The sequence below is a fragment of the Pecten maximus genome, chromosome 15 (assembly GCF_902652985.1).
Source record: "Pecten maximus chromosome 15, xPecMax1.1, whole genome shotgun sequence".
Lineage (NCBI taxonomy): Eukaryota > Metazoa > Mollusca > Bivalvia > Pectinida > Pectinidae > Pecten > Pecten maximus.
In genome coordinates, this window is record NC_047029.1 from 23451017 (window position 1) to 23523105 (window position 72089).

Genomic DNA, 72089 nt, shown 5'->3' on the forward strand with positions numbered 1-72089 from the left:
GCACTTCAATCATTAAGATATTATGGTAAATGAATGTCAAATTAGTATTGTGGCACTTCAATCATTAAGATTTTATGGTATATGTTTGTCAAATTGGTATTGTTGTATAAGAAAATCAATGCGATTAAAGCATTGCTATATGTTTAGGTTATCCTTAATCATCGAACCTTTGTGAATATGATAAAGTAACATTTTCAAAATTTGACTATTCTAGATCAAGAGGCTAGCTTTGTAAATCTCTTTTTATCCGTCCAAATCCCGTCAATCAGTTAGCCATTTAATAGTCATCATTATTGATATTTTTCAACTATTGATCAAATATTGTCTTAAAAATCCTGGCATATGTTCAGATTAAGTCCTTATTGTGTATCCCATATTCTATAGCTAAGGCATGTATTCTAGAGATCTGCTGAAAACAATGCCATCGTTATATTCCAAAAAAGAATGGGATGGTTTTTTTTTTTTTTTTTTTATTTTTTTTATGAATTTAGTTTTTAACCTCGAAGTTCATGCTAGGCCATTTCTTTTGAATTGGAAGTTTTATATCGTTATTTTAGTAATTCACACCATTTCGGCTTGAACGGTCCTTTAGAGTCAGCTATGGGCGTCATTTAAAGTATATGACATCCAGTTCTAAGTAACACCGTTATGAAATACGGTTATAACAAAATTCATTCGTGTAACTTAACCTTTTAACTTTCAAATATATGTTTTAAGCATGCAGCCCTTCACGGGTTTTGCCTTTTGCAATGTATTGCTATAATATCTGATAATCTACTGAAGGTTTCCTGTTAGCCAAGGAACATGCTTACAGGCAGGTCATGCGTATGCTTTTTGCTGATTGGCTTGCGGAAGTAGTTTGAATTTGGAAGATATGCAAGCCCTGTTTACAGGACAAATATCTATCTATTTCAAGGATTTTATCGAACGTGTCAATGTATGAGGATCTTGTAAGGAATATTCCGAATTTGAAAGGATTGTATATCTTGCTTAAAAAATTACGTCTCAATTTACCATTTAAACATACATATATTAAATGTGTAGTAATTCTAGCTAGATATATAAAGAAACTCTCGGGCATCCCTGATTGCGTTACAATTGATTTCACTTTCTCAGCCGAACAGTGTGAAATCAAGCAAAACAATCCCAGCAGAAATTATATGTTAACAGCATACTAACTTGTGCATTCAACCATCATTTTGCACAAAATGTATGATCTAGAAAGCCTTAAGTTCAGGATTCAATGCGCTAGACGGTCAAATTCTATATTGACCTGAGGAATTCTAAGGCAGATAGTTTCAAACTCTATTGAATATCCCTTTAATGCTTATATTCCCGAATTATTTGTCACAATTGCTGGACATGACTCCACTTGGTACACGATAACAGCTGGTGCCATGTTGGTAATAGTTTACATACTGATCATATAAATCTTTTGCTGATAATGATGCTTATTGTCTTTCCATGTATTGCTTATTTGGGTGAATAAAATTAATCGCATTGAAAACGTGTATTTGTTTTTTATCAGGAACAAACAGAAGTCAAAGAGTTACAACAATCATCAGAGATCAGCTTTATCGCTTGAGTAAAAGTTAGCTTTATTTCGAATCAGTATCAACATATATATGTAAGATCATTGAATATACAATTTGAGGACGAAAATGCTGAAGCCTGTATTGAAGAATATTGCTTTGGTTTGAATTATATACTATCTTTTATATTTATGAATCTATATATAGCACTATAACCTGTGGGTATTTCTGGCTAGGCGATTGGGTGCCGTAGATCGTGTGTTCGAGGCCCGGTCAGAGCACGCGTTATAAAGTTGTCTTTCTTCGTCAGTTGTGTTACTATGTAATATATATATATTGATGGACATTTAAACAGGTAAAATCACTCATTGTGATGTAAAACAAATGCTTTGTACAATGTACAATACTTCGGTATTCATTCTCTCAATTTGTAATATCATAAAAGGAAACGGCAATAAGTATCCAAAAGGCAATATATTATTTCATATGGGTTTAAGTTCATTTTTTCCATTGATATACATCATTTTTTTATTATTTCTGCATCTGTTTCATTTCATATCACAAAAGATGTAATTTGAATATTAAAGCCCTCTGTGGGACCTTTACTCTAGTGTCTAGGTTGTTTCGTTACGTTTACTTATCTTGGCCTCATCTTAACAACCTACTACCGTAGTACACTGATTAAAGTCTTTACTCCAATGAGAAGTCTTTGGGTGTTTGAACTTTAACTTATCGGTAACTTTTGGGGCTGTGTCAAAGGAACTTAACAACCAATATATATATATATATATGTATCCCGACTGTTAAGAAAAAGTCGTGTGAATTAAAAACTGACGTCTGACTTACGAACCGACGATTTCAGGTCTCAAAAGCCTCTAAAGAAAGATAAGTCGTATTAACAGCAAGTAATGCAGATAAAACTTTTTGTTCCATAAAATTACACTCTATGAATTATTCCTTCATAAATTATGTCATTCTATAAAACTATACTCTGGATTTAACAAAACAAAATTTCAAAAATGTTGCATTTTGCGAGGTAGATCACCAACAACGGTATCAAGACTATAAAATCGTTTTATGATTAGAAGGGGGGTGGCTGCGGTATATTCGTGATCAGTCTTTTTGTATATATAAACAACATATGATAATGACAGGCCCAATGTTCACATAGAAACATTAAAAGTGGTTTGAATTCAATCAATGTCTAAAAGAGTAATTATGTTCATCGATTGAAAACAACAACAGGCTGCTACACATTTTGACACAATACCAAAAGTTAATACTTTACAATAGGATAACCAAGTAATCGCTACGACCATCAAATATGTATGTAAAACTAGCACGAAACTATCAAATTATTACGAAGCTTAAACATTTGCATTTCGCCTCTTGATTTTTTAAACGTAAACATTTTTTTTCTTATTTTTTTCATTAAGTCGTTATTTTTTAATCTGTATTACTATATGTGATGCCCTACTGGCTGCTCCTGGACTTAATTTCATTATAAGGCAACAGGAGGATGTCAAATCGTACACTGCATTCTCTAAAAAAACATTACACTACATGCTATTACAAGTACATAGTGATCCTTCATTTAATGACCATAGGTTATGATAACAGGTTATAAGTAATACAAAATTAACTGAATTAAACCGATGAGACTTATCAATGAAATATGATATACCTTAAAGTGTTGACAAAGAAATTTGTCCAAAACTGCGTCAAAAGAGCAAAGATCTATCACTTCACTAGGTCTGTCCTATTCGAAATGTAATATCAATTTGATTAAATAATTTAGGGGAATCTTTATTCTACATTTCTACATTTTATCATAACAAAAAACTCGCTCTGTCCACATATAGAAGCGTTTAACTACAGTAATTTACAATATTCCCACAGAAAAGTAGGAGATTTTCCTCTAAAATACTTTAATTCAATTAGAATAACAAAATAATAGCAAATCTACATAGAATCAATGCCTTTTGGAGTTAACACGTACAAATATCACCGTAATAGCTTCCATTTTCCTGGCGAGCAAAGACGCGTTCGAATTGTCTCCCCTTATAGGATTCGGGTATACGCCTGATACCATGGGATTTCGAAAATGACTGTGATCACTCACGGCTATCTCTGTCATTGTTGTTGCTCGGTGAATAGAACAGAAGTGTTCCATTCCTGGAGTACGATCGGCTACCAGAAGTTGACGGACAGTAACGTCCAGCTTATCATGCTGGCCATTAGATTGTTCCTCTGTGCGAGTTTGATCTTCTATTAAATGACTCACTCCTGTATCACATTCACGACCATCTGCAGGAAAGTTCTGCTCTGTGATAACCAGTATAGCAGGGTTGTTTGATGTATCTTCAATGGGCAATTCAGCGTCCATATATTGTTGGTTGTAGTCTTTGCCTCTAGCGTGTTTGATTCGCGACGTCCAGATATCAACATCGATGGTGCTGATCCATTCCATGCCATCCGACTCACATTACCTAGATGGTATTCCAGGAATAATTGATGTGTTGTCAATGAGTAATGTATTGTTGTCCATCTGTATCTGGGATTCGCGACGTCCAGATATTAACATTCGATGATGTTGACCCTTGTGGCTATCTATTGGTTGTCGGTGGTATCCTTCCTCAGTAATACGATGTCTCAAAAGGACATTAGGCCATGTGATATTCATTCACTGTCATGCGGCTCACTTCGTCCGGATAGTGATGGATCACAAAGTAATAGGCGATCATGAAGGTGAGAAGGCTGCCCTGCAGGTAGGGCGTAAGTATTGTACCTGCTGCCCCCATTGCATGATCGTAAGAGGCGACTAAATTTGGGATCTTATCTTTTCTCTTCTTTCTTAACAACTTTCTTCTTCCTAATGTCTCCCTTGACAATGCCTCACTTTTGGCCTTTCGTTGAGCGTTCGCCGCTGTGAGGAAGGCTTTGGGTTCTGTCCCCTAGCCGAGACATACCAGAATCTTTAAAAATGGTAGTTGCTGCTCCTGCTTAGCGCTCAGCATATTGGGAGTGGGACGACTGGTTCGCCCGTTGTCAGTATAATCTGACCGGGTGGGGTGTCCTGCTTGGTGTCTTCGGCAGTATGCTTCAGTGAGGTAGCACTATAAATCGGCAAATGTTCCGGCCTATCACAAGGAGACTTAACACGAACATACCACAGCCTCCCAAAACACACATACGCACTCACCGCACGCATGCATGTCGCACGCATGGGAGGCCGTCCTTAAATGACCTTAGCTGTTAATAGGACGTTAAACAAAATAAACCAAACCAGGTGAAAAGGATCAGTGTCAACCCTAAGCTGTCCGTTCATTACTAACACACTGTGAACATTTGCGTATATATATATATTTCTGCCACTCTTCGGATAATTCCTTAACATTATGATTTAATGAAGGACCGTTAAGTAGCCGTGGGTTCTGAAAGGTAAATGGATGTTTGAAAATAAGCAGCTGATAATTAGATACCAAACTGCCTTCCGTTTTGTTCCCTCTCTGTTCGTCCTGCAGATAACTATCAGGTCCAAATTCATTAATGTTGTAAACTTCATTTACCTCCGATGCAACATTTGCTCTCCGGTTAATAACATATCGAATGTATATCTACCCACTAACGACAGGACTATTCGGAGCGGGAACTGTTGTATGAATTTTCATGCTATATGTCTGTGCCACTTTGGTGGCCTCTGACACATCTGATATTCCATTTTCGTTAGATTCATTGTTTCTGCCATCACCATTGGGGCTGTTCGCTGCTATTTGATTATTACGTAGGGTCACATTAGATACGAGAGAACGTCCATGTTCCATGGGACGTAGTGTACAAACGCATAAAAAAGGCGAAAAGTGACGGAAAGAAATTACACATTGAAGGGTATGTTAAAGTAGCGACACGTTCAACTGTTTCCATTTTTCTAATGGGGGCTTACAAACAATCAGAGTTGGAGATAATTATAAGTCCTCCATACACTCGCCAGTGTTGTTTTCTTCCACAAGCTCCACATTTGCATAACGTGTTTTAGCAGCATTCAAGGAAATCCTCGTTATACTCAACTTAAGTCCTCTAGTTAAAAACACTTTCCCTTTTGGTATTGGCATTTTTTCTGTAATAAGGATGATATTTGGTTCTCATAATAATGCATTCATGTTAAGTACACAAATATCAGAAAGGGTTGTTTTTATTTAAGAGTTATCTATCTTTGAACTAGTCTAATATGAACACGCTCATTAAATATCAACGTTTAAGCTTTATAATTTTTTAAAGCAATGAAATAATATAAGCTTCAAACAAATGAATGATAAGATAAGTTTTACAGCAAATCCGCAAAAAGTGATCATGCATAATCTGAATTGTAATGGGATTTGCTTTCACATTTGTCATTTCGTTCTTAACTTGTTTACCTTAGTTGTTGAATCCTACTCTCGCGATATTTGGTAATTATCTGCGGGATTACGGAGTGTTACGGTATCAAACAATGACATTTTAAAGAAAATTTGGTGTAGAGTTATTGTTAGAAGTTTTTTGGGGGGGGGGAATGGGTTTTAAAAAGGTTTTAAGTTTTTCCCGTTTAAATTGGGCCCTCATTTGGAAAAAGGGCCCCGGGGGCGGGGCTTGGGTTCCCCATTGCAAAATAATGTATTAATAAAAAGAAAAGAAATTTTGAATTTTGAAAACGTGCAAGTTGTAGGGCCCGACCGTATTTTTTTTTGGGTTGATTACCCTAACAACTTTGGGGGCCCCGTCATGTCCCCAAAACACCCAAACACGAAACAAAGAAAGGCTGTTTCCTGAGATCCCAGGGCAAAAACCCAAAGGTCGAAAAAAGGGTTTTATAATTTAAAACCATGGTCAAAAAATTTTCCTTTTTTTTTAAAATTTTTTAGAATTGCCCGGTTTTAAAGGGGCTTTTGTCGGCCAAGAAACACTTTACCGAATTTTGGTGACAAAACTTTTTCCCAATTTGGCAAGGGTTTGGACCCCAAAAAAGAAAACCCCCCTTTTTAATTTAAGGGGCCTTAAATATAAAACTAAAGGGGAAAATGAAAAACGGGTTACAAGACCCAAAAATTTTTTATAAAATTTTCAACCCCTTCCTTTATTGGGTTTGGGCGGTTTCACTTTTTTGTTTTACAGTTTTTTTTCTTGGGGAAAAAAATTGGTCTTTTTTTCGTTTGCACTTGGCAAACTTTTTTAAAAATTTCCCATTTTTTCTGTTTTTGATAAAAAAAAATAGCATATTTTTCAAGGGTTTTTCTGAAAAAAAACCCATGAAAAAACAAAAAACCCCGTTTGATAAAAATTTCAGCTCCCACCCTTATTAAGGGGTTTTTTCCCTCGACCTCAGGGGGTACCCGGGCTAAGGGGAAGATAATTTAAAAAATGGAGAGAGTAACTAAATTTTTAATTTAAAATTTTTTTTTTTGAAAAAAAAACAAAAAGAAAAAGCAACCTTCAAGTTGGTTAAGGGGGGCCCCCTGAATTTTCGTTTTTGCATAAAAAGGGAAAAAATTTTTTTTTTTTTAATAAATTTCTGTTTGGGATAAATTTTTTTAAAAGGTTTTTAAAAATTTGGTTTTAAAAGTTCAAACTTAATCAAATTTTTGGGAAAAAAAAATTTTGTTTATTTTTTCAGGGTTCAAAATTTTGGTTCTTGTTTAAAAAATAAAATAGGGGATTCATTTTTCCCCAAAAAGGTAGTATAAAAAATTTAAAAATATTTGAAAATTTTAATTCAAGTTGGGGTTTTTTTTTTAAAAAAACCAAGTTTGGGGTGAAAACCTTTTTTGACATAAACACCAGGGGGGCCACCGGGAAAAAACCCGGGACAACATAAAAATGGGGTAAATTTCTTAAGGGTTTGGACAAAGGGGGAAAGGGAGCCCCGGGTCCTACGGGGGACCAAAAAAAAAAAAAAAAAATTAGGAGAAATTTAATATTTAAAAAACTTTTTTTCATTTTTTGTTTAAAAAGGCAAAAAAGAAAAAAAAACGCGGGGAAAGACCCAAAAAAAGGGGGCAAGGGGGGAAGGGGCCCCAAAAAGGCCGGGGAAAGAAAAAACCCAAAACCCCCAAAGGGGTTCCCAAAAAACCGGGGGGAAAAAGGAAAGGGCGACAAAGGGGAAGAAAGGGGAAAAAAAAAAAAAAGAGAACCGGGGAACGAAAACCCAACTGCCCGGGGGAACGGGGCAAAATCCTAATAAAAGCCAAATAAAGGGGGGGGAACATATTCAAGGCAAAAAAAAACCCAAAAAACTTTAAAATTTGGGAATTGGGAAAAAAAAACCAAAAAAACGCCAAACCAAAAATTTTTATTCCCCGGTAGGGTTTTTTTTTTAAAAATATTTGCCCTTAAATTGCAAACCCCGGGGGAAAGTTTTTTAAACCCTTTTTTTAAAAAAATTTTTGCCAAAAATTTTTTTGGGGCAAAATTAAATGCCCGGGGGGGCAAACCAAAACCAAAAGGGGGTTTTAAAAAAGGCACGGGGGCGCCAGTTTTTTTTTATCGAAAAAAAAACCGGGGGGACAACAACAAAGGTTTCACCAAAACAAATTTTTTCGGAACAAAGAGGCGGGCAAACAAGGGGGGGGCCGAAAAAAAATTTAAAAAAGGGGGGGCCCCGGGGGGGGGGGAAAAAAGACCAAAACCAAAAAAGGACCCAAGGAAAAGAACCAGGAGCAAAAAAAAGGGGGAAGGCGAAAAAAAAAAAACGGGGGGGCCCCACAAAAAAAGATTTTGGAAAGTACAAAAAGGTAAACCCAGGGAAAAAAAGATAACCCTTTTGGGAAAAAAACCCAAAATCCTAATTTTTAAAACCCAAAAAAAAGGGGGGGTTTAATTTTTTTTTTTCCAAAACAGTTTGTTTGAAAAAATTATGAAATCAAAAAAAAAAATTTTGAAAATTTTTTGGAAAAAAGTAAACACCCGTTTTTGAAAAAAAATTTTTCCATTAGGAAAAATTAGGGAAAATTTACTTCATTTGGGCCATTTAAAAAATCCCTGCGGTTTTAACAGGAGTAAGCAAATCTTTTAAAAATTTTAATCGAATTTAAAGAAAATGATAAATTTTTTTTGCCAGATAATTATTATTTTACTATATTGAAAAAACAAACTACCTTTTTAAGCTATTTTTTTAAAATGAAATTCTCGGGGGGGAAAAATTTAAAAATTTCGGGATTTTTCCAGAGGGGAAGGCAATTTTATTTTTTTAAAAGGATTCTTTAAATTTTATCGGCAGGGGCTTTCAAACAACAAACCTAAAAGTTTTACTTTTGAAAAACGGATTAAAGGTTATTTTTAAACAAAATAAAACTATAGCTATCGTTAGTTTAAAATTTTAAAAAAATAATAATTGGTAGAAAAAATACATTTTATCGCAAAAAATTTGTTTTTGCTATAAAAAATTGTAGGGTTATTCGTTCGACGTTTGCCCTCAAATCGTTGGGGTCTTCAACCAGAAAAAAAAAAAAACAAAATATTTTATGAAAAAATTTGGTTTAAAATTTTTTTAAGGGGAAAAATTTTATTTTAACAAAAAAAACCCCAAAAATTTTAATGGTTATGTAAGAAACCAACTAAAAAGTTAAAGTTGAGTTTTCATTTAAAAAAAACAAGGGAATAAAAAAATACCTCGGTAGTTTTTTAAATTTTAAAAGGTTTGAAAAATTTGGTTTTGGAGTTAAAGGGTATTGCCTTTTAATTAAAACCCTAATTTTATTTGTTTATTAATTAAAATAATTTAGTTTTAAAAAATTTGAAGAAAAACACCATAAAGTATATCAGTTTACGTTTTTTAAATTAGAAAACCTATTGGAAAGCCCCCTTCTTGAAATTAATTAATTTCTCAATATTTAAAAAAAAAAAAGCAAAAAAAAGAAATTTTTAATTAAAGTTGTTATCTTAATAATTTTTTGGGGAAAAAATTTTTTGAAATTATGGATTATATCATGTAAAAGGGGTTTAGGGTTATAATATAAATAAAACCCCCAAGGTTAAATAGTAAAGGTAATAAAAAAGTTGAAAAGGAAAAACACATTTCCCCCCCCCCCGGAGGAACTGAAAAATTTAAACTGGGATTTTTCCAACCTTAAAGGGGGTGTACCCTTATGGTTTTTATATTAGTATTTCATTGAAACAAAAGATGAAACGATTTGGGTTACGTTTAAGAGGAATTTTTAATGGGTTTTGAAAATTTAAAAGGAAAAAAAAACAACATTTAATCCATAAAAGATATAGTAAATGCATAAACTTTAAGAGGATAGAACCATATTGTGTAATGAAACTATAAGGCGTAAATAAGGAAAATAATATCATACTATTTTTATTTCTTGGCAAAAGTTAGAAAGGTGTTTTAAAATAAAATCATCCGTTTTCATTTTTTTTAAAAAGGATAGTTTCCCGAAAAACATATTTTTTCCCAAAGATTAATTGTAAAAATTGTATGCAATTGAACAAATTAAAAAAAAAAAAAATTTCTCTGTATTTTATTTCAATACTAAGGGTTGTTCCACTTTTATTAAACATTTAATTTTCATTGATGTAAGGAATGTACGAGTGTTCCAACCCCAAAAATACCCTGAAAAAATTTTTGGGTTTAATTTGGAAGGTTTTAAAACAATAATTTAAAAGGATACGTTGTTTAAAAACAAAAAGTATTTTCCAATCCCCACATTCAGACAAGCTTAAAAATTTTTAATAATTGAAGGGGAAATACCATAAAAAAAAAAAGATCATCTTATATTATTCAACAAGAAAGGCAATCAGTTAAAATAAAAAGATTTAAAACTTGTAGAGTTTCAGGTAAAGTTTTAATTTTTCTCCAAAACCGAGAAGATGTTGAAATAACTAAATTGGACCTGGAGAAAGGTTTATTTTGATATAAGATTAAAGTATTTTAAGGTTTCCTGTGCAAAAACCATAGTTTGGGTTTTAAACTTGTGTTTTAAAAGTTCCATAATGATCATTGTTTTTTTCAGTTAAAGGGGATAAGGGGTTTTTGAAAAAAAATAATTCCAAAGGATGTGGAAATATAAAAAGTAAATTTATAAAAAACCTTTGGGTTTGTAAAAAATTTTTTCCTTTAAACGGTAGTTGTTAATCTTCCCTACTAAAAGGGGGTTAGACTATATATGATTCTATTGTATTGTGCATTTTAAATTGGGAAAGATGGATATCGTTATTTTTTTACCTCCTCCCCTTTTTGATTTTTGGGGTTTGGTTTATTTTGGGAAAAAGTTTTTTAACACCATATTTAAACTGCCCGGTTTTGGTGTGGAGGAAAAGGGGAAAGGTAACCCGGGGAAAAAAAAAACCGGCAAAGGGAGTATGGAAAATTCCCCCCTAGGTTTTTTCCGAAAAGGGGTTTTGAAAAGGTAAAATTCAAAATAAATCGGACCCGGGGCCCCCCTACCAAATACCATTAATTAAAAAATACCCCGTTAAATATAGGGGAATCAAATAGGTTTTTATCCTTTTAAAAGGGGGTTAATCCCAAAAAAAAATAGTAAATAAAACGGAAAAGTACAGGAAAGGTAGAAAATCTTTAATTTTTCTATAAATTTCTTTGATGAGGGTGTAAAAAGGGGATTAAGGGGAAACAAGGAAGCAACTAATATAAAAAGATATTTTAAAAAAATACCCCATTTTGGGGTTTCAATCCCCTTGAAAAGCTTTATTTAAAAAAGGTACAAGATGAAAAACGTTTTCAAAAAAGAAAAAATTTTTTAAGTTTTCCATAAAGAAGTGTTTTTAAAAAAAATTTTAATTTTGTTTTTCAAAATTGTTTTGAAAAAAGATAAAAATTTTTTTTTTTTTTTTTTTTTTTTTTTTTTTTTTTTTTTTTTTTTTTTTTTTTTTTTTTTTTTTTTTTTTTTTTTTTTTTTTTTTTTTTTTTTTTTTTTTTTTTTTTTTTTTTTTTTTTTTTTTTTTTTTTAAAAAAAAAAAAAAAAAAAAAAAAAAAAAAAAAAAAAAAAAAAAAAAAAAAAAAAAAAAAAAAAAAAAAAAAAAAAAAAAAAAAAAAAAAAAAAAAAAAAAAAAAAAAAAAAAAAAAAAAAAAAAATTTTTTGTTTTTTTAAAAGCCAATGGGGTTTTTTTAAAATTTCCAAAAGGGGGGTTTTTTTTAAATAAAAATTTTTAATTTCATTGGCCAAAAAAATTCGGGTTTTTTTTCCCCTTTTTTGGGAAACAAAAAGGGGTTTGGCAAAAAAAAAGCAATCCCTATGTCGCATTTAATGTGTGTCGAACTATAATGAACTAGTTTCTGTCTATTTATTTTTCACTCTCTCTTCTTTTTTTAAGTTATCATATTTCAATAAAAGAGAGGATAAAAGATTATATGGGAAACACGTTTAAGATTTAAGACAATCACATGATTTAAACATTGTACAGTTTTCAGTGTGATAGTTAATGATTTCTCACGAACTGGAGATACATTTTTTGTAGATGACCTTGAAATCAATTATAAACTTGTGACTTTGCTGAGCGATAACGGTAGTATGATAAAGATTACAGTAGTTTTTTTTTCTGTGTAAATCCATAGATAATGTTGAAACCTTGTCGTTAAAGTTCACATTAATTCAGATTCATTGTATTCGTATTCCTGTTAAAGGGGTATTCCGAGTTATAATATTGAAATAACATAATTCCAAAGGTAAAATGATAAAATGTATGAATGGGGTATGCAATCATTACGTAGGAGAATTGTTTGAATATATTTCCTAAACGGTGAGTTGTTGTAATCTTACACATGACTAAAAGGGGTAGTACGACTATAGCGATGTATCGTAGCGTATTAGTATTGCGTCATTTGAAATTGTTAGAGATTGGATATCGTTATTGTGTATACCTACCTCAACCAATACCTATTTGGAATTAAGAGAAATACAGTGTAATATAGCGGGGAATTTTAAATGGGTTTAGGTCAGATTTAAACAGGAAGCAACATTCATATCCACAAAAGATATAGTAATTTTAGACTAACGTTTGAAGAGGTACAGATACAGGTAGAATGCTTTAGCCATTCCATAAGCTTACTGATGAGAGTGTGTAAATGAACGTGTATTGAAGAGCGGAAACAAGAAAGTTATTAGCATACTAATTTGATCAATGTCAACACAGACTAGAAACGTGTTCTCATAAAATGAAATGACATCTCGTTTTCATTGTTTTCGACGATTAAAGAAGATAGTTTTGTGAAAAGCATTATTTTGAATTTCAAGGCATATTATATCATGCCAAATTCGTTCATGAAACAAGTGCAAATCAATCCTCAATAAAAACAAAACCAACTGCTCTGTATTTCTCATTCTCTAATACGGTAAGGCTCAGTTATCACTTCCCAATACCCTTTTCAGTTCAGACTTTATTAATTATTTAGCATTTATGCAGTATGTACACCTTAACCTATGTCGCATTTAATGTGTGTCGAACTAGTTTCAATCTATTTATTTTTCGCTCTCTTCTTTTTTTAAGTTATCATATTTCAATAAAAGAGAGGATAACAGATAATATGGAAAACTCCTTGAAAATTTAGCGCTTATAACATCACGTGGCTGTTTTAATTAAGAGACATTTTCTTTGTTGATATACACATAGGCCGAGCTAGTGGCGGAGACAGTAATGGCTTATTACGTGAACGTAAACAACTGCTTTTTCGGCTTCAGGCTTTGTCATTGGTGTGGCAGATCATTTTAGTATGCTATGCTATCACTCCCAACTTCTCACTGTTTTACATCGAAAAGAGTCCCGACCAGGCAGATTTAAATCAAAGTCATGTGTTGAATATCATACTTCTGCTTAACATTTAGTTAAATAATGAGTGTATACAAAATATAAAAATAATGCAAATGCATTGACAAGGGGGTCTCAGTTATGAATTAATCCTAGTTAAGTTGTCTTACTGTGGTTCCCATCGGGGATGGGGGGCAGGCGACAATGGTGTGGACATAATCATATTTAATTTTATATGAAATTATTTTATCAGTTGTTTCAAAAACAAAAGATATAGCAACAACTCGCACACCATTCACAGTATAAATATTTTGAATAATATATAATAAATACAATCATCATGATTATTCAACATCAGCAGCAGCAGCATCAGCTAGACAATCACATGATTTAAACATTGTACAGTTTTCAGTGTGATAGTTAATGATTTCTCACGAACTGGAGATAGATAACCCTGAACTCAATTATAAACTTGTGACTTTGCAGTGCGATAACGGTAGTATGATAAAGATTACAGAAGTTTTTTAAGGTTTGGTTTGGTTTGGTTTATTTTGTTTAACGTCCTATTAACCACTAAGGTCATTTAAGGACGGCCTCCCGTGCGTGCGACATGCATGTGTGTGTTGAGTGCGTATGTGTATTTTGGGAGGCAAAGATGAAAAAGATAAAATGTATGAATGGGGTATACAATCATTACGAAGGAGAATTTTGTGAATATATTTCCTAAACGGTGAGTTGTTGTAATCTTACACATGACTAAAAGGGGTAGTACGACTATAGCGATGTATCGTAGCGTATTAGTATTGTGTCATTTGAAATTGTGAAAGATCGGATATCGTTATTGTGTAAACCTACCTCTACCAATACCTATTTGGAATTAAGAGAAATACAGTGTAATATAGCGGGGAATTTTAGATAGGTTTTATTTTTGATTTGAACAGGAAGCAACATTTATATCCATAAAAGATATAGAAAATTCGGCGGCAATGGCGTGGACATCATTATATATAAATTTACGTATAATTTAGAATAAACCGTAACTTGCCACGCTCCATATTCTTTTGATTTCAATGATTTCTATAATAACGATTGACATTGTTTGGTGACAAATACTTTCTGTATATCAGGGTTTTGTCTAAATAAAGGAGGAAATACCGACCAGAAAATATAAGCATATTTCTTTATGAACGATAAAAATACTTAAAATAACACCACTGAAAAAGACTGGAAGCAGTTAAACTGTTGCCTTTTACATAGATTAGTCATCGTGAATGAATGAAAATATATAGCGTAGTATTGCGTCATTTGAAATTCTAAAAGATTGGATATCGTTATTGTGTATATGCAGGTTACACAACGAGTGATTGTTGAATATGGAATTTATTTCACACGAGTAAGTTATTGTTTTAAAGTTACAAAAAACACCAGCTTTAGCGTTTAACGTGGCCAAGTATAATTTCGCGTGTGCAAATAAAGTGTACCAGTGACGTCCGGGACCCGGTGATGTGACGTCATTCGATTATTGATGCAGCGCTTGGGTCAAAGTTCCAGTTCTTGACCAATCAAAAGACCGGAAGGTCATATACCACTAGTGGTTTATAACATATATTTATCCAACAGTCGGCACATTGATACAATGGCTGATAGTGGAATAACACAGCGTATTGTGGTAGAAGCGATGTTATATAGCAGTGCATTTTAAATGGGTTTAAGTAAGATTTGAACAGGAAGCAACATTCATATCCATAAAATATAGACACAGAATCACTGTAGTGCAATTAGTACGGAAACAATGTTAGGACCCGTTTCCGGTATCACTTCGGCGACACAACAACTTCGACACGGTGACAAATACTTTCTGTATATCAGGGTTTTGCCTAAATAAAGGAGGAAATACCGACCAGAAAATATAAGCATATTTCTTTATGAACGATAAAAATACTTAAAATAACACCACTGAAAAAGACTGGAAGAAGTTTAACTGTTGCCTCAGGTAAATATAAAGATTCTGATTTAATCCAGATAAATATCCTGTGAATGTATATAAATTCAGTTTAGGTCCAATATTTAACATGAACAAGTGGTGAAAATACATTTTTAAAAACCCATATTCATCTTTCCCGATCATTGTATGATTCCCACATGTATTTGAAAGGGAAACTCTACCTGACATTGAAGGGACTGCTACCATTCCTTCAATTGTGAATATGTATCGTCAGTACTGTTCAAATAAAAAAGCAAGATATTGCTTGTTGGTCACCGAAAAAGAATTAATCAGATAACCTAAAATTCACTGTTATATTGAAGCATCGACATCTAACTTCCATGGATATTTTTACCATTTCTCTCTCAGTGTTAGGGAGTGTGTGTGTTGTAGGAGGGGGGATGGTGTTGTGGGTGTGCATATATGTGTGTGTGTTGGGTTTTTTTCGGCATAGACGTATAATATTCTTTTTGCCCCGGATATGACGCGACAGGTGGCATTACTGGTCAAGATGAAGTATGTGATTGGTCAATGTAGCTGTAAATGCAAAATGTTGAATGTACAATTAGAAACGAAACAATGTTAAGATTGACTGCAAGCTGAATAAATGGATGTATCTTTTCAAATGACACATTGATAAAATTATATTCCTGATTCAAATGCAGTCTTATTATCACCAAAAATGATTCAAACTGATATAATTTGTTATCCGTGCTGAAACGCATTATTTCGTTGATTTATTTCACCTGCAGTTTTACATTATACCCACCAGCATTAAAACTATGCCGTTTATCTTTTTCTTTAAAGATATTTCTTGTTAATATTAATGTTCTCTAAAGTACTAGATACCTTTACCTTAACAGAGAAAGATGCATGAGATATTATCATCTTTCAAAACCAATTGAATGTTCCATAAGAGAATAAAATGAATTATACTGCACGATATACCAGTTTCATCCTTTTATACCCCGTCAGTTATGCCAAGAGTTTAAAATATTAATGATGGGAGGCGACCAGAAATTAAACTAGAAACAGATATAAAAAAAATGCCAAACCCTGATGGAGAGGTGCAAAATACTAATCAATCAGGAAATTTTATAATTTTGAATATCGCAATACCAAACGACATCAAGTTCATGCAAGTTCCGATAAACCTTGAAACATTACAAATTAAGTATACAAGCCTATACTTCGTCTTGTCGTGTTTGATGTGTAACAAAGGATTAGATCACAGAATATGATGCATACTTCGTGAGTCACTTCCCACGATGTTTTCATACACACCGGTTTGCTTTGTAAATTGATACATCATACGAACGCGTTTAAGGCGAGGCACTGTCACATGATGTCTGTATATCTAAAAAAAGAGCAGTTATATTAATTCTTTAACACGCAATTCAGCATGTTCACAAGTCTGTGTTTATCATGTTTATATCATGTCGGGCAGTCTGTTGAATAGTAAAGTAGACGAGGAACTAATGTTGTTGATTCTTTTCTATTTGTTTTCACATTTACATAAAAAAAATATGCCGGCGTGTGATCAGGCATGATTACTAGATTTGATAGAAGTTAAGTGCTAAAGGGCCCCACAATGAACACATTTAAATCTCTTTGCCAATGACATGCAAAGTTGTATAATTATTCAGATTACAGCACCTCGTAACTCTCGATTCCCTCATCAAGTGTTGTAGATATAAACACCTCTGGTATATCTTCTTTACACAGTAGACACAGTTGACACAGTAGACAGTTGAAGAAGTATCAATTATGACCTCCTCTGTTAAATAGTGATATGTCGGGTGTAAAATATAAGGCTATGTTTAAATTTCAAGGTAAAATGAGAGTCCTTTGTTCATAAGTATAGCAGTCACAAGTGAGTCATTGTCGATAGCAGCGCATGGTAAATATATAGTTCGAGTACAGTTCAGTTTGTTAAAGATATTGTGATGTGTACGGTACTGGAGATATCTGTCTATACTGGCCATATTAAACGAATGGCACAAAAATCATCTTGTGCATCTGTAAATATATCTTTTATTGACTCGTTGACGGATAGCGGTGTAACAGGTGAACAGATTGTTAATACATGCATCCGATGACAGGAAACTGTATACGATACACAGCTAATATTTTATAATGTTTAAAATTTTCCACTTCTGTTGTTATGGAGTACATTGATACAAATGTGTTAATCTCATGGGCAGTGATAACTCAGTCGGTTAGAGCAAAGGTGCGTGGTTTGATTCTCGGAAAACTGGGAAACAGGCCGGTCAGTGTTATGGTGTTTGTGGTCCTATTTAGGCACTTTTCCCTGATTGTTCTGAATCGCATACGATATGATGATATGTTCATAATAACCAAATCAATAATTTCAAAAAGTTTCTTGTCATGCTAATAACCACATATACAGCGTGAAATTTAGTCACGTAATAATTTACGTGTTAAAATTGAATTGTTATCATTACTTCTACATTTGAACTTCAAAAACTGACATTTACTTATCTCTATTAACATATATATATACCTATAATTGTTAACCCTTTGACAAAGATAATTCAACTATCAATGAAAGCCATGGTATGCTATGTAGTTAACAGGAATTCATATCACATGTATGTCGAACACTTCATGAAATGTTTTCAGTCTGCCAAGTAACTAAGATGAAACCTTCCAAGGTTAGACCTGTGTTCTTATCAGTAATCTCTTATTTACCCGCCCCCATCGGTAACTAGGTAATCAGAGAAGCCCTTCAACGAAGCAACGGTACATGTAGTTGCCCCACCCTAAAGGCTATGCCCAAACCTAAAGGAGTTAGCCATGTAGCCACTTGAATGAATGCCTATCACATTCAAAGCCTTATTCAAAACTGCTGAATCTGATAGCGAGTCACCGCAACACTGTTACAGTGACAGAAAAACACCCCAGGGGCATGGCCACTGGAGGCTATAAAGTTCTGAATGGGCAGATGGTTTCCTTGTTCTCCTGTAGTGTTATGCCAACTCCAGATCCACACTGATCTGATTTTGAATGAGAAAGCTTCAGCTGAACCAGGCGCCTGCTGAGCTTCCCTAGCTTTCCGGTTAGCTAACTCGAAATACTTTTTCATGCGCTTCCTTTAATCTTTGGCGTACTCTGGCACTCTGACAGTATTCACAGGTTCCTTCAAACTCTTAACACTAAATCAATAGGTAGTCTAGGTTGTCTCCCAAACGATAACTCAACGGGTGAGTAACCGGTGGTATCATGGCGGATGCAGTTGTAGGCAAACACCAATGAACCTTATGCACCGCTTCCACTCCTTCTTCTGATCTTCACCCAAAGTTCCAAGCATGTCCATCAGGGTCCTGTTGAACCGATCGCATGTACCATTACCACTCGGATGATAAGGTGATGTCCGAGACTTCTGGATGTCTAATGTATCACAAAGGTGGCGTATGACCTAACCGCAAAAAGTAGCTCCCTCACCCAAATGAACCGTCGGGGAATGCCGTTATGCTGGATATAACCAAGGAGGGCATCGGCTGTAGTCCTGGCTGACATGTTGCGCGTTGATATGGCCTCTGCATAACGCGTAAAGTGATATGTGACCACCAAGACATATGAATAACCTCCTTTACTAGTCTTCAAGGTAAGGTAATCCATGCAAACTAGTTCCATCTGCTGTGTTGTCACAATGCTGACTAGTGGCACTCGCTGTGATGTTCGTGTCTTCCTCAGAACACAACGTGGCCACTTCTTCATCCATTCATCTACATCTTTGACCATTCCTGGCCAGAAAAACCTGTCCCGTATCAAAGATATGGTTCTGTCCCGTCCGGGATGACCAACATGAATGTGCAGGTAAGTAAGAACCTTCTCTTTCATCGATGAGGGAAGAACCAACTGGTCAACGCTGAAGTCTTCATGTTGCACACATCTATAAAGCACACCACGCTTAATCTTCAATGTATCACATACTCTCGTCATTGTTGCATTCTGGGGATTGAAAGGTATCTCCCTCTTGGTGGGCTTCTGAATTCGTCTAATAAATGGTAAGAACTGGCTGATGACAGGATCTTGAGACTGCAACCGTCTCCAAATCTGTCATGGTCTGTACCTCCTGTACATCATCTTCCATTGCATCGATAGCATCAGCAGACATGTATACACTTTCCACCAAAGAATCCTCATCTTGGGTAAGAGACTTGCGCTTGGATACTGAGTGAGGAAACACTCTCTGTATGTCCCTGGTTCTCGACTGTCTCAGTCATAGCTGGTGTGGGAAATCTTCATAATGCATCAGCATCTACGTTGTGTTTATCCGGCCGATACTTGATATCAAAGTCGTAGGCAAGACAACGCTGAGAGCCAACGATGACCTGTTGCAATCAAATTTGCCTTAGTGAGTATGTAACGGATTATTGTCAGTATAAACGGTGAAAGTCCTCCCATAGAGATAATCGTGGAATTTATCCGACACTGCCCACTTCAGTCCTAAAAAATCATCCAGTTTGTGGGTGGGGTAATTCCACTCTGACTTGCTGATTCCTCTGCTGGCATAGTAGATGGGTTGGAGGGAGTTATCCTGCCGCTGATACAGTACCGCGCCCAATCCATGAGACGAAGCATCAACATGAAGCTCGAATGGTAATGAATAATCCGGATATGCCAACATTACAGGACTACACAGGATGTCCTTTAACTTCTGGAAGGCGTTGGTCTGATCCTCATGCCACATAAACGGGGGTGGACTGGGTTGTTGAGCTCTCTTAGACTTCTTAGTCCGAGTAGGTGGAAGCAATTCGTTGAATGGCCTCGCCATCCTACTTAAGTTCTGAACAAACTTCCGGTAATACCCGGCAAAACCGAGAAACTGTCGAAGTTGTTCAGCATTGGTTGGTTCCGGCCAATCTCGTACTTTCTCAATTTTGGAGAGGTCTGGCTCAATACCTCTCGCTGAAACCACATGTCCAACATAGGTAACCTGGTCTCGAAAGAAATCGCACTTCTTCGGAGACTTCTTCAGGTTACTCTCTCTCAACCGCTGAAATACTTTCTTGAATCGATCCAGATGTTCATCGTAAGTCTCGGCGAAAATAATCAGGTCATCAATGTAAACTAGACAGATGGTAATGTTATATTCTCCCATAGCTTGTTCCATGAGCCTCTGAAAAGTTGCAGGTGAGTTTGTCAAACCAAATGGCAAGCGGTTAAACTCCCAGAAACCAAGTGGCCCTACTGTAACAGCAGTTCTCTTCTTGTGTTCTTCCTCAATGGCAATCTGACTTGAGATCAAATTTACTAAAGAACTTCGATCCTGACAAGCACTCCAAAATATCGTCGATCCTAGGAATAGCATAGGAGTCGCGAACAGTAACACTGTTCAATCTTCTGAAATCTATACACATGCGTAAAGCGTTATCCTTCTTCCTTACTAGAACAATGTTGCTAGCGAAAGGACTGTGACTTGGTCGAATGATTCCCGCAGACAACAACTGTTGCAAGTGTGTTCTAACCTCCTCATACATCGATGGCGGTATCTTGCGATGTCGTTGTTTAAAAGGTCAGCTATCTGACAACTCTATACTGTGCTCCACCAGGTTGGTACATCCAAGGTAGTTGTCATCATGGGAACAAATATCCTCATAACTCCTGATGAGTTCAATCCCAGCCTGCAATTCATCTCCAGCGACAACTGATTGAGAGAGATCAATCTTGTCCGTGAATTCCGGAACAGTTACTGGCTGTAATTCACAAAGGACCGCACCAGGCTGAATAACATAGGTCTGTGTTGTAACATTAGATAACAACACATCTACACAGTTGCTGGACTCAAAGTCACATGAAACTAAAGATGGGCTGACGTCAATCTCACTTGGTAATGTAGATCTAGGTGACGGCTGAACCATAGCGCGTGTGGGTGGATACAGAACTTTCCTGTCTAGCATTCCTTTAACTGTCAAAGTAGAGTTTGGTTTCAAGGTGTACCTGGACTTACTGATGTTCTTAACCAATGCAATAACATTCTGGTTCCTCATCAAATCACGATTCCGATTAGCTAAACACCTGAAAGCTAAAACCATGGCGTGGCTATATTAGTATGCTGAGCATATCTGACTCCATGCTCCTGTAGACAGTCATCTATCAACACGGTAAGTATGTTGGTTCCAATCAGCAAGTAACCTTCGAGTTGAACAGACTCTCAAGAACTACCAATAAAAGACAGGTTACCTCCCTTGTCTTCCCTAAACCATCAAACGTGATAAGGGCTTCCACATATCCACTGTATGGCAACTGCTCCCCGTCAGCAAACTCCACCTTAACAAACCTATCTAACTGTTGCACAGGTAGATGAGATAAGTGTCTCTGAAGGGAAACTTCACTGATTGTCGAAACAGTCGCGCCTGTGTCCAAAAGTGCGTTGGTTTGCATATCCTCAATGCTAACTTCAACTTCATTGGAACTTCCTACCAACTCACTTGTCCTCGCAACATCAACAGTAGCTGATATCCCGGGACTGCTTACATCAGCACCTACCGTCTGTCCCGTGGGGCAGGTGGCTCGATGTTTAAATCTCCTGGTAAAACTGCTTCACATCTCGCTTTAATGTGTTTCATGGCTGATGACATCTCCAGCAAATCAAATCAGACCTATCTCGTTGATTTGTGCGTCTTCCATTCCCTTGGTTAGGAAAACCTTGTCCTCTAGCATTTGTCTCTGTCTCTGATTGTTGTTCCTATCAAGCTGTTGTCTCTTCTCAAACTTCTGCTCCAAACTCTTAATGGCAGCAGTAAGCTGGCTGACCATGGCTTTCAAATCATCTCCATCTGCAGTGTCTGGTGTTGTGCTAGCTGTCTTTGCTGTTGCTGTCTTCTCACGTGCCCTCTCTATTGATCGGATAACCACACAGAGTTCCTCATAATTATCAATGGCATCTCCTTTGTGACCAGATACTTCCCTCAAACTGCCACATGTCAAAGGAAGAGTCTCCCTTATCACGTTCTCCAGAAAATGTTGGCAGCTTGTAAAAACGAGTATCAAGTGTAGATGACGTAGTAGGGGGCGGCGCATCAGCAGAGTTGTCTCGACCAGAACCAGAACCAGAACCAGCACCATCTTGTTGATCAATCTTTACCTTAGGTAGGCCATCTTTGGAGACTAGGAACTCAAACATCTGTTTCTGCACCTTCTCGAAATCTTCATCTTGGGGCACCTGTCGTCGATAACTTGTTGAAAATCTATGCCATAGCTCTTAACGGATTCTCATCAGACGACTTCTGAGGCTTCGGGAGATTAAGATCTCCTTTAGATGGTGTAGCCATGACAACTAGTATAGAGGCTATATAAACTATACAGGTACTTGGCATATATGCTATGATAATATCAACAATATAATGTACATAAGATATGATATATTGTCATGAAACTCGCAAACATCTAAGTCAATTTTCTCAGCAAATCGAGTAGAAATACCATACTTGATATATATAAATGTTCAAAATATTTGCAAGTAATCAATATTATTCAGTAATCAGCTCAAATTAATCAAAAAGGTTGAGACTGATTCCTAATTGACCAATCATACAAGTATATTTTTCCAACTATCCACGATCAATGAATCAATCCATCAAATATATGTAAATTCACAATAATATCAGCTTCAATAAGCGGGGAAATCGCTGATGGTATAAGACAGCTCTGTACGAAAACAGCGAATATGATCAAATGTGTAAAATGTGTAATAGTAATCAGCTATCGGCAAAAGAGATTACTGTATGAAGTGTAACACTTGTACCGGATGTAAACAAATATAACCGGAAGTGGAAAAAGCTATATTCAACATATGAGTGAACAAGTCGAAATCACAGCAATCAAACGAAGTTTCAGATATTACATCTCAATCACATAACTGTGTATCTCAAACGTTCATGGCATCTATAGACCACATACATACCCGAGTCTTTGTATCAAAGCATCTAATTGTCGATCAAAACCAGCAAACGCGAACAGCGAAACACAAACACATGCATGTCCATTTCCGTCATGAACTGGTCAACCGCAGGGGTATGGGTGTAGTACATGGTCCCTACATTGGCGCCAGATGTAGCAGTGGTTCTACTCCGGCAACGAACATGTACTACAAACACGACAGCTCTGTGAAGTTCCGTTTATTCCATGGTATAAAAACCTTCTTCAAAAAGTACAGTTTGGTGGAAATCTTGGGCAAACATTTGGCGATATGGTGTTAACCAGAAGAGTTGTATTGGCGACAGTTGGATGTGAACTGCTATCTAAATAGGGCCCTATCTGTGTCATCTGACAGGTGTCAAATAAAAGCCGATATCTAACTCATACAATAGGACGAGAGAACAAACATCTTAATCATCTGAATAAATCTCGAAATACGTCCTAATTGGTAAAATAATAATAACACTAACAGATGGAGTGAGGTATTGATAATGAGATGTCGAGATGTCCTCTGTCGCGTGCTACTGCTAAAACATGAAAAAGAAAAATATGATAGTTTTGAGAGGCAAACATATAAAATATATACCATAGTGAAGAAGAATATCGCTGAAAAGGGGAAAATAAATATATAATGCTATATAGTCATAGTTTTAAATGTTGTTTACCGAAATTAGACGTGTGTTTAACTTGATACTACAATGATTAAGGTAGACAAATGGAAACAATTGATGTAGTATCTAAACTGCAGTACCTCCAATGATTTACTTGTGGAATACGGTTCGAATGAGGATCTTCACGCGTAAGTATGATTTTTACGTGTGATTTATTTCAATACAATATAATTAATGATTAATATTTTGACCTATTGGTGTCGACACATTACACGATTAGTGAGTATTTGTAATATCAATTATTTGATACGCATCATACTATTTGTGGTTTTTGTTCGTATAAACTTGTGTAAACTGATGAGATTGTTTTCTGTTTTTAAAGTTGCTAAAACTTTAAAGAAATTAACCTGTATATCACTCCAACGATACTGCTATAAACTCTTTCGTGGTTCAGATATCAAATGCGTAATTTTGAATAATTATATCTTACGTTTATTATCCTTATGGGATTATTTCACGCTTGTTTCGCGCTGGTTCATACTTATTTTCAAATTAAGATAATTTCGTTTTTTTCTTTATTTTGTGGATAGCAGAGGATTATTATATAAGGGACCAACAAACCAATTGTTTTCCAATAGACTTTAGTGTTAACGTTTTGGAGTATTTCATTCAAATTCTTGAATTCAATATGACAATATTATGGTTTATAACAAAAGTTTAGGGTCTGATATAACACTTGATCAAAAAAAGTTGGATCCTTCAGCTCAAATTTTCTCCAGGGTAGCCATTTTGAAAATGGGTGAATTTCGCAGTAAAAATTCTCAAAAATCATAAATGTTTACCTGTTAATTATGATAACGTGAACTTTTGGGAAAAAAATCATAACATACTGGCCAATCAGTGGCTGCCAGAAATGATATCCTTGGCTCAACTTTCTGTACACAGGGGCTGTTTCAAAAAAAAAAAAAAATTCAATTGGTTGGTATTCCCTATAGCAAATTCTTTTGTCGTGTATGGTTTATATGCTGGGTACATGTTGAAATAAATATTCATCAGGCTGTATGGAGTATATATATAAAGATGTATACATTTTGCACGTGTCCCACCACAAGTGAATAGGTCACATGGTATGCAGGTGTCGGGTAGGTAGTTAAAGTGTCGTTCTAGCCTTAGACAATGACGCCCATTGTAACATTTTATTTAGATTTCATGATTCGTATCATCAGTTTCAATACCTGCCAACAAATCAATTTCATTAGCATTTGAGATAATGATGCTTCCATAACTTTCAACTGAAAATGTGTGTCTGTCTTTTAACCCTAGGCTGTATATTAGCTAGTCAAAAAGACTTACCTTTAAATTGACTGGTCCCAATTACAAAACATGAAATTTCTGCCTTACTTTCCTGATTGTGCTTTATTTTTGGCTTTATTTTCTTGTCTTACACAGTCTTACACTTGTCTTATACAGCCGTCCTCATATGTTTTAAGAATTTAAAATGTACAAAACGGTATCTATAATTCATATAAATCGCTCGGAGGGCTATCATTACTATTACATCCTGCTGACGAAATTAAGTGTAATTTAATGGTTGTCAACCGTTTTAAAACAACAAGAAGGAAGGCAGTTTGCAAAATGTATTTATATGCATGACATTTTTCTGGCACACTAAAAGTCATGATCATAACTGTGTCAGGGCGTATAAAGGACAACACTAGCCAGGGTCATATGATGGCGGGTATGAAGGGGACACCAACAGCTAGGATTATATATAAGGATATGTAATAAGGGGGCACAAACCGCCAGGATTGTATATAAATATGGGTACATGTGTGTATATAGGGAAACAACAACAGCCGAGGTCATGTAAAAGACGGGTATAAAGGGGACACCAATATCTAGGATCATATATCAGAATGGGTATTTAGGGGACACAAACCGCCAGGATAGTATATAAATATGGGTATATAGGGGTCTTTACGGAGAATTTTATAGAGGGATACCAACAGACAGGATCATGTAAGGACGGATGTATAAGAGACACCAACAGTCAGGGTAGAAGAGAACGTGTGTATAGGGGACACAAACAACATTCATGGTCATGTTAGGTATGGTTGTTATAATGGGACATGCATACAATAAGAAAAGAAAAGAAATTACAAAATAGAACTGACGGGAATGACATTAAAAGATTAGTGTTCTTAGAGCTGTAATAATCAATTATATTTTTTTCTAGTGTATTAAATATAAAATGATAAAAGGAAGCTATAAACTGTGTATGTGTGTTAATAAAAGGAAGCTATAAACTGTGTATGTGTGTTAATGTATGCAAGCTTTGTGTCTTGAAGTCGTAGTGTAGTACATTAAAACTCAAAGAAAACATTACGGTAACTTCGGTGGCAACTTTTTTGTATGGGGCACGTGCATCTTGCCGTACCACGTGTGGTCAAGGTAGGTCATATTGTGTACAGGTGCACGGCAGGTAGCTATATAAGATCATTCGAGAGAGTGATTCTAAAAGTTACATTAATATTCCGGAGATTTTATTATTCGTGATAAACTTCATGTACATACTTATTGACACTCAAATCTTGTTTCCCATGCCAACACATTAATTTTATCAGTCATCAGATTTTTCGCAATACTCAGCTCACGGAATTTGTCTATTTTTTTATCCTTAAGCTGGTATAGAATAGGCAAAAAAAATATCAGACTAAACTTGATATGGAGCCAAAATTACAACCAATGGAAATCTCTTTATTGTGCAATGTGTGTTTTTGGTGTGCTTTTCCCCCCAATCTTGATTTCACCTTAATACCCGCTCTAATAGACTCTTTTCAGCAATTTGACGCCTAATTTACTACCAAACAATTTACAATTGTCTGGATATAATTACTGGTAGCAGTGATGTATTAAAAACAGCCGGATGTGGAATACACTGCACCCGCCATATCTTTCATATGTCACACTTTGTGCCTGATTTTCCGCATATCATACTATTTGTACGATTACGCAAAAAGGGATGTTAATAAAAACATCATTCCGATATACACAAAGGATATGTTGTTTATCTGGGTGAAATTGCTGTAGCAGCTGAAGCTTCAGGTAAATATAAAGATTCTGATTTAATCGGAGATAAATCTCCTGTGAATTTATATCAATTCAGTTTATAATGAATAAATCCGTTTACCAGAGTACTGATATATTTGGCATTTGTGCCTTGTTATTTAACTGCAATTTGTTGCCCCTTTCTCAATTGCTTGACTGCTTATTATCTCCCCTTAGAACAACAAGACTCCACACTACCGTGACGATATGTTTGAGCGATAGAATTATCACATAATCCCATTTTGCTTTTTTTTTTTGTTTAGTCATGTTGTTTCTTCAGGCTTTTAACCATGGTCACTATTCATCAGTTCAATAGTTCAGATCGTCATGACTTTATTGATAATATTTCAAATAAAGTATTCTAGTGATACGTGGATGAGGGCTGCTACCAGGGATAAACAGTATTTAGAAAACAGTTTCATTTAGATTACAGCTATGCAAAATGACGGTTTCCACAGTCATTTTTGTATACAACTTTTTGACAGTTCTTTTTACATATTTATATATTTATTAAAGGTTGAACCAAGCCCAATTTTGGTTGGTAACCTCTTTGTAACAAAGCCATGATCGCAATCGAAACAAGGATGGATAGTAATACAACAGCAATACAAAGTCCCCTGCCTAACCTAGGAGTGCACCTATTTACTACCCATTTATTTCTAACTTCAATGGATATATTAAACTAGTTTTCCCAACAGAACAACAGCAAGAATATTTCAGGTTGCGGACAAATATTTAAAAAAAAAAAAAAATACATAAGTATACCTAGTTGAATGAACGCAGGTGAAACAAGCATTCTGTGAGTATTGCTAAACCAATACATGTCCCCTACCGTTGCCCCCAAGTTAAACCTTTAGCTAAATTTTAGTAAAAATGTTTAGCCAAAACTGAAACATGATCATTTTATGAAAATAAGTTCACTCCAAACAATGTGTAAATTCAACTTTATCGGGTTGAATAAACAATGTTTCCTGCCCCTGAAAGATATTCAGGTATTAAGTCTACTGTATAAAGAGTAAAAGAATCTAAAGTGAATTATTTTCATTTAAATCGAAATGTGTAATAAAAGCCTTAGATTGAAATATAAACATGATTCTGCATAGCACATTATAGTAGTACACTGATTTTATTCCAAAAGAATCTCATATCAGTAAAGCATTCAATACAGAGAAAAACGTTAAGTTCATAATATGCCGAGATTTTCAAAAAATGAAACTATTTGTTTCAGTTTAAACTGTACAAAAGTAATGCCACACACCCAAATAACCTCTATGCAAAGAATCAGCATCCTAATACCATTATTAAGTGAATGGTGTGCCACTATAAAACTTTAACCTAAAGAATACAGCATTAACAGTTAAGTCAATAATATTGAAGAAAAAAAAATCATTTTGAACTGTACAAAAGTAATGCGACACACATAAAGTCTATGCAAAGAATCAACATCCTTATACCATTATTAAGTGAATGGTGTGCCATTATAAAATTTCAACCAAAACTTTTAACCGGACGGAAGGACTGACGGACACAGGCAAAACATATAGTCCCGCTGGTTTCACCGGTAGGGGACTAATAACACTTTATGCCTCGGACCAGCTCTAATTTCGAAAAAAAGTGACATTTGACCTCAAATGACCAATGACTGTGAGCTATTTAACTCGTCAGATATAATCATTTTTACTCGCATTTCGGAAGTTTTACTCCAAAAAAGTGGGATGCACAACCACATGTTATACTGATTATGTATATTAAGTTTCGTCAAAAAGGAGGAGTTGTCCGTCTCCTGTAACAATACATAAAAGCACAGACTTGACACTGTCAAAATAATGATAATGAAATTATTGTTTTAATTGTATCAAAAACAAAAGATAATTGCAACAACTCGCACATCATTCAACAGTATCAAGGTTAGGAGTTATACTATTATCATCATCATTCAGCAGCAGCAGCAGCTAGTTAATGACATGATTTAAACATTGTAGAGTTTTCAGATAGAGATTTAATGATATCTCACGAACTCGAGATATATGACTCTGAAATCAATTTTTAAACTTGTTACTTTGCTAAACATAACGATAATACTATAAAGACTACAGAAGTATTATACAAAAAATGTATATTCTATTAAATATACCATGATTTGATTTCCGCGATCTCTACTATCCTATAAAACAATATGTCAATATTTACAATATAACAGCTAGACTACATAGATTTTTCCACCATCACAATTAATCCATGTCAACACCACCGATATCGCTTCCATTTTCATGGCGGGCAACGGGCGCGTTAGGGTTGTCTCGTAAAAGAGGATTCCGGTATACGACCGATACCATGGGGTTTGGAGACTGACTTTGACCACTCACGGCTATCTCTGCCAATGTTGTTGCTCGATTGGCAGGACAGTACGGATCCATTCCTGGAGAACGATTCGTTACCAGAAGTTGGTGTGTATCAGTAATTGTAACCGGCTGACGGTAACGGTCAGTCACGACCAACTCACCATGCTGACCATTGAATCCTTCATTGCTTTCATCTGTGGGATGGTACAAACTGACCGCTGTACGAGTTTGGTCTCGTGTTAAAGGACCAGCTCCCGCATCACATTCACGTTCATCATCGGGAGAGCTCTGCCCTGTGATTACTAATATTCCCCGGCTGTTTGATGTATCTTCAATGGGCAATTCATCGTCCATATAATGTTGATTGTAGTCTTGTACATGTATCGCATGAGATTCACGGCGTCCAGATACCAACATTCGATCGTGCTGATCCATGTCATGCGACTTACTGCGTCCTGATGGTATACAACGAGTGTTCGAAGGGTCTTGAATGGACAATTCAGCGTTGTCCACATACCGTTGGTGGTTGCCTTGTACCTGTAACGCACAAGACTCGCGTCGACCAGATATCAGCATTCGATGATGATGTTGATTCATGTCGTGCCACTCCATGTTTTGCGACTCACTGCGTCCGGATTGTATACCAAGTATGTTTAATTTATCGTCAATGGACAATTCATCGTTGTCCAAATAACCTCGGTTATTGTCCTGAACCTGTAACTCGCGAGATTCGCGACGTCCAGATATCAACATCTGGTGGTGGGGATACATGCTGCTGTCTTGTGGTCTTCGGTGGTATTCCTCCTCAGAAACACCAGGACAGGTGTCCAGTGTTGAGGATTGAGTAGGGTCAGTGTCAGCAAGACGCTGCCCGCTGATGACTAATTCACCGTGAACATTTGCAGAGATATTTCGCTGACACTCTTCAGAAGATTCTGTAACATTATAGTTCAATGCAGGACCGTCAACCAGATGTTGATTTTGGAAGGAAAATGGTCGGTTGGAAATGGCCAGCTGATGAATAGGTTCCAAACTGTCTTCCGTTTCATCCCCTCTCTGTTCGTCCTGCAGATAATCTTCAGGTCCAACGTCATTGATGTTACCTTTAATAACAGACCTGTTGTGTATTTGTTCACTAACAGCAAGGCTATCCGGAGCGGGGACAGTTGTATGATTGTTCATGGTGTTAGGGTGTGACACTTGTGTGGCCTCTGACACATCTGATGGTTCGTTTTCGTTTGGTTCGTTGTTTCCGCCATCACTGAAGCTGTTCGCTGATCTTTGATCATTACGTAGGGTCATATTAAATACAAGACGTCCATGTTCCATTAGGATGCGCATTCTCATTTGTCCCGTGTCCCTTATTATAACACCACCATTTGATAAGTGCCTCATATCTTCACGATTAATGCAGACAGTGTTTTCAAATGTGCAGTTTGTAAAAGGCTCCGCTGCAGTAGATATAGAGAGGACTGCGAAAAACATTAAAAGGATCGAACACGGAAAGAACAGTGGTAACTTTTTTTTTTCAATCCTGTTCTTTTTTCGAGGTTTACAAATTTCCATAGTGCGAGATCTTAAGGGCCCAAGACACTTGCTCGTGTCTGTGGTAATGTTTATATCCGGTTTTGCAATTGTTTCATCCACAAGCTCCTCCGTTGTATTTCGTGGTATATCAGCGTCAAATAAAGGCCATTTTAAACTCAATACAGTCCTTCCAGTTGAATACACATTTCCTTCCGGTATTGGCATTTTTTCTACAAATAAAAAACAAACATAATGAGTATTGCTACAGCAATACATGTCCCTACCGACCGGCCAGCTATTACACTGTAATGTTTTAATAAGAAACAACCCTGTTACTCGAACTTTTCCGAGATAGAGATTTTATGGTTCTTTGTGATTTGTGAAGTTTGATCAACTTCCCTCTAGGAAAGAAACCACTTGAGCGCTGTCTATCTTCGGTGTAACTTACGTACGAAATGGACGGGAGGGAACCGGTTTCCACTGGTATATGACTAACAAGGACAATGTTTACACATTTATAAACAAACTTTTTACCAGGGATTTAAGAGTTATCTATCTTTCCACTTGATTGATATATGCATTTATATATAGAGTATAATGCTTAGTGGCCGGGTAACATGTGTATTTCGGGATGATATTTCACTTACTATTTTCCTACAGCAGTTAAAAAAATAATCTTTAGATATCGGAAGCAGAGTTTAGGATTCGGTACAGCTTGTCCGTGAAATGTGACCATAAGCTGAATTTTAAAATACAATCCATCGCTGACTGGACGTAAATTGTATAGTATCGGAGTGATACATCTTAGTGGCGAACAAAGTAATGTTGCAAAATGTATGTTTAACTGTGGTAGATATTTCATAACATTATCTCACAAAGTAAGATTTAGATCAATATTACCTGCGATAAAACAACTGCGGATCGTCAACTTCATACACATAACAATTCCTATAAATCCAGGAATTAACACATTATATGTCCTTATCGTGAAGTATGAATCCACTATATAAGCCAGCTTTCACTCTGCAGCTATACATACATGACCAATCGTAAACCGGTTCACTATCAACTAATTGTGCACCTTGTGTATTGTATTACCTTATCGGTACTTACAGGTCCGTGTCTAGTGGGTTGTGCTGAGCCTTCAGCGCACGTACCTAGTATCGTTCCTGCTTCCTGGAAATTGGGCCTTATCAAGCCAATCTCAATCGGAATGATATCAGTATTACTTAGAAATGATTTATCTCTACGGCTATATGCAATAACTGATAAAAGCTAGACCCTGTTGCGGGAAACCCAAAATTACAATACACCAGGGTCGTATGCACATTTAGGCCTTAGCGCGCCACGTTGGATATACTAGAACACCCCAGTGTGTGTTATAGCCCAATGCATGTAAAATTATGAAAACAAATCGGTCGCGCCATGTTTCTCATGGTCCCAGCTAGAGTGTCACTTCCCGAAAGAAGGAAGATAATCACTTGATTTGACTGAGGGTAAAACCTGGCGTTCCACATAATTTGACCTGGTTTGCAGTGTTAGCGAGGTGAGGTAGACAATAATTGATTTACTAGCAGCGACATTTGACAGCGATGTTGACATGTTTTGTTTGTGTTCTGTCACAACTACGATGGCCGACAAGAGCCTGGCAAAATGAAATGAAAAAACTGTAACACTTTTTTTCATGGTACATTTTTTTCACATCTTTTTGTACCATTGTATGGTACAGAAAGATGTGAAAGCGGAGTTGAAATGAGTCAGTCGCTTTTGTATCTTTTTGTACCAAAAAGCGGCCGAAAACAGCCATGGTACAGAAACATATGAAACGGCCAGTCATAAGGGTTACTGAGTTTGACAAATGACTCCCAGATAAAGCTGTCATCACATAGCCTGCCAATTAGTATCCAGAATGTCTGGCTACTGGATGATCCAATCGTCATGTATATTGATGTTGGGCCTGCAAAATGGTCAGTTGTCTATTTTAACTTTTAAATTACTTTTCATTTTAAAAATAACGTCTTTAATAATTTTTCCAGTGACGATTTAGTTGTACATACATTGTCAATGTATCCAATCTGCCTCAACTGCTCGAGTAAAAGAAACTAAAGACACCGATGGGGCCCGTTTTGGGGAAATGGGACCATCAATTTTATTACGTAATAAAAACTTCTCGAGTAAAAGAAACTATAGACAACGATGGGTTTCGTTATTACGCTTTTAGCAGTGAAATATCGAAAATTAATCATTCTATAAAAGTGGAAAATGGAAAAAGTTAAAAGATGATCCGATATATTTTGCTATGAAAATGTAATAAACAGCATATCTAACAGCATCTTCAATAATACCAAATGTATTTCACTCATGTGACTAATATTTTGATATTTTTCATGAATGCCCAAATATCGAAATATTAGCCCCACTCGTAAAATAAAGTTGGTTTTACAGAAGACATCGAGGAATATATATATTTTGTAAGACTATTAGAGAAATGCTGTAATGTATTTTCAATCGTTAAATTGTTTATCTCTAAAATAGAAATGACGACATTATACAGGTTTAATTTAATAATTTTTAGCCCCTAAGGTACACCCCAATACTTACACTAAAGATTCGACTCGATTTGTGTCCTCAGAAGTGATTAATAAACTTTGCGGCTTGTTGTGACGGTGTTATCAAACCTTCTGCTATACGGGGTCAGCCCTGGTCATGGTGTTGGATAACGACATTCCGATGTTCTGATGGCACAGTTTTTTCACATCTTTTTGTACCACGGATGGTACAAAAAGATATGAAAAAACTGTAACGTTTTTTTCTTGGTACACTTTTTTCATATCTTTTTGTACCAAAAATGGTACAAAAAGAAATGAAAAAAGTGTAACGCGGTACAAAACCTTTCACATCATTTTGCCGGCTGATACCGGCTTTTGGTACATAAACATGTGAATGTAAGCTGTGATTTTTCCTAAGTAGTTTATAATCTTTCTGTAACACATATAGTACAAAATGATTTGAATTTTCACATCTTTTTGTACCATGGTACACTTTTCTATGGTACAAAAAGATATGAAAAAACTGTACCATTGAAAAAAGTGTTACAGTTTTTTCATTTCATTTTGCCAGGCTCTTGTCGGCCATCGTACACAACCGATTTTAGAACGATAATGAGACGTAATGCATCGTCATTCGTAATCGAAATGTGACAGACTTTCTTTGCACGGAGTCAGTGAGCAGTGTATTTCTAAATGAGGCCGGCACCTTTACAGATATCTGGCATCATGCTTGCATATGTACGATGGCCGACAAGAGCCTGGCAAAATGAAATGAAAAAACTGTAACACTTTTTTTCATGGTACAGTTTTTTTACATCTTTTTGTACCATAGTATGGTACAAAAAGATGTGAAAGCATATTTGAAATGAGTCGGTCGCTTTTGTATCTTTCTGTACCAAAAAGCGGCCGAAAACAGCCATGGTACAGAAACATATGAAACGCCAAGTCATAAAGGTTATTGAGTTTGACAAATGCCTCCCTGATAACGCTGTCATCACATAGACTGGCGATTAATTGCCCGGAATGTCTTTGGCTACAAAAATGTTGCAGGAGTGTATGGAGAGCCTGCAGGCGTGTATGATACATACACGTGTACATCAATTTTTATTTAGATATAAATATCCTTTATTCATGATTTAGCCGCTATACTACGACGAAACATCTACCCCTATTACATCTGTGTTTACATCTGTGTGCATGTTATATGTTTTATCCTAGCGCAAAATATTCTTCGTGGTTTTGTAGTTATCAACCGATTGGAAATTTGTCATTGTACTATTCCATAGTTTGAACATTTTATAAATAATGACGTGACATGTCCTGGGTGTCTGTAGTTTTGCACTCGCATACACTGTGCACTCGTTATACAGAATACAATGACGATAATTACCGCTCATGTTTTACTGCTAATGTTGCTGCTTGCTACTGTTATGGCATCACCGGCTGAATTTCCTGCTACATGCTTAACTGATGGTAAGTACGTTAATATGTTCCCCATTTTTTAAGATTACGTCAAGCAACAGCTAATCCTTAGCTGTAATATTCACTCCTACATCCTTGAGACCTGTATTATATGCCAATCAATACAATATTGTCGCCAAACGTTTAATCTTCGAATGCTACAAATTTGTCACTATAAAAAAGTTGTTATATGTAACTTGTAAGTGTAGCTAAAAATACTGTTTTTCGTTATTGTTGTTTTGATTTGTATATAGTATATTTCGTTAACAGATTGTAATGCTATATACGGTAGTTTTATATTTCAGTTGAGGATCTGTTGATGTATTACGCGTCATGTGGATTAACCTACAAAATTATTTCCAATGTAATGTCGAAGTACCATGAAATCACTATAAGGTATGGTTATACTTTTAAAGGTTTAAGTTCAATTATTACGTGGATATTTCATGACACGACACAATGACGTTGTTAATCCGCTATGTCGATCTCTTATGTTGTAAGGGTACTAATCTATGACACCACATTGGACATCGATTGCTATTTAGGCTGAAAGGACGGTAAGTGTTCTCTATTAATTCCATTTAACGGTTGTGTTCAATACACAGATCCAACGGAACCAAGACAAACATAATTTTAAAGTTACATAATGAGTTATTTCTTTCAGATAATGTCTAGATAGCATTTTCAGCTTTATAGAAAATAAAACATTACGTATCATTCTATGTTTGTCTCCGGGGGTCTATCAATTTAACCGAACTGACCCCTGAATGTGATTGATAAGGACACTTGAAGTCAAAAATGGTAGCCTAAAAATAAGCGTGTGATGACGTAGATTGGTATCCGGTCTATTGGTGTCATCTTCTTAAATATTATGTGAGGATATTTAACTCTCTCTCTCTCTCTCTCTCTCTCTCTCTCTCTCTCTAATATTATTATATTATATTTTCCTAGCGCGAATGCAATATGTAAACGACTTAAGAAACATGGAAATCTAAAGAGAAGAGGACCAGTACAAGTTTCAAACATAGAATTGGAAGCCATACTCAAGGTATTAGTAAAATATATTACTATGTTACACTATTTATTATTGTTTTTTGAATACGGTGACTTAAATGTCGTTTAAACATAACGATTTAAACTTTTTTCGTGTATTCCTTTTTATTAACAGGAAAGAATGCAGCTGTTACCACCAACTGTTGGTTATAGACAGATGACAGAAATACTGAAAAGCGAAGGCATTGTCGTAAAAAGGTAATGATCTGCTATTTTTCATTTGTAACCCATACATTAAATGCAAATGATATTATCTGAAGAGAATGGAGGATGGATAACATATAGTGTTAACTTTCTGAACAGGCACCACATTTGTTAAAAGTAAGTATGAATTCTTTTGCACATAAATGCGGATCAGTATGAAGTTGCTCCTTAGATCCTACAAATTGTGAACAAATCGTTTGACTACTTTATATTTGCAATAATTTTCATTCATTATTGTGTAACATTTGAATAAACATCTGAATATATGTATTTCATTTACCCATAAGGGATCAAGTGATGCACGTCATGAGAATAGTTGATCCAGCAGGAGTGGAGAACCGCAGACGGCATCGTCTTCAAAGGAGAATTTATTCCTCACTCGGACCTAATCATACTTGGCATATAGATGGGTATGTTCAAACGATTTAATAAAAAATGTATATTTTTACGCCATATACTGGTGTATACATATGTAACAAGAGGTCAAAGAAGAAAAAATAGTTCACAACACATAATTCAATTATGTAAAATATCAAATTTGATAAAGAATATTATTATGGACCGGCAGGAGCAGGTCCATCCATTCTATGATATCATTTGGAATTGATGCTGCATTGTTGCTGCTCTTACACAGGCTAGGCAGCAGTGACTTGTAATATATTTAACAAATAAGAACAGTATACAAGATGTTATTACCATAAACAAGCGTTAGTACAATATATTACAGTCTCATAAAATAACACAAGTGAAAATATTCTACGTTACGATGGTAATTTGGCACACGTGTGTCACTGTGTGTACAAAGCGAGACGAAGCTTGATTGACCCGCATCCTTATGATGTTCTACAATGTACGTATAGAAAACATAGCTTTAATTTTATTTTTATATATATATATATATATATATATTTCAATTTGGAATAATACCATTTTAAATAGTATTTTGAATGTTTTGTCTTTTTTGTTGTTGGATTTTAAAAATTTCATGAGATGAGGGTTCGAGATTAAACTCAGATTTACACATAGGTAGACATGACTTCGCGAGGAAGTTTGAATATCACGAAACTATTTTTAGTTGGGAGGCGTAGTCCAACAGCTTATGAAAGCGTGCCAGAACAAATGATTCTGTAACGGATTTAAGGGTTAGTTTGTTCTCATCTTTTTAAGTTGTTGTCTCATGGGTTTAGACACATCCCTATTGATTTAAAGTACTGATTGATTTGGCACTGATTATTAATTAATTGATTTTGGACATTCTTCTTAAACTACTATGTATAAACATTTGTACGTTGATACAGCTGTGCTCCACACAGTGCTCATGTAGTGGTGTGTCGTCTGCTATTTATATTCCAGAGCTTAGTGTTGCTGATAAAATTTGCTTGTTTACAGATGTGTTTTTGGACAGTATTGACATCAATTAGGCCTAACGCACAGATGGTGGACATTTTAAAACGTTGTAAATGTGAACAAGTTTGAAGGATTGATGGTATACTTAATGAATTGTTTATACATTGTAAAGACAGTTTAGTCCCATAATTAACTATACTGTTCAATAGAGTTTTTAATTCGGGCTGTTTTCCAAGCTCATGGAATATAGGATGTATTGATTACAGAGGCATTACACTAGTCAGTTGTTTAGGAAAGTTATTCACGTCTATATTAAATCAGAGATTAGTGAAATTAGATGAGAAATATAATATAATCACAGATGCGCAAGTTGGTTTTTCGGAAAAATCGTTCTACTATTGATGCAATATTTGCCCTACAATCACTGATAGATAAAACACTTAAACGACGTAAGCGATTATACTGCTGCTTTATTGATTACAAAAAAGCATTTGATTTTATAAGTAGGCAAAATTTATGGTTTAAGTTGGTCAAAGAAGGTATAGATGGAAAGATGCTGAAAATAATTAGATCTTTGTATAGCAATGTTAGATGTTGTGTAAAATATTATGGTTTGACAGATTTTTTCAAATGTGAATGTGGATTATTCCAGGGGGAAATTCTCTCGCCGATTTTGTATACATGATATGTTAATGATTTAGAGATAGACTTTATAAAAAATAACTCTCTGTCAGTTGAAATACAAACAATTAATTTGTTTTTAGTAATGTATGCACACGATATGGTTATCATGTCTGAAAGCATAGATGGTTTACAACAGACGCTCGACTCCTAACAGGAGTACACAAAGAAATGGAGTCTTACAGTTAATGTTGACAAAACAAAAATTGTTGTATTTAGAAATGGGGGGTAGAACTAAAGAAAATGAAAGGTGGTTTTATGATGATAAAGAAATTGAAGTAGTAGACAGTTCCAATTATCTAGGATTAATGTTAAATTATAACGGTAAATTTCTACAAACTCAAAAGAATATAGCAGAGCAGGGTCGCAAAGCATTGTTTGCGATGATAAATGTATGTAAAAAGAATCATTTCAATTTTGAAACATGTATAGCAGTATTTGACACCTATATCATAGCGTGTTTTCATATGGAAGTGACATTTGGGGATTCCACAAGGCAAACGATATTGAGAAAGTACACATTAGGGTTTTAAAAGTTGTTGGGAGTAAGACAGTCTACTCCAAATGTTTTCTTGTATTTTGAGTTAGGTAGGTTACCGTTATCCATTGATCACAAATTTGCAACAAGATTTAAACCAAGCTAGTTTAGGATATATTTTCAATTTAACTATATTAAATGATTCACACTGTAAACTGTTTAAATCTAGGCTTATTGATATTTTCCAGCAAGAATGTTTAGATACTATTAAAACGTCTTCGAAAGGTCACCTGTACCAGCATCTTGTAGAAACACTATCTTTACAGACATATCTGAAAAAAACCTATAAATGTTAAATATTTAAAGGCAATCGGTAAACTAAGATTATCAGCACATGATTTGGAAATTGAAAGGGGTAGATATAGAAATGTAAATAGGAACCAAAGAGTATGTATGCTATGTGATAGTAATGACATAGAAGATGAGTTTCATTTTGTAGTTAAGTGTCCATTATATGCGGACATTCGTTCAAAATACCTTAAGCCAATTTTTATCAATAATCCCAGTATGTTCAAGTTTATTAATTTTCTAAATGTTGAAAAATCAAAGATCTAAATAATCTAGGTAAAGATTTAGTGTCAGCATCTAAAAGGAGAAAAGAACGGATAGGAATTTAGAAAAATATAATATATATATATATATCTAGTATATATTTATATGTCATTCGACACTCTCCTGTATACTTTACATATGGAAAATTATATGTTAATTTCCTGTGTGTATGTAAATCAATTACGATTAATATTAGGTTGTATTGTAATACATGGAATGTATGTACACATGAAATTCTTAAAATAATGCTGTCTATGTATTTTTAATGTTTTGTGGGTAGGTGGTTTAGAGAGGGAGAGCGTGTTGGTGTGAGTGGGTGAGGGTGTGCTAGCCGCTAGGGTGCTTATTATATATGGTTGTTACATTTTAGTGATAAGTTGTAAAACTTAAGCTAATAAAAGAAACTGAAACTGAAAAAAAGGAACTGCCCACCTATAGCTACTATCTGGTCATTGGCCTCTTGTTTGATCAATTCATCTGATAGACTCTGATGTTTTGAGATATTGTCGATATGTTGTACAAGATAATTGTAATAACTATAAACATGATACTATCAACGGGTTATGTTTTGGCTATGTGTGAATTTCGTTGGATATAACTGAGGATGTTAGAAATTTATTTTTAGATCTGTAGCATTGACCTAATGATTACCAATTCAAATTTCGCAAATAAAGTGTTCAGCATAACACAATGGTAGTATATTGGTTTCCAATCGAAATGAAAACCTGTACTAAAACTCTTGAGTGATATACACACATATATTTTATTGTATTTAGTTGTTGAATGGTAATCAAAGCCAGCCACACATGTGTCTTGTTTCCCTAGATATGACAAGCTGAAACCGTACGGATTTCCAATACACGGATGCATAGATGGGTGAGTTGGCGTGCAAATCAACAAAGACAGTCAGTCAATTGAATGTTAATTTGTTTGTGAACAACGTAAAATTAAGAACCTCCCATTGTTTAAATAAGATTTTTCAGTGATGCTGTTTTCAACGTGGTGAAGAAAGGAATCATAACGATGCAAATAGTTTGATATGTCACGTTTGACTCTTACCTTTTGTGTTAATAAGGTTTCTAATAATAATTTATGCATCATAATTGTTAATACCAGATATGTTATTTTGTGTAAACAATCTGGTCGTTATCATTTAACCAATTTCACATGCATTGTTTGACCTGTATTCATTCACATTGTGAATGTGATTTGTAACGTATTCGTCACCTCGGAGAACGTACATGTATAAGTATAGAAAGAAAACTCATATATTCTAAATTTCGAAGCGGTATAACAGTATCTTATCTAACATGGGGCGGTGATTTTAATTTAATTTAATCTACCGCCATGATCATTTACAGTAAAAAATACTTTCATTTGTAAGGTTTTCCAGAAAAATCATCTGGCTTGTTGTCGGTCCATCGAACAATGATCCGAAACTGGTAGCAAATCACTATATGGAAAGTGTTCAACGTCTCGGAGGTAAGAATAAAAGAGATGAAAATGGTTTTTTTTTTTTTTTTCAAAACTCGATGAAATATTGATATGTGTCGATTCGTATTTTGATAATATGCATGCTGTTTCCGTTGTATTTAGGTTGTCCATATAACATACAAGCAGACCGAGGTACGGAAAATTCAGTAATTGGCGCCCTACAGTCTGTCTTTAGACAGGAAGAACCAGGATTTGGTCGCGAAAACGGCTTCCAACATATTGCATCAAAACTTAACCAGGTTAGTACTTTTAGTTTTCTGATCATCAGAGAAATCGAATGGTCGTAGAAGCGGTTTTTTTCATGAAGAACACTAAATTTTAACGTCAAATATATCCTTGCTATAATTTATATATTTTTCAGCGCATCGAGTCATGGTGGTCTTTTCTCCGGAAGAGATTTGCGCAATGGTGGATTAACTTTTTCATGGATTTGGTCAATTCGGGAACCTACGTTTCGCATGACGACAACTCAATGTATGTACTGTATCATGGTCTAAATGTATCTGTAATTTTGCATTCAAACATCCCCATTACCACTTTCGGTATCTCGATTGCGAATATGTGCAAACATGTTGATGCCGTCAAAACATTGATGAAAATAGTAATAAGATGATGTTATAGCCGCGGTTTTGATTTTATTTGAACAATTGTCAGGTTTGAAAACGGCCAAACAAGGACTACTTACCTCTATGATAAACCTCTGACATTTTCATAGATATTGAGGAACCTGGCCCAGGATGAAGACTTTTGTGCCAGATTTTAACAGCGCAGAGGGTTTCAATAAATGCAAGACGAACCAGAAAAAGCTCAATCTTTCGAAGCAATGATCCTATTATCTTCAGGTAAGGTTTATTTTTCAAAGAACAACGCAATGATGTCATAAATGAAATTACGTCACGATTACAGCACGTTGCGGCATTTATGACGTCATTGGATTGTCTTTTGAAAAATAAACCATACATGAAAAGCTCATCAAAGGGCGAGAGCTGCTATTGGTTGGTCGTACGTTTTTGTTTTTGTAAAAAAAAATTTCTTTAATAATATATGAAGTTAACTATTTAAAAGCGAAAAATAGATACCTTTTGAACAGCTGAATTAGATATAACACTGTTACAATACTTCATAGCAACACTATTTAATATGTCCCTCTAAGGAAAGATCCGCTAGTGACATGTCACCTGAGACTTTGAAATAGACAAAGCTTAATGTAGAATTTGTTTGCTCACATTTAGCAACTCCATTTTCACTTTCAGGAAATGCCTACGATACGTATTTATGCCACTGATTCAACAATATCTTGATGAAATCGCTGAGCAATGGAACAATCACCAAATAAGCTTATCAAGAAATGCACACTGTCCGAATGGAAGACCCAATGTCCTGTATGCAATGCCAGAGATATCAGGTTATTATAATTTGTTTATGCTTTGGAATTCTTTTAGTCTGCCATAGTCAATCAATATTAACAATGAGGACTGCTGACCTACGTTTCGACATGAAAGCCATTCCTAGTGTTTACATGTCTTTCCTAATGTGTATGTTTTGCAGGTGCGAGGGATTGCATCCATCCTGTCAACGAAGAATTGATAACGATGGGGTTTACAAAAACATTACCATCCACTTTATCTGGTTTGAAAGAATTTGACGACATCGCCGCAGAAATGACTGTTCGACTTGGTTTGATGAAGCCAGACACTTGGCAAGAAGCCCTGAAGAATTATTACATGCTGTATGATGCTTTGTCAACTGATTTATGATGTTTATATCATAATGATAAATGACAATTAAAATGATACTTCATTCATTTTTAATTGCTTCGTTTTAGCAAGAACTAAGTTTCAAATCAAGTTATGCACAAATGCAAGTGAACAAAAGTATGCGATACATATTTGAAAAATGATCATGTGACTACTGATAAATTGCTGCATCCATTTCCATTTATGATGTGTATAGAATCGGATTGGATACCTTCCGAGGCTGAAGTAAGAAAACTCAGAAAATTGCCTTTTATTCCTATTGGAACTTGCTTTAGTCTTCACTGCAGATTTTGTTCTTTTCTTAAAGTTACAAGGCATGCATTCCGCCTGCATACAAAATTGCAATATCGAATTTTGAACAGAATATGGTTTTGTCTCTGAAAGATTCATACACAGGCAGTACAACCATGAAACCACAAGTATTAGCTCGCGGAAGGCTTCCTTCAGTAGCTTCGTGGTCAAAGTTGACCTGAATGCCATTCAATCGAACACCTGGCAATCTTGATAGTCCGGTAATAAACCCCAGGAGTGACTGAAGGTTTATTTCGTGTTCGTCATGCTGGCGTGGGTCACCTGTAAATAACAAAAAGAATAGTGGACGTTTAGGTAGCAGACCACACAAAGACTGCTTTGCCATGGCTGATTTATTTTAAAGTAAATAACTCCTGTTTTATGATACAATGTATGCATTAAAACAAGAAGACAAAAAACGAACAAAAAACAAAAACAAAAAAGAAAACAAACAAAAACCGAAAAAAAAGAAAAAAACAAAAACAAATGTAAATTATAACTGGTATGTTCATTATGAAGTATTCTACCATGTTTGCTATGCAACGACAGTTTTGATTGGTTAAAAACCATGTATTATTTTCCAATAATACACGCTCGTGTCAATAATACACGCTTGTGAGTCACGGCTGTTACAATGTTATGTATCTTATATTCACTCATCAATAATACGGTTACTGTAGCCGTGTCGGCTAATGCTTTAGTCTTTCCTCTATTTTTCATCACGACGCGAGTTCGAATCCTACGAAGGCGGCTTTTTTTTATCCCCTTATTTTTTTTAATTTCCAAAATCAATGCCATATGATAGATGCTCTTGATTGTAGTACTGTAGTGCCTGTAAAGAAATATATATCTTATCAACAAAATAATGCAATACTCAAGAAATAAATTCAGGGTTTCTTTGCCGTTTTTACAAAGTTTTCCCAGGGTTTCTTTGCCGTTTTTCTATATTGACCTCAGAACTAAATAATACATGGTAGAATAGAAATAATCAACTTTGACTCGTGTATTGTTGCAGGATATACAACTCGGACTCGGATATTTTGCAATTTTAATTAATAACTCAGGACTGCGGCCTTTGTTATTAATTTAATTGCAAAATGTCCCCGTCCTCGTTGTATATCCTGCGGCCTTCGTTATTAATTTCATTGCAAAATATCCTCGTCCTCATTGTATATCCTGCAACAATACACGAATGATCGTTAATTATTTCTTAAGTACATAACGGTTTCACGTTTGTTAAAACTGAAATAAATAAATTTCCGGATTTCCCGAAAGTGTGTTCATTTCATAGGAAATTTAGTTTTGCCCTCAGCGAAATATGGTGCCTCACAATCAAGGTAAGATTGCAGAAAAACTTAACGCAAAACAAATGTCAAAACAGGATTAATTCTGTTCTTGGGATGCAGATATTTAATTTCAATTAGGTTTCAGCAGAAAAGAATGTGTATAGAATTGTGCCTTTTTGGGTTGAATATCATGATATTTTGCAATTTCTAAGGTTTTTGAAGTAGTTACCATGGTATTCATAGATCTGAAAAAGCATAGAAAAAATAAGTTTACTTATCCTTCAGAACTGTATCACAATTACAAAAGTTGTATAGATTATAGATATAATAAATAATATTATACTTTATCATATGTAATATGTAGGGTTAACTGTTTACATATCTAAAACATGTGCCTTATTTTTCATAATTTGGCAACTATCTGTTTCAACAGATGTTCCCAATCATTACACTATTCCATCTCTTAGATAAAAGTATATTGCCAGAAATGAAACAAAATCAAAGTTTGCATAACTTACGATAAATTTCATCCACGTAATCCAGAAATCGCTTTGCAAGGCGTTCCTCTACTGGACGTCTGTTGCTCCCGTTTTCACAAAAATTGAATGTACATGCTTCCTTGAAACGTTTTGGAGTGATTTCAAACCTGGAATTATACGTATTAATTAAAACTAAATATTCCCAACACACATCTTAAGCTTTCAATTCAGAACAATATGTTCATTGGTTAAATGTATTATTCATTTCATTTAAATACATTTTCTAAAGATAGTTTACACTAATTCTATGCAGTTATCATATCATTATTTACAGGGAACAATACCTGTTGTTATAGACCAAAAGATCTCTTAGAGCGGTGTACCTCCGCATCAGAGTCATCAGGCCAAGTACTTCCATGCCGTCAGCAAATTGGCTAATTGACGCTGATGTCCTATGGATGACAAAAGACAAGCAGATGTCTTTTACTAAATCCTCTTTGTCAGCGATGTCTAAAAGGAAAGTTGGCTTGTCCACTCCCAGGCTAAAACGTAATTCCAGTTTTTCATCCAATATCTTTCTCATGTTCTCTGTCGTTTTTGAATCAGTTAACTGTGAATAGAATGTTTTTCATATTAAATGCTCTTGTTGATGCTTCTGCAGATAGATTAGTCAATCATTCGTATACGGTAAAGATAACAAAAGGCATTTGCCATACTAAATAATACTTATTACACATTACATAAAGTAGTACAGAAACTCTCATAGTTACTTTGTTAGGCTTACCTCTTTTAAGGCATCACGGATTTCATAATCCGTCACTTCCTCCGGTGTGGGATTAGACTGACCATTCATAAGAAAATCGACAACAGAAGGGGCTAGACAACACAGTGGCTGTCCACCCATAAGGATGGACGCAGCCACCGCGTATCCTGCATAATAATAATGTTTCCTTCTCAACGCCGACACTTTTGAAGAGAACACCTTAAAAGAAAGCAACCATATTATTAGTAGTGTTCATTTGAACCGTCAATCAAATTATTTGATAGTTAATATCTTTTACACACTTTTGTCTCGCTATAAGCCGGGATAACAATGTACAGTATAAATCACGGACTCGAAATAATTTTGCTAGAATAAGAAATATGTTACCGTAAAGTAGCGAATACTTATTTCGCAAAATCGCTGGGCTATTATGTTAGATCATACGTACATGCTAGGAATAATGATTTTTCGATTTAACGATTTATATTGAAAATTATGCGATGACGTGCTATGTTCGATAACTTCATGGTTGGAGTGTGCTAAAAAGCAATTTTCAAAATTCTAAGGGAATCTTTATCTTATTTGTTTCTAACTTATCAAAGTCGCAGTTAGACAGACACATTAAAAGACAGACACCGAGATAAAGCGCACAAACAAAACAAAAATTATGTTATGCGTCTTATCCAATTCAAGCATCTTCTTTTTATCACAAGCAAAATAAAATAACTAGCTTTTTGAACGTCGAAATTATTACTCTCCTTTCTGGAAATGGTTTAATAACAATTCATAACATCAATATCATTGTAGTTGTTATTTGAAAGTAAAGAGGGTTAATGATACTGATAGGTGTAAATGTTACCTTCATTGTTTCGGGACCTTCTAAAAGTCCACTAGTATGAACAACAGCGTCTATAAGAAGACGAAAAAATTCCCTTCTCGGGCCCCCTTCATCAATTGCGATTTCGATATCTTGGTGTTCACCGAAGTTTGCTATGAATTGAACTTTAACTTTCTTTTTGAAGTCGAAGTTTGCTGCTTCCACGCTTTCCATAAAATCTTCCAGGACGTAGTACCGTGAAACATTTATACCATTAAAGTAGCACATGTCTTCATTAGGAGTCGGAAGAAGTACTGTGTCTGCATGTTTTTCGAGCATTGCAGATATTTCACTCTCACCCCTGTGAAATACAGAAACAAAATATTTAAATCGTACTTGGTTCCGCTATAAATGTAGTTCATCTATTTCTCATAATTATTCCATATACTAAATATCTAAAACAAACGTTTTATATCATATGTATCTGTTATATGTGGGCATGTAATTAACTAGTAAAAGAGTAAAGAGTAAAGATATATTCCAGGAGTACAACGTAGGAATTCACAAAGAGTTCCAAAAGTAAGTAAGAAATGATTTAAGTCAGATCAATTCTAGCAGTATCCAATAGAATCCACTCCGATTCTTTTTAGAAGTAACCAAAATGAAGAAAATAACTACACAATAAAAAGTGTCTTACTGTCCCTATCTATGACTCATAATTATAAACTAATCTTCTTTACATATTTCCATACTCTCTATCTAAACTAAGCACACGCAATCCGAAGTCTCTCTATTGATAAAACCTACTCTCAGTCTCTATCAACTCCTGCTCTAAAACACTGATTCTCAAGTCTACTCTCACAACCCGATTTCAAAAAGCCCAAACTCTAAGTTAACAGGCCTTTATATATGGTCAGCAAACTATTCTCGACCAGTGACATCAGTTATTAAACCGAACTACTACACTCTACATGTAGATGCTAAACTTAACCACCAGCATAGTCTAGCAGTATAAACAGATCATATTAATGCAGCCCCTGGATTATCGCATACCTATTTATATACCAGTCATCGAGACTGACCAGAATGAGCAGGCCTAATAATTTCACTAGCATGAACAGCCTCACTGCTATTAACGCTATCAATTACTACTTAAACCTTATCTCTGATATTCACAGTCGCCAAGACCAATTAGAGGCCACTTCCATATCATCACTAAACTGGCTATCTACAATTAACATCTTACTCACCTTAAAAATAGAGGAAACACAGAAAATTCCAAATAAATGAAAATTAGGACATCACAAAAACATGTTTATTGTATTCATTATAAACAAATATCTCCACATAACAATTTAGCGTTAGCCATTTGATTAACAAAGTTGAAACTTAAACATTTCTAATTAAATAAATAAAAAGTGAAGTTAACAGAATTAAGGTAAAAGTCTTAATGATAAGTTTTGATGGTCGCACATATTCAAGGTTTCAGAACGATGGCAAAACATGTTTACTTATGAGGTGAAGTAACTATCTTGGTTTTAACATTCAAAACGTTTTATATATAAGTGGAAGGAAATAACTTACATATCGCCTGATTCTTCTGTCAGCTCCGTGCTATGAACAAAGATCAGTGATGTTTTCAGGGAGCAAGTACACATGAAATAAACATTATTCACACACTCGACAAATTATCAATAACTAAATTTTCAACAATCACTTCTATATAAAAATATATTTCTTATTTGTTTTTGCACAATGGATGAATCGCATTTAATTCAGGTTGGTGATTTTGTTGTGATGTCCCTTTTCCGTCCATCCTAACTTTATTTTAAATATTTAAAGCTTATATCCCTTTGAATCTCACAAAATCGATAAGATTAATGAAAATCACTTTTTGACAGATGATAATTATTAACATTTAACCAACATTGCAGTAGCAGTATATGCTAATAAGTAGTTAAGCTTAAAAAGGGACTACTTCAACACATCAGTAACTAGAACACTCATAGGTCAGCGAGGGATCCGTCTTATGGCATTGATCTTTAATTACGAGTTAGAAAATCATGCATCAAATTTTGGAACTGTCATTATTTTTCTGAATTTCCACCATCCGGTCTGACGTAATTTGTAGGCTTAGAAATTGTAACTATACTCTAGTAATAGAGATGTTACAGGATAACGAAATTCAATTATTACGATCAATTATATCTAACAATTCTCTAAGATTCAACTGCAATTTATATCACCAACTTAATATACCCTAAGGAAATTACACACTTGTGAGTAATTGGGGAATATGTTGATTAGATTTACTTAGACAATGTCCTATTGAAGCTAACTGCAGCTGAAACCTAAAAATATATGTATTGCCTACAAACTTATTTTTCATTCACAACCAGCTACATGTGTGTATAAACAATTATAACTGACACTCCCTGACAACTCCGGAATTTCCGTACAACTTTTACTTTCTTATTAGTTTTATTCAGGTTTAATGTGTTCATTATCTTGTAAAATTAAAACATGAATAAAACATGTTCTCACTTTCTAGAATCGTTCGTTCTGACACGTTTTCATCAGCTGAAGTAACTTCATATCTTTACTTGATTTTTTTTAATTTTCGATAATATATACTAACAAGAGGCCAAGGGTATCATAACTCTCTTTACGCCTCATCCGACCCTATCCAGCCCCCTTTCTGATGAACTCGATGCACGGTTCTCGATTCCTCTCATATACTGTTCCTAACATGCTGATGTTGTTAGTCTCACTTCAATCATGTTTAATTATTTCATTGACATGGTGGGCATTATCTCTCTCTCTCTCTGGCACATCAAAAATGCAAGTTATTGCACTATTAATTACTGTAATCAAATTGCCGTAAAATCATAAAAACAAGATTGGTCATACCTGTTACATACTTACAATATATATTATACTTATATATTTTGTTAAATTATCCGCCCTCTCCTACTGTAACTATTGTTTGAATAAAACATGGAGTCTCACTAAACGCGCACTTTAAAAACTAGATACTGAAACTGTAGTAACAGAGGCAAATGATTGTATCGGTATACGTACATTTGTAATAATAACCATAAACGAAAACATTATAAGTGTATTTAAACTGCAGCGAGAAACATGTGAAACGCAACAGACCACAGTGTAACATGATCCTGAGACAACAGTAATTGTGTTTACTGTAGAACAGGGGTACGTCGCTGTATGGACTTGATCTAATTGATCCTACACATTATCGGTCTATAAGTCACTAAATCTCTCCGTATGTTTCTAGTTCACATTACTACGGAATACTGGACGTTGTATCGTTTTTGAGAATATATCTCCAAATCATTTCTGTATCTTTACTTCTGGCAAAAACTTCTTCCGATTGTTACAGATTAAATCAAAAGAAATACTTTGAAAAATTAAGATGGCCGCCTGCCAGCCATTTTGAAATTTAAATCAGTCTTAAAAATTAAAATAGCAAAATTAGGGATTATGGTTATGTAGATATGAAATATATAAAGAGCAAGTAAATACTTTTCAAAAATAGCTTAAATAAAATTTCATTGTCAAAATCAAACATAGCTACCTGTCAGCCATTTCGACTTTGAATCAACAGGCCCATGGATCTTAACGGTCACCTGAGTATTTAAGTATTTAAGTTCATTTAATTGACCGTTTTTGGCCCCGCCCATCAGCGCAGGTAGTCAGTCAGGGCCAACATGTGTATACCATAGAGCTGTCATTTCATGCAGATAATGTTAACAAAGTTAGGATAAATACCAATAAAAATCAAACTAATGGTAGTCAAAAAATGTGATTTCCTTATATAAACTATAGTAAATTTGCCCCCTCTCAATGGGCAAACATGAGACCCCAGGGTCATGAAATTCACAGTTTTTGTAAGAATTTAGTCAATTTTACCATTTTTGGCCCCATTCCCCGGTCCCTTGGGGGCGGGCACCATATAATTCCCAAATTTGGTCGACCTTTAGCCATAGAAGCTTCCTGGCAAATTTCATTGAATTTGGTTCAGCGGTTTTGGAGAAGAAGTCAAAAATGAAAATTGTTTACGGACGCACGACGGACGACGCATGACGACGAACAAAAAGCGATTATAATAGGTAACTTGAGCAAAGCTCAGATCACCTAAAAACGAGGCCCATGGGGCCTGTATCGTCACCTGGTTGGATTAGACCAAATATCAAAATAGTGTTCAAGTTAAATTCGTTTCATTTGTCAACCTCAGACAATGCTTTATATGCTTAAACTGTGGGGATCCCAACTGCTTTGAAAGTTTCAAACATGCATTCATAACTCTATAATTAATAGCGATTTAAAGTAATTACCTTTAATTCCCCTATGGGGCCCCAAAACTCATCATCAAATGCAAAATCTGTTTCGCTTTCCTCATGGATGTTTCTGACCAAATTGGGTTCAAATCCATTCATAACTTTATGACTAGTAGCGATTTAAAGAAATTACCTCTATTTCCGCTATTGGGTCCAGCCCCTTTGGCTCCTCTGGGGGCAGAGTCACCATTTATGCAATATCTGTTCCCCTTCCCCCAAGGATTTTCCTGACTAAATTGGGTTCAAATCAATTAATAACTTTATGACTTGTAGCGATTTTAAGGAATTGCCTCTATTTCCCCCATTGGGCCCCGCCCCTTTGGCCAGTTGGGGGTCAGAGTCACCATTTATGCAAAATCTGTTCCACTTCCCCCAAGGATGTTTCTGACCAAATTAAGTTCAAATCCATTCCTAACTTTATGACTAGTAGCGATTTAAACGAATTACCTCTATTTCCTCTATTTGGCCCTGCCCCTTTGGCCCCTCGGGGGTCAGAGTCACCATTTATGCAAAATCTGTTCCCCTTCCCCAAAGGATGCTTCTGACCAAATTGGGTTCAAATCCATTCATAACTTTATGACTTGTAGTGATTTAAAGGAATTGCCTCAATTTCCTCTCTTGGGCCCTGCCTCTCCTGCCCCTTAGGGGTCAGAGTCACCATTTATGCAAAATCTTATCCCCTTCTGCCAAGGATGTTTCTGACCAAATTTGGTCAAAATCCAATAAGAACTTTTTGACTCGTAGCGATTTGAAGCAAATGTTGACGGACGACGGACGGACGCTGTGCCATGACATAAGCTCACCGTTTGGTCCAGGTGAGCTAAAAATATATGAAATATGAGAAAGATGTACACTCACCTATGATGCAATATAAACATCTAGCGTTAACAATGAACGAAGAACAGTTTGTAACATAAGAAAACTTACCGTGTGGCGCTTGTTTCAGTTTCGATTCTTGGTCGACGTAGAGAAAGGCAGCGGCGGCCAAGGCCAGCGAAAACTCTGTTAAAATAAACCGAGGATTAAATGTGATCAGAAAATGGACAATGTTTTGAAGGTATTAAATTTTCTATGAGAGAAATCTAAGGAAGTAAAACATGAAATAAAATATCAATATTGTACACACCGGAGCAATATCCCAAAGCACATCTTTCCGTTTCAAGTTCAAATCACACAATAGTATCATTTTGAAATAAAAGACCAGCTCGAAAATGTGAAAACAATGAATGTTTATATTTTACTAGTTCTGAAATAATTGGTCGCTGAAAGATTCATATACGTCCGATCTCGGCTCATAAAATATCAAAGCCATTGCCTTTCCGGTGTGTGAATGATTTAGCACCACCTTTGCCCTAGGTACAGCACTCCCCCGTCGAGTAAACAATGTCCCGAAAGCATCCTTTATCACATCGATTCAGGTTACAAAGCCGTGGTCACATATAGACTCTCGGAGGTCTGTTTATATAACTTCACTATTAAGCTATTACTCAACATGATGTCTGGTGTCATGACCGATATGTCAGTATCTTTTTCATCCCGATATGAAGCTTTCAACGACAACAACGAGTAAGAATCGCCTGTGTCATTGGTGGGTGAGAAGTACTTTTAACGAAGTAGAATATGAGTTTATGAGCTAGAGTTGATGAAGGATTTAAACGGAATCCATGACCAATACTAGCCCAAACTCTACTCGTAACTGTTATTTACTGCCATGTCTATGCATTCAGATTAATATGAAGCAACGCTGCCAGAGTGTCATTCAGTTAGGGTGGTTTTTTTATATATGTTTTATCCCCCGTTATTAGTACACTTAAGATTCTCATTAGAACTAATAACGAACGAAGCAAAAACAGTTTTGTTTTTGTTTCGTTATCAGATCTAATTAGAATCTTTGATTATCAATGACTCGGACTGTGTTAGCAGCGCGGTTGTGAGTGAATATTCGCGCCAATTCTAGAAGTGACGTTAATGTTTCATGTGACGTCACGATAATGGCTACTCTTTATCTGTAAGTGCGTCTGGTGCAAAGATCAATTAAAACATAATGAGGTATTTTTGACAGCACTTATAAATGTATTGTGGGAATTGAAATAGCGTTCAGTTATGTGTTACGGGCCGAGAGAGAAACATTTAACTTTGATTTAAGACTATACCTTTTTATGGGATTACGATATCCGGTTTTCGGGATGTCGTTTTTACTTTGCAAGCGATATAACGTAAATATGGCCGTTAAAGAGCTCCGCTCTCACACCTGCGTCGCACTCTTATTACACGTCTGCATACCTCTCACTTCTTTCGACGACTTGCTTTACTTCGATTTCCACCACTTCATTAGGGTTTCCAATGTAGCTATGCAGCTCATTCCTTGTTTCTAGTATTTCGCCGTTTTTCAGTAGCTGGAAATTGCTACCCTGCAATGTTCCGGACGACTGCACATATCGCACCAGCTCCTTAAAAGACATGATTAGATAGTTTAAAATAATATTAATCTTATAATTACATGATGTCTATCGTATCTATTCATCACATGTCAAGAAAGTACTTTTCATTCCTTGCACTTAATTTTGGCCTAATACATGTAGATAGCTCAAGACATATAGAAGAAACCATAGTTTTTTTTTCTGGGAAAGTATTTAATCATACCTCTACTTTGTCAGATATCTCAAAACGCCCAGTCAAGATGGCATGACCGTTAGATGTGAATCGCACTTTTACTACCAGAGGGAGAGTGTCATCATATGTTAGATCTATTTGACTTGATGTTCCAAGCGGAGGACTGCAAGATGATTCACATTCCTCTTCCTGATCCTTTGCTTCATGAGCTGTTCCACGTATGTCACGCAAGACATTTGAGAGAGTTTGAGATTCAATAATGTCGGATAGATCAGGAAGAGAGCTGGAAGAATCGTCAGCAGAAACTAGGTCCACTTCTTCCCCGATTTCAACTACAAATTATAGAAAGCAATAAAAATATACGTTATAATAGCGCTCAACTCGGCTACATAAAAAGGAAAATGATATCTTTGTTCCTTCTAATGTGCAATAATATTTTGCTTTGTATTGAATTTCTAGTTTCCGTTTAATGATCAATACGTCTATTGTTCACTTTATTTATGTCAGTTAATACTTTTTCTGAAAAGCGCATGAAACTTGAACTTTCCAACGAAATGTAAATTTTTTAAAAATACGGAATAACCGTTTAATATTTTATGCATCAATGGAATTAGTTTTATAGTCCAAGTAAAACATCATGGAGGAAAGTGAGAATGAATTGATGCGTTTACACTGAATAATACTAGAATGATTAGAATAGCAATCGTTCGATCATACCTGTTGGAACCAAGAAAAACCTCAGTCTGTCGTATTTTTTATGCGGGTCTAGGTAATCACGATAACCCTTTATTGAGAAATCTGCAGACCCATCAGGAAGGCCACATACTTTTGAACCATCTGGATAGACTAGCGTCATATCATGTGCCGTGTGGTATTGCTTCCTGAATTCACGGTGCAAGCTTTGAAATTTTCTAAAAGCCTCATCTCTTATTTCTGTCACACAGTCAGCGTCTTTATCGAAAGGTCCAACAACAATGAGTCCCCCGCCTTGGCTATTCCCTGTTAACTTCTTAAATGTTCCCGACTTGAATGAACCTCTTCCGACATGTAGCTGAAAACATAATTACAAATGTATAATGATATATCAGTAGTTTATAAGATATCTTATTTAATTGTATAAGATATCTTACATGATTTGGTAAAAATCCTGGATCAACGTTGCTCCGTGAATAAGCAACAACTTGACTTGCAATATAAATCGATACGTGCTCAATCATTCTAGGACATGATTGCAATGGTGCCTATGTATGGCAAGCCAAGTTGTCATTTATTCAAGGAGCAACGTTGATCCAGGATTTTACCAAATTATATAAGATATCTTATATAATTATATCAGATATCTTATAAACTTTATAAGATATCATATATATTAAATGAGATATCTTATATACTTTTCTTTATAAGATATCTTATATAATATATAAGATAGCTCATAAAAGATATAATATATCTTATATAATATATAAGATAGCTCATAAAAGATGTAATATATCTTAAATAATATATAAAAGTTTGAACTAAACAAATAGAGATTTCAACAGTGGTTGGTATCATTATCTTAATAGCCATGCCCAAACACACAGAGCCCATTCGGATGAACCTCGGGCAGGCTTTATTTTGAGAGAAAAAACGAGGAGTTCCAGATGATATAGATTCCAGAAAAACAAATTTTAGATGTTGGTCACATCGTAGGTCCGAGCGCCCTATTTATGGTATTCAACACACATCCTCACCAAGTATGATCCGAATATGAAGTACAAGTATGAGGAGATGTAGAAGATAGAACCATAACTAACTTTGTATTTGATGTAGGTAAAAGGTCATAATGTAGTTCAGTGTAACCTATTTTGGTACACGACACACCGCCTCATTAAGGTGAACCCATGCCTCATAATATGAAGAAAGAGCCCGACTACAGCCCCCCCCCCCCCCCCCCCCCCCCCTTTTCCTGTGGTTTCCGTTAGGGGAATGATGAAAATGAAAATATCAATAACTAAAAGTATCGTTACTATTTTGCTCTGAAAGTAAAACCAAAATCAATGTCATCTATGGAAGGATTATATTCTAAATATACATATGCCACAATAAATTTAAGTCTTTCAAATACAGAACGTGTTGTTTGCTTCGGTAGACAAATGTACGAAATCAATTTCTTTCAAATGGATGTATGTTTTCTTTTTGTTTATTACTTACTAGTTTCCCCTTTCAGAATAAAGTATTTCCGTCCTGGTCTGCACCAACCTCCGAGTGGCTCTACAAAAACCCCATCTCGACATAATATATGACTTGGCGAAGAGCAATCTTCATCTTTAAATCGAAATCCAATCGTTCCAGGGAATGCATCTTCTGTTGAAATAAAATTGTCAATAAATTGATATCATAATCAATTATGTGATATGGAGAATTCTTTACCGCTCATAATTGCATCTAAAATGTTATTGATATTGAAGAAAACCATTACGCATCAGCGACATGATCAGCACTCTCGTGTTATCTCGGAATCCAGAATGACCGACATAAGTAATCCAAGCGAGATAAATTACAAGGTCCGAATAGATAGAAATGGTTTGAAACATTCTGAGTACCGCTTATTATCTAAACGTTTGGGAAGGTAAAGCAGATACTGTGAAAATTTAGTACAATATCTTAAAAAACATTTTTGTTTTCTATTTAAAAGGACAAAAGTTACATAGGCATAATGTAAATCTCAAGATGTATTTTTGTAAATATAATTACTATTTGAGCAAAGTATTTGGTGCAAGTTGATAATCCTGCGTTCAATTTCTACCAATCGCTACTATTACTACTATACTACTTGAAATATATTGTCAGCATTAATACTTAACACTTACGAATATCACGAAATGTTATTACTTTGTCCTCTGGAATCGGGAACTGGATGATCCCATCGTCATGTATATTGATATGGGGCCTGCAAAAAAGTATATAACCAATAATATCAGTTGAATATTTCACTGTGAAATGACTTTTCTTAAAAAAATAACGTCTTTGATTAGCGTTCGAATAACGTTTTATCTTTACTTACATTGTCAATGTATCCAAGCTGCCTCAACTTCTCGAGTGAACGAAATTCCGGAACATGTAAACGCCGATGGGGTCCGTTTTGGGGAATTTGGTCAATCAATTATATACGTCAAGAAATATATAAGCAAACATTTGATCAAACCATTACAGATAATCAATAATGTTGCTTACAATCATTTATGTATTTACCTATAAGATGGAAATAACGACATGATAAAGGTTTCTTTTATTAATTTTTGGCCCCAAGGTACACCCCAATACGTATACAATAGTTGTGTCCTCAGAAGTGATTAACGAACTTTGCGGCTTGTTGTGACGGTGTTATCAAACCTTTGCTATTCGGGGTCAGCCCTGGTCATGGTGTTAGATAACGACATTCCGATGTTCTGATGGTACAGTTTTTTCACATCTTTTTGTACCACAGATGGTACAAAAAGATATGAAAAAACTGTAACGTTTTTTTCTTGGTACACTTTTTTCATATCTTTTTGTACCAAAAATGGTACAAAAAGATATGAAAAAAGTGTAACGCGGTACAAAACCTTTCACATCATTTTGCCGGCTGATACCGGCTTTTGGTACATAAACATGTGAATGTAAACTGTGATTTTTCCTAAGTGGTTTATAATCTTTCTGTAACACATATAGTACAAAATGATTTGAATTTTCACATCTTTTTGTACCATGGTACACTTTTCTATGGTACAAAAAGATATGAAAAAACTGTACCATTGAAAAAAGTGTTACAGTTTTTTCATTTCATTTTGCCAGGCTCTTGTCGGCCATCGTACATATGTGTAGGCAGCTAGACGTTTTCCTAGAACTGAAAACTAAACTGGCGAAGACATATTCACATCACGAATGTAGATCAACATCGAAACTGATTTATCAGGTTTTGAAATCAGAGGGTGGAGCATTTTTAGAGGACATAACTGTGAGTTTTTGATTGACAAATTCGTTTGTATGAAGGCGATTCAATATTTGTGTTGCCCTGAAACGTTTTCTCTTAAGTGATTTATTGTTACGTATTCAGGACCGCTTTCATCACGTTTGTAATCAAATGAATCTACTCTCAGTTACTTGTGGAACTCTAGGCCAGGTTATACCAGACAGCCTGGCGAAGAATCACTGGAGAGAATTTATGGTCATCTTCAAGGTAAAAGCTTATTTTTTCAATTTCTTCCCTACACATTATCTGTTTGTGTGCAATTTGCCTTGATGAATGAGAACGCATTCTTTCTTAAAACATTCCATCGATTATTAAAATTGTTTGTCTGTGACTGTGTCTATGTCTCTCTTTCTCTATGTCCTGAAGTAGACGATATAATCCAGTTCTGATGTTCTTGAGTGTTTTCATGGTATTCCTCGGCATGTTGTTATTTTATTTGTTTTTTCTCTCTGGTCATCATTTTTAGCGCAGGCTTCACAATAAAATTACCTTAGCTTTCTGGCCAAGTTTTCTTGAGTGGCGTTTTAAAAATCTAACGGGCCACCGTTCACTTCCTGGTGCCAATCTGCAAACAGAAACAATGTGAATTATCTTTTGTGTAATGACGGAATGATTCGTTTAATTGCTTTATTTTAAGGTGCAATTAGCGTTTTATTTTGTCAGTGTGGTGGTTTGTTTACAAATCAATACACACGTTTACACAAAGGATCAACCGTCAAGACGTCATGCTTTGTCAGTATTGCTAGCTTATTTGTTGTTTCTATTACCTCGGAAAAGTCGAAGGGCCCAGGACGACGTGTTTCGTTTTGTAGGGGCGCTCTGGTTTGCATCTTAAAATTGTTTCATCTGGGCATAGGCAACTGTTTTCGACCTTCTCTCATTACCAGGAGTGGTATTGGCGTTAACTAACGATAGGCCTACACATCGAATTTCAACCTCGGTGTTGGAATCAAATGCCAGATGAGTATGTACTGGTTCAGGTTTTACATGTTCATTGGGTATGTTTCCTTTCTAGTCATATATGAAAGTCTAGTAGTTCCTGTAGGTTTTCTGTGTTCGACGAGGAAATTAAGTTTACTGCGGCATTTGCCGATATTTCCTGTCATAGTAACTAGTCCAATGTGATTTTTGATGTTATTATTGCACGTTTGTTTCTGAATCATCCGGACAATTATTTTGAAATATCTTTACCCGACTTCTCTGTTGAGGAATTCGCCATCTGAATTGATTTAAATGATTACACGTACTCCTTGGCTCGCTAACACAAGCTTATGTTATACATGCTCGTTAGTCGAGTGATATTTTTCATATGATTTCTTTTCTAAAACAGCTCTTTAATTCTTAACCGCTAGTATAGCTTCAACGTTTCATTTTTACATTGACTAAACATTAAATTTTTGTTGTTGTTTTTTTCGTTTTGATTTTGTTTTTGTTTTTTTGGGGGGATGGGTTGGGGGTTTCATTTGTTTATTCATTTTTAAAATTCTCACACTAACATGAACGTTAATCAAATCAGTGTATTAGTACACGGTAACCTAAATATCATTGTCAACACAGAAAAAAAATCATACTATTGGGTTAAAAGTTACATATAGGCAAGGTCAATGGAAATGTAAATATTTGACGAATTTACGTACTAAGATACATTATGCAAACAAATAATTATGTGATCTCCGATAGCAGAAAGACGTAATCAGAGAAATGATATCGTGCAGCAGGTCTAGAACAGGAATTAATTTTAGCTCTTCATGGTGATAATATGTGTGGCTTTTTCTAAGTCCTTACTTGAGTACTTTAAATGTACAGTCATGAGATTAAACAAAGGTTCATTCTGAATATCTTAAGTGTAAAATGACCAACACTTAAGTACCAAATTATTAATCTCCAACTATATATTAGAGATAATTATACAACCAGCAGGGTAATCTAATAACACGAATAGCTTCAATATCTAACATAGACACTTTTGTAGTTTGCTCCTTCAGAATCAGACAGATGTCTGTGACATTTCTTGTGATTAAGAAATGTTTGAAATAAAAAAGAAATGTAAAAGTTATTTTACAAAAGGTATAAAAGCCGTAAACTATGGCAAAATTCCATTACTTTCATCCTAAAACAAAAGATACTGTTTTAAATCAAATTTGAAGAGGCGTTTTTTTCTCCTGGGACCTCTCTTAGCGGTCTGTTTAAATTTTGCCATTCATTTCTATTTCATATGATTTGATCGCAATACAATGAATTTGCAGATAGTTGATCACTAAACTGAAATGAAAATCTAAATTAGCCTATGTAATACACACCCAGGTAGCCGAAGTTGGACTAACTTTACTTTAAAGATAAAATAAAGATCCATTTATTATTCGTAATGTTTTGTGTAATCATTGCCTTGGATGATTGCTTTATTAAGCATCATATATACCCCGGGTGTAAAGTTAAGTGACAATTGGTTTAATACACAACATTCCGCCAGCTGTCGCCTGTCATTTAAACAACCCATAATTACCTAGTTTACTAAAATTACTTACACTCCAACCGCGAGCTATCGATTTTGTCGTCATTGTGTGAAATCGATGAGGCAGTTGACAAAATGAGCGAACACCACTCAACTGTTACAAGGTCAAATCGGGGCATGATATCGTTACATTGGTGGTGGCACTTTTCTTCCGCAATATTGAATACGAGCGTTAATTTTCTTTGGTTTACTTAAAGAAATAGATACATATATTACAGAAGTTCGAAAAGTCCTACAGGATCTTTCTTGTTTCGGTTTCGTATATAAAAGGTCTAGATTTTTACATTATATCTTAGTGCAGAAGACAAATATGGCAGACAGATTTATTTTACTGAATGATGTCGCACTATCCGAGATGATGCTAGTTGTCTTTGTAAATTTTGGTGAATAAACATCCGGTCGACCTGAATCGTAACTGTATCAACCGAACGTTAATTAAATATTCGGTTTTCGGCATTGAGTTTGGTTAGAACACATTTTCTAAAATTAAAAAGTATCTATTCAGATTCAAATACTGACTTATATGATCATAGGTTTTGCATGGTCTCATGACACTGGGGTGAAATACACATCTATCCTTCCTCTGAAACCCAAAGCTACATCTGTCACTGTTGTATGCAGATTTACCTCCAACAGCCATGACAATTACGTACAATTGTGTATTGCTGTCAGAGGGCGGATGTGACAAATCAATGACTGGTGTCTGAGACAACCTGACAACGGGGCAGATGTTGTAATATGATCAAATGTATTTACGCTCCTAACAGTTAAACCGCGTGTTCTGCATACTTAATGATTTGGTTTACTTTTCTACCCTAAGTTTCCTCATAAATGTTCTGATGCCTGTGCTATACTCATCACCGAACAACAATATCAACATATGTAAGTCTAGCATAAGTCCAATTCAAACCCATATATAGAGAATACATGGTCAGTGTCTTAAAATATAAGCTGTATTTTGGCGAGGGTAAAGAAAGACAAAAGTGGCGAGCCTTGGCGAGCCACTTTTGTCTTTCTGTCCCGAGCCAAAAATACAGCTTATCTTTTAAGACACTGACCATGTATTCTATTTATCCTGCAACAGTCATAAAAATACTCATCAAAAATAATCATTTTGAAGTGAAACGGTGTCAAAAATGACAGAAATATGTTCGCCTTTTAAACGTAGTTTCACTTTGAAGTAGGTCAGTCGAACTGACGCACGTGCTAAGATTCCAAAATACAGCTGTTTTCCGTCACTGTCGTATACAGCAAAAATATATACGGTGGGTGTATTCCGACAATGCGGTGGCAGTTGCAGGATAAATTTTATTACAATTGGATTTTCTAGAAATGTCAGTTACAATAGAAAAAATTCATATGTGGAAATAGGATCAGCTTGGAGTTGTTTGTTTTTTGGTTTTTTTTTTCTAAATTTCATTTCCAATACTGTTGGCATATTAGTCTGATATGCCAACAGTATTGAAAATGAAATTTATTACACTATTTACATAATTACAATATTATTACAATTAATTATTTCAAATCAAATAATTGACATATAATCGTTCGACAAATATATGTATGTATATAAATGGTAACGTATAATTAATTGTGAAAAACAACAAAAAATATCCTGGATATGTATTTTTGATACCGTAAAAATATATTTAAGGTAATATATATGAAGGATTAAGATAAAAGGGGACCAAATGATGATGATGTAACATATTTTACAATCAAACAAACGTTCTTAGCAAATCTAAATCAGTACAGAGGATACATGATTGGGACAGTCCCCTACTTAACAAGCCCTCCGGGTACTACTGTTTGACACATATACCAAACATAATAATTGATACACACAGATAATGTTTTGATATCACAGTTACATTAATTGCACAGAGTACATTGAAAATGAGAAATTCCGGAAAAATATGAAATATATGACACTTTTTAAGGGATAGATCCTTAAATGTGTCGTAATTTTAAAACTACTGATTTACTTCGAAACAAAGGGCAATGTGTGTTGGCCATATCTACTTTAGCCATGAATGAAATTGACCAAACGTCAAACGTAACTCAGTAAGTGTGGATATAATGCCGTGTATTTCAAAAATTAACATTTTAGACGAACTATCATGTCATAATTTATTAGTACAAACACAATTTAACCTTGCTTGCAAAGGAGACAATCGCACTGTTAAGGGAATCCTAAGTACAGATAGTACAAAGATGGCGAAGGGATATACATAGTAGGAAGCTTTTTGATGTTTCTTGAAGAGGACATAACAATGGCCTGGAACTCTCGAATCGCTTTTACCATTTTTTTATGAATATATTAACTTTATCATTACATATTACTTAGTCAGGACCGGTTCTGTTTGATAGTGATAGTTTGTGTCTAAAATATAAAGCTCTATTTAACATACGGTAAGAAATGTCTTAATTCAATCTATCATGTCAGTGTGTATATATGTATTGGTATGTATGTGTTACCATCTGTTGTCACCCCCAGTCTTAGTTAGGCTCTGTGTCAATACAATTTGTTGAAATTTAAAACTGAAATGTTAAGGTAAGGAACATTAGGTCTTAAGATAGACACCAGGAAGAAACACCCTAATATAAAAAGAAGAGAGCAATATTGATACAATAACGAAACGCTGAATTGCGACTCTTGTTCACTTTAAGTTACTTCTATATCTGAATTACCTATATATCGCGTTAAATAAAATCTGTCTCATAGAGGTACATTTTCAAAAGATCTATATAACCTTAACATGTTATTGACACATGTTTTATGAAAAAAATATGTAAATATATTTATCAATAAAGCTATGTATCAGCTATGTATATATATATCTCCATATGCAGTAAGAAATGTTAAATTTTGTTGCTGAATATGTTGGTTTAAGTTAAGGATTAATCTGCCCATGGAAAACCTTATCAAATTTCTTTATGAGTATTGTGATGTTATCAGCTATTCTATGGCAGAAATTTGGTAACTTTTTGTTATAAATATGGCAGTCGTGAAGTGTATCCACATGAAAAGAAAACTATGATAATTTTGGAGCCTAAAAGGATGAAATATATACCCTAGTGGAGAAGTTTTATTACTGAAAAGCGTTAATTAGATAAACATGTATAGCTTAATGTATACTCTTAGTTGTAAATGTTGTTTACCGAAAATAAGCGTGTCATCAAATCACTACCATGACAAGTAGGGAAACAAAAACATGTGCTGTTGTATCTAAATTACAGTAATTTACTAATTCTCCATTATTTGTTTGAGAAAATTTAACCAAGTTTGGATGAAGATCTTTTTCTGTACGGATGTGGGATTCCTTTTATTAAAAACATTATAATAAACATTTTGCGTCGATACATTACACGGTTAGTGGGCATTTATAATGTAGATTATTTGCATCATTTCATACAATCGGTGTTATGTTCCTGTAAACGTGAAAAGATCTTTTGTGGTTTAAAAGTTGGCGAACATGACATGTGAGGACGGTTTATAGAGTACTCTAACAGCCTTTGTCATGTGAGGACGGTTTATAGAGTACTCTAACTGCCTTTGTCATGTGAGGACGGTTTTATAGAGTACTCTAACAGCCTTTGTCATGTGAGGACGGTTTATAGAGTACTCTAACTGCCTTTGTCATGTGAGGACGGTTTATAGAGTACTCTAACAGCCTTTGTCATGTGCGGACGGTTTATAGAGTACTCTAACAGCCTTTGTCATGTGAGGACGGTTTTATAGAGTATTCTAACAGCCTTTGTCGTGTGAGGACGGTTTATAGAGTACTCTAACAGCCTTTGTCATGTGAGGACGGTTTTAGAGTACTCTAACAGCCTTTGTCATGTGAGGACGGTTTATACAGTATTCTTACAGACTTTGTCGTGTGAGGACGGTTTATAGAGTACTCTAACAGCCTTTGTCATGTGAGGACGGTTTATAGAGTACTCTAACAGCCTTTGTCATGTGAGGACGGTTTATACAGTACTCTAACAGCCTCTGTCATGTGAGGACGGTTTATACAGTATTCTAACAGACTTTGTCGTTTGAGGACGGTTTATAGAGTACTCTAACAGCCTTTGTCATGTGAGGACGGTTTATAGAGTACTCTAACAGCCTTTGTCATGTGAGGACGGTTTATAGAGTCCTCTTACATCTTTTGTCATGTCAGGACAGTTTATACAGTATTCTAACAGCCTTTGTCATGTCAGGACGGTTTATACAGTATTCTAACAGCCTTTGTCATGTCAGGACGGGTGCCTTTAAGGCGACACGGAAACACTAGGAAAGTAAAATGAATGGTAAAACGAAGAAACTCACAGGAACAAAATTAAAGATTAGAATCCTTAGAGCTGTGATATTGGTCACAAATTAATCATAGTGTCTAAAATGATAATCTAGTTGATGCCAAGATTAATAATTTAAATACTTATGATTTACTAACCGTAAAGGCATATCAAGGCGGTCGATATTGAACATTTAAAGCTTGATTTTTTATTACACAATACTCCATTACTTTTTATCATGTAATGAAAGATATTGCTGTTTAGATAATGATATATACCCGAGTGTAATGTTGATAGCAACAGATGTTCCAATACACAAGATGCCTCCAGCTGTATCTGAATACCCCAAAGTCAAGGTCGATGTATATATAACAAGATAATGTGAGGCGGCGGTACGTTTAAGTCTGATGTACTTTGTGATATGACGTTTGTTTCGTGATACAAAGTACATAAGTATATGTCTTCATCGTTTCATTTTTATTGAATAGATAAATCCATTTAAAACAATAAAGTCTAAGAAGGTTCCGTCTTGCTGTATCAATATCTAAATCATTGTCGATCATATATACCCTGTCCTTCCAGTTGTTCTTGTTGTTGTCGTGGTTGTTGTCGTCGTCGTCGTTGTCGTTGTTGTCGTTGTCGTTGTTGTTTTTTTTTAGTAGGATAAAATACATTGTGTACGTACGGCAATATTTGCTAGTATGCGGGTTCTTAAAGGACTGTATGGAATGTCTGTGTCTTGAAGTGGTCGAGTGTAGTGCATTCGTAAACAAACAAAAAACCATAGGCCAATTTCTTGATACAGGGCACAGTGTTGTACTTCCTGAGTTTATATTTCAGATCTCGTGTAATATGATTACATATCTTTCCTCTTTTATATTTAAATGGTATAAAATCTTGCGTCCTGTATGTATGATTTGGAGTGTCCCTCTCGATCGATAGATAGATCTGGAACCACTATTACAACACATGGGGTCTCTTCTTTTTGTCATTGAGTTTGTGTGTACTTTTTACCCCAGTCCTGCTGTCTCCATGGTACCCGCCCTCATATGACAATGACTCTTACAGCGATTTAACGCCTAGTTAACCACCGAAAAAAAACATCCGTTCTTGATACCGGTAGTAATAGTGTATTTGGTGACAGGTGTGTGTGTATTGCTCTGCGCGCTATCTCCGCTAAACAAGATGATTTATACTCTATTGAATAATCTTCACACAAAAGTACTAGAAATAGAAGGAAAAGCGAACTACATCTAAAAATTCATAGATAACATCTGATAATTGGCAAGAAAAGTAATTATGCCATGAGATGTTTGCTTGGAGATTAAAATGATAAAAACGGTAAACTTCTTCATCTATTGGGGCGAATACATTACACGCAGGGCACGTATTTAGATAAGTGGATGTTGATTACCTGGACTTTTCCCAAGGGAAAGTGCTGGAATACCATATGAAAGTTTCCACTGCCATATATGGCATTATGCTAGGGACATGTGAAAAACATATTCATCAGATTGTATGGAGTCAAAAACATGTATATCTGTCACGTGGTATGCAGGTGTTTTGTAGGCAATTAAAGCCATTCTGGTCTTAGACAATGGCGTCCATGGTAACATTTTATCTTGATTTCATGTTTCGTGATATACATATATAGTTGTTCGCTTTAGAATTGAAATTTATAATCTTAGTTATCATCTGTTTGCATAACCTGCCAATAAATTAATTTCATCAATATTTTTAGAACATTCAACTCCTAGAGTTTGGTCGGTTTTTAACCCTAGGTTGCATATACGTTAGACAAGGAGACTTCAATTGAAGGGTCCCAATTGCGATACATTCAATGTCTTCCTTTCTTTCCTGTTTGTCCTTTGTGTGATTATTTTTTTCTGTCTTAGTGTCCTCGTGATATCTGTCCTTCAGTGACCCAAAGTTTTAAAATTTTAAAATGCGTAAAACTGTATCAGATATGCACATGAATCGCTGAAAGGGCTCTTAATTATACAGCCTTTAATTGAATGAGTTTTTTTCCGGAAATTGAACGGATTTTTTATCCGATGTAAACATGGAGGAAAACCCCTGCTGATGGAAAAAGTAAAGTTTACTGGTTGCCAATTGTGTCAAAACAACAAGAAGGAAGGTCTGATTTGTACGGTTTAAAATGTAAGGTAAATCTATAAAATTCAACCTTTATCACCTCTTTGTAATCATAATCATGCAATGAAATAGTACTGTTAAAGTCATACGGGTATAAGGTAGATAGCGACAGGTGTTCCAATACACATTCCACATACATCCAGCTGTCTGTTACCTGTTAACAGCCGAAGATGTTATAAAAACAACGAAGAGCATGTGGCGGCGTTATAATATACATTTAAATCTACTGTACTTGTTGATGTCATATTTGAATAGCATCAATCACTTTCAGTCTTCATCGTTTCATTTTTATTTAATAATTAAATCCATTTAAAACTGTAAAGTCTGAGAAGGTCCTATCTTGCAAATTTATCTAATATTTCAGCATTGTATTTATGAGGAATGTCTTTCACGGAGTCATTTTCGCATTGATAAAGATCATGAAAGTCTGTTTTATTAAAACGCCGTGAAGACATCACTATCAGCACAGATCTACCTGGTGTGACTTCTGTCGGGTGTACTAGACCCTACATATGCACAAGTCAGTCCTAACTGTCTAATATGTACACAGCATTGTTCGTTACCGGGCCTTTGTATCGGATGACACGGTAGAGTTCCGAGGACTTGGAGAACTGAAAAGGCACAATAACTAAAGTATTTCAAATAAAAATAGTTCCTTTTTTTAATTTATTTTACGGTTGACGGAAACGGTTGTTAAACCTAATGGGGCATTTCACTAAAACCCGATTTGATCAGGCGGTTTTAAACGGGTTGATATGAAATACTTATAGCATAATTATCTTGAGATATTCGCGGTATTAATGTGTATTTCTACTAAGAAAGCAGAATGATTCTGGTATATAACGGAGCATGATCATGTAAATTACGTAATGGTTACATTATTAATGTATTATTTGTAGTGTATATGACTTTAGAAGTTAAGATATGCCAATTTGATATAACACCCTTTATCTGCCCGTGACCATGATATCAATCCGAGGGCCGAAGTCCCAAGGGCTGCTATCAGGCCAAGGGTTGATAGAGCGTGTGATATCAAAATTGTCATAACGTTTATCACATATTTGGAAAACAAAACAAAGAAATTAATCGAAAAATTCAACATATTTTGTAAAAGTAAAACAAAAGTCATTTGCGCAAAAATAGATTAATTGAACAATTTAACAGAAGTGGTGCTATGTGACTAGATAGACTGGCCTATTGATGTTAACCCGTTATGGGCGATAGGCTGGCCTATTGATGTTAATCCATCATGGGTGATAGACTGGCCTATTGATGTTAATCCATCATGGGTGGTAGACTGGCCTATTGATGTTAATCCGCCATGGGCGATAGGCTGGCCTATTGATGTTAATCCATCATGGGTGATAGACTGGCCTATTGATGTTAATCCGTAATTGGTGATAGACTGATCCATTGATGTTAATCCGTCATGGGCGATAGACTGGCCTATTGATGTTAATCCGTCATGGGTGATAGACTGGCCTATTGATGTTTATCCGTTATAGGCGATAGGCAGCCTATTGATGTTAATCCGTCATGGGCGATAGACTGGCCTATTGATGTTAATCCGTCATGGGCGATAGACTGGCCTATTGATGTTAATCCGTCATGGGTGATAGACTGGCCTATTGATGTTAATCCATCATGGGCGATAGACTGACCTATTGATGTTAATCCGTCATGGGTGATAGACTGGCCTGTTGATGTTAATCCATCATGGGTGATAGACTGACCTATTGATGTTAATCCGTCATGGGTGATAGACTGGCCTATTGATGTTAATCCGTCATGGGTGATAGACTGGCCTATTGATGTTAATCCGTCATGGGCGATAGACTGGCCTATTGATGTTAATCCGTCATGGGCGATAGACTGGCCTATTGATGGTAATCCGTCATGGGCGATAGACTGGCCTATTGATGTAAATCCGTCATAAGTGATAGACTGGCCTATTGATGTTAATCCGTCATGGGTAATAGACTGGCCTGTTGATGTTAATCCATCATGGGCGATAGACTGGCCTGTTGATGTTAATCTGTCATGGGTGATAGACTGGCCTATTGATGTTTATCCGTTATAGGCGATAGGCAGCCTATTGATGTTAATCCGTCATGGGTGATAGACTGGCCTATTGATGTTAATCCGTCATGGGCGATAGACTGGCCTATTGATGTTTATCCGTTATAGGCGATAGGCAGCCTATTGATGTTAATCCGTCATGGGTGATAGACTGGCCTATTGATGTTAATCCGTCATGGGCGATAGACTGGCCTATTGATGTTAATCCGTCATGGGTGATAGACTGGCCTATTGATGTTAAACCGTCATGGGTGATAGACTGGCCTATTGATGTTAATCCGTCATGGGTGATAGACTGGCCTATTGATGTTAATCCGTCATGGGTGATAGGCTGGCCTATTGATGTTAATCCGCCATGTGTGATAGACTGGCCTATTGATGTTAATGCGTCATGGGTGATAGACTGGCCTATTGATGTTAATCCGTCATGGGTGATAGGCAGCCTATTGATGTTAATCCATCATGGGTGATAGGCTGGCCTATTGATGTTAATCCGTCATGGGTGATAGACTGGCCTATTGATGTTAATGCGTCATGGGTGATAGGCTGGCCTATTGATGTTAATCCGTCATGGGTGATAGGCAGCCTATTGATGTTAATCCGTTATAGGCGATAGGCAGCCTATTGATGTTAATCTGTCATGGCAGATAGAATGGACTGGTGACTGGTGGAGAAACGACAGGTGTTTGGTATAATATGACACCAATTGTTTTGTCCGCCACAGATGTTAATCTCTGAGCAGTCAAAGTGGTATCAGATCATCTGATTACCAAATCCATGTATCTGTTTCATGTTATGTAAGGCCTTGGTGACCTCACCCTCCACAGTGACTATTTTCAATGCTATAAAGTCGGAGTAAGATATCATTTGTCCATTGAGTAATAATAATATAACTCTATTTGACGTAAGGACATTGTAATGGGTTAAGAAGGTTGGTCAAATATATTAACATTATTTAACTTGCGGTAATGGTGTTTGGCCCGTGTGCAAGCTTAACTTTCATTGAAATACAAACATACCCTTCATGTATAACGATATCTTTGGTATCAACTTTGGTGGGTATCCTATACATGAACTTAATTCAAGTTGAATAGAATATATCAAATCTTTTTGAAACCTAAAACGACCACAAAAATACTTTACATTTTCTTTTCCTTTCGTCAACTAAATGAGAAACAAATAGATCAGTATTCATGCCTCCGCCAACGATGTTATATTTACCAATAATTTTATATATAAGATAAAAAAACTTAACTTCGTATGAAAAGTAATGCATCATCCTCAAATTACAGACCAATCTATTATCTGTAAAATAAATTTCAATTAGAGATTGTCTTTGCATCCTCAGCACAGCTTTAGAAAACTTACTTAGGGCCATAAATTCATAAATTATCTTTATTCAAATCTTTGAAATATGAAATAAGATACATTGCATATTAGAAGTCTAATTTTCATCAGAAATCTATTTTTAGTTTGTTTTTAAAGGCAAATGGAAATTCCTGATTCATCCTTATGATCGTACACGGGTTATTTTACATGTTATTTTGCCAAAATTTCCCTTAAAGAATCATACATGTACATGTACCTCTATCTGTCAGATATGCAATGTCCGTCGCCAGGTAAATAGAATATAAATATTTATCCTGTGTTACAATAAAAAATATATATATATAAAACTGATAATTCAATGCATGCATTCTCAGTTTGATGGAAATCGTTGACAAACAGTTGGCCACCTGGTATTTATCAGGAGACACCCTGATTTGTACTGCTATTTTTATAGAGCCCTATCTTTGTCATCTTACAGGTGCGTGGACATATAAAGCTGTTATTAATCTATTTAATCAATACAAAAGGGCGAGAGAACGCATTTCGTAATCATCTTACTTAATCTGTGAGGTGAGGTATCAAGCTGAAGGTCTCCTCTTTCGCGGATGCTGCTGCTATAACTGCAGAAGTCGTGAATTGTCTCGACATAAAACAGAAAAGTATGATAATTCTGGAAGAATATATATATAATATATATAAGGTCTACAGCTAAAATTTTGAATGGGAGTGTTCAGTCTCACGAAATCATTCAGTTTTCGCGACCCACCGTTCAGTTTTCGGCACATCGTTCAGTTTTGGCATCACCATAAAGTTCTCATGACCCACCATTCAGTTTTTGCGTCACTGGGCAGTTTAAAGTTTTGTTAGCTTCGGGCTAATCTATCGACCAGCAACGCCAGCACAGCCAGCCATACACGCTACATGCTTGACGACCTATCTCAGATCAGCGCCCAGGGAAAAGGGGTCATCTCGGCCTGCGCGCTTCTCAGAGACGCTGCCTTACCACAGGTAAAAATTATAACTGGACTATGATTCTATAACTTCTGAAAATTGCTCAAAATCATTGTTGTATACTCTTCATTATCTAATCGTATGACTTCACCTATACCGTCATATTTCATGTACATCGATATGCAAATATATATATATTCATCATATTGATTTCACATTGGCAATGCAGAAGTGGTAATATATATAAAATGTGTCGTTTTCAAGATAGTACAGACTTTGCAATTATTCATATTGGTCTTCAAACGACAATATTAAATGCAAACAATGCACCCGTGATAGAAATAGAATGCATGAATTCTTTGCATAACAATTTTCCGTCTCGCAGTATTCGCGCATGAAATGACTGATACCCCGGCCTAATGAAATAACAATCAAATCACTTTATCACAATACTATAAAAACATATATTTCTATTCCTCATAGTTTCTTTTCTTTCACTACAATCAGATAACCAAATTTCTTGAAAAGGACCAGTAAATGTTAAGCAATTTAATTATATCTTTATGTAAGTGTATATACATGTATTACTTGATAATGAATTGTTTTAAATGAAATAAACAGATCACAAAGTCGGTGCTCGTTCGATTTTATTCAATTCATTTTTACAATACATTACGTATAGAACAAGAGATCCCAGAGGGATCTGGGCGCCCACCATTGAATGATCTTCATACGTTCCATGTCAGATTGATCTTCTCCCTACTTTTCCCTTCATTTTACTAATATGTGCCAATTGAGAAACATCCCTCCAGTACTTTTCAAACAAGGGAATCATAGCTATATAAGAAATTTGAGATTTAGCGATAATGGCTGTTTGTTTGCCAGATTGTTTTCAAGACAGACTGGTCCCAAAATGCAATACGAGGGACCAAGGGGAACCTACATATGAAATTTGAGAAAGATCCCTTCAGCACTTTCTGAGAAATAGTGATAACAAACTTCAATTGTCAAAATCCAAGATGGCTGCCTGTCTGCAATGTTGTTTTACGATTGGTCTCAAAATGCAATATGCATAACTAGGCACCAAGGGAAACCTACTTATGAAATTTGAGAAAGATCCCTTCAGCACTTTCTCAGAAATAGCGGTAACAAACTTCAATTTTCAAAATCCAAGATGGCTGCCTGTCGGCCATGTTGTTTTCTGATCGGTCCAAAATGCAATATGCATAACTAGGCACAAAGCGGAACCTACATATGAAATTTGAGACGGACGGACCATCTGGTGATGGTGGGCTAAAAACCCAGTTGGGAGTTTGGGACCCGTCGGGGCACGACTGATACAAATTGTAAGTCCTCGATCGTCATTTGCCTTACTACATGTATATATTACATGATCACCCCTATTCTGTATATCGACCACTTTGGACATCACAAAGACCACTAATTAACGTTAATTTACCCCATCATTACGACCATTCACATGTGGTTTGGCTTGATCCTTATATGATTAAAACACTAAAACTACTAAAAATCATACTATAACGATGTAACCGTGACACGTGTACCGAGTAGATTCTATATAATATTTCAGCGCTAAGTCAGCGACAGTTACAGTTAACGAGAAAATAAGGACACGTACTATGTAGTAACCTTACTTGTTTCTCGGAAAATACTATCATATAAGGATATGTCCTCTTGTACTGAGTATATATATTACCCAATCACGTTCGGTTTATATTTAATCATCACGGTA

General features: G+C 35.4%; 4 protein-coding genes across 4 annotated transcripts; 1 reads left to right on the forward strand and 3 right to left on the reverse strand.

Moving 5' to 3' along the window:
- Nucleotides 1-18666: 18666 nt before the first annotated feature.
- LOC117343325 (uncharacterized protein K02A2.6-like) lies at nucleotides 18667-19221 on the reverse strand. Its single transcript, XM_033905667.1, has one exon. It carries the CDS (start codon nucleotides 19219-19221, stop codon nucleotides 18667-18669), a length of 555 nt encoding a protein of 184 aa, XP_033761558.1.
- Nucleotides 19222-34141: 14920 nt separating this feature from the next.
- Nucleotides 34142-42473, forward strand: LOC117343107. Its single transcript, XM_033905418.1, has 10 exons — nucleotides 34142-35196; nucleotides 35752-35848; nucleotides 35969-36051; nucleotides 36345-36467; nucleotides 40001-40051; nucleotides 40560-40657; nucleotides 40772-40908; nucleotides 41031-41143; nucleotides 41923-42074; nucleotides 42218-42473. Exons 1-10 carry the CDS (start codon nucleotides 35120-35122, stop codon nucleotides 42424-42426), a joined length of 1140 nt encoding a protein of 379 aa, XP_033761309.1. The 5' UTR covers nucleotides 34142-35119; the 3' UTR covers nucleotides 42427-42473.
- A 114-nt stretch (nucleotides 42474-42587) lies between these two features.
- On the reverse strand, nucleotides 42588-46544 carry LOC117343106. The gene is made up of 5 exons (XM_033905417.1): nucleotides 46105-46544; nucleotides 45267-45464; nucleotides 44827-45092; nucleotides 44522-44649; nucleotides 42588-42999 (listed from the first exon to the last, which is right to left on the reverse strand). The coding sequence occupies exons 1-5, from the start codon at nucleotides 46399-46401 to the stop codon at nucleotides 42734-42736; spliced, it is 1155 nt and encodes a 384-aa protein (XP_033761308.1). The 5' UTR covers nucleotides 46402-46544; the 3' UTR covers nucleotides 42588-42733.
- A 4723-nt stretch (nucleotides 46545-51267) lies between these two features.
- On the reverse strand, nucleotides 51268-70213 carry LOC117343326. Its single transcript, XM_033905668.1, has 6 exons — nucleotides 70152-70213; nucleotides 57517-57592; nucleotides 53751-54084; nucleotides 53064-53365; nucleotides 52704-52870; nucleotides 51268-51422 (listed from the first exon to the last, which is right to left on the reverse strand). The coding sequence occupies exons 1-6, from the start codon at nucleotides 70211-70213 to the stop codon at nucleotides 51344-51346; spliced, it is 1020 nt and encodes a 339-aa protein (XP_033761559.1). The 3' UTR covers nucleotides 51268-51343.
- Nucleotides 70214-72089: the final 1876 nt, after the last annotated feature.

Bases quoted from the DNA above. Each gene is read 5' to 3' on its own strand.
- LOC117343325 (XM_033905667.1), bottom strand. From the start codon at position 19,221: ATGACGAGAGTATGTGATACATTGAAGATTAAGCGTGGTGTGCTTTAT.
- LOC117343107 (XM_033905418.1), top strand. From the start codon at position 35,120: ATGTATTACGCGTCATGTGGATTAACCTACAAAATTATTTCCAATGTA. The intron at 36,052-36,344 runs GTAATGATCTGC...TTTACCCATAAG, and splicing joins GAAGGCATTGTCGTAAAAAG to GGATCAAGTGATGCACGTCA. The intron at 40,658-40,771 runs GTAAGAATAAAA...CGTTGTATTTAG, and splicing joins AAGTGTTCAACGTCTCGGAG to GTTGTCCATATAACATACAA.
- LOC117343106 (XM_033905417.1), bottom strand. From the start codon at position 46,401: ATGCTCGAAAAACATGCAGACACAGTACTTCTTCCGACTCCTAATGAA. The intron at 44,650-44,826 runs GTATTGTTCCCT...GTATAATTCCAG, and splicing joins CTTTTGGTCTATAACAACAG to GTTTGAAATCACTCCAAAAC. The intron at 43,000-44,521 runs GTAAGTTATGCA...TGTTATTTACAG, and splicing joins TTACGTGGATGAAATTTATC to GTGACCCACGCCAGCATGAC.
- LOC117343326 (XM_033905668.1), bottom strand. From the start codon at position 70,213: ATGGTGGGTCATGAGAACTTTATGGTGATGCCAAAACTGAACGATGTG. The intron at 57,593-70,151 runs GTGGGTCGCGAA...TTCTGTTTGCAG, and splicing joins GATGTGCCGAAAACTGAACG to ATTGGCACCAGGAAGTGAAC. The intron at 51,423-52,703 runs GTATGCAGACGT...TTATTTTAACAG, and splicing joins GTCGTCGAAAGAAGTGAGAG to AGTTTTCGCTGGCCTTGGCC.